Source organism: Nicotiana sylvestris, chromosome 2 (genome assembly GCF_000393655.2).
Source record: "Nicotiana sylvestris chromosome 2, ASM39365v2, whole genome shotgun sequence".
Taxonomy (NCBI): Eukaryota; Viridiplantae; Streptophyta; class Magnoliopsida; order Solanales; family Solanaceae; genus Nicotiana; species Nicotiana sylvestris.
In genome coordinates this window covers 74,376,595-74,448,683 of record NC_091058.1, presented here as the reverse complement: position 1 = coordinate 74,448,683, position 72,089 = coordinate 74,376,595, and the positions used below count along the sequence as shown (strand labels likewise).

At 39.8% G+C, this 72,089-nt stretch overlaps 2 protein-coding genes across 2 annotated transcripts; one reads left to right on the top strand and one right to left on the bottom strand.

Annotated features, from left to right (window-relative positions):
- The first annotated feature begins 33,950 nt into the window (after nucleotides 1-33,950).
- On the top strand, nucleotides 33,951-51,263 carry LOC104229931 (aquaporin PIP2-7-like). Its single transcript, XM_009782659.2, has 4 exons — nucleotides 33,951-34,254; nucleotides 35,323-35,618; nucleotides 49,814-49,954; nucleotides 50,959-51,263. The coding sequence occupies exons 1-4, from the start codon at nucleotides 34,005-34,007 to the stop codon at nucleotides 51,076-51,078; spliced, it is 807 nt and encodes a 268-aa protein (XP_009780961.1). The 5' UTR covers nucleotides 33,951-34,004; the 3' UTR covers nucleotides 51,079-51,263.
- Nucleotides 51,264-55,020: 3,757 nt separating this feature from the next.
- Nucleotides 55,021-71,828, bottom strand: LOC138885080 (uncharacterized). Its single transcript, XM_070165976.1, has 2 exons — nucleotides 71,185-71,828; nucleotides 55,021-55,180 (listed from the first exon to the last, which is right to left on the bottom strand). The coding sequence occupies exons 1-2, from the start codon at nucleotides 71,826-71,828 to the stop codon at nucleotides 55,021-55,023; spliced, it is 804 nt and encodes a 267-aa protein (XP_070022077.1).
- Between the last annotated feature and the right edge of the window lie 261 nt (nucleotides 71,829-72,089).

Genomic DNA, 72,089 nt, shown 5'->3' with positions numbered 1-72,089 from the left:
GCATGCAACCTGATCCAAATAGGATACTGTTGCAGCGTACGACCCAATCCAAATATGATATTGTTGCAGCATGTAACCCGATCCACACAACATACCTGTAGTGGCGTGCCACCCGATCCAAACAATATACCCGTGGCGGCGTGCCACCCTATTTACCCAACAATCAATAAGGAACCACCCATCAAGCCATAATGCTTATACTTACAAAATACTCGAATATCGACCACAAGCACGCCAAGTGCATAATACAATCCCTGGGGAGATGGATAGCACCACACGCTACAAAACTCTAGCACGACTAAGGTACAATAAATGACCTGTATATCGAGAGCCATCTTGCTTTTATAACACCACAAGCTACACGGAATCACAACACATATGCAAATAATCAAGCCGTCTCATAACCTACATGGCACAATAGAGTATTACATGGAATAGCTGATGACGGGAATAACATTCTTAAAGACTCCTCCGTAAGCAATGCTTTGCTGAATGAACACATTCGACCTGACATAGAGAACACACTCACATTAGGCCCACCAATAGACCTCAAGTTGATTCCAATCATCCCATACTAGTCCAACAACCTTTCAAGGATCCACAATAGACTTAATCTTAACACACGAGAGCAGTCATCCACTCCGGGACAACTCCCACAGTCCACAATCAAAGGAATAGAGCGCCTTTCAGGCACAAACTCTAACATTGGTGACAGTACTTGAATCTCCACACTAGGTTTCAATTTAGAATAATCAAGTGACTAACATGTCACGCTTGTACGATCTTCCTGTGGGTTATACTCCTATGACCTTTCGCACCAGGTAACAAAGTCTACCCATCCATACCTTCAACCGTCCTAATTATGCAAAGCAAATCAAAAATCCATAAATCAATACACAATGCCTCTTACATTGGACATCGTTCCCAAGCGACACTAAGATAATATCAACTTACTCTAAACATCTGAAATCTTCCTCCTACTCCTCCGGGATCGTGACATTCTTGTCAGTACCAAACCGTAACCTTGAGCCTCAAATTCTAATTCTCATGTCGCTCACTGTACCTATCATGTCGATACGCGAAAGTACAAAAATCCATCATAACCCATGAACTACTAGTAGAATAAACATTTTATTGGGCAGAAGCCTTTCACTTAACTCATTTCAGAAGAACCATTGCAACACACAACTGAATTCCCATAACTGCGGAAAATACAAACCTCAAGTTGTGGTCTAAACCTCCATAACTCATTCGGGATCCATTTACACATAACAGGCTATTTAAATCGAATACCTCCCAAATCAAGCAAGTTATGGTGGCATTCAAACCTAGAATACATCCACGAATCATTTGCATAACTTAACACGTCGAAGGAATTGATCATTGCCATAATCATGTTGATTCGAACCATTACTAGCCGAACCAACTTCTTCTAATTTACTCTTAACTTGCCTTAGAGATAATAATAGCTCCCTTCAAAAACATAACAGACACAATCAACACTCATCCCAAGTGACCTGAATCACTAGACCACATTGTCTTAGTACCCATGAACCACCTGTCACGCCTCCTTTTTCATCCGCGCATACAGGGGCGCAGAGGAGTTTTTCCAATTAAAGGACAATCGAAACAGGATTTATTATTAAAGGATCAGAGTCGCCACTTGGGAGATTTGTGGTGTCCCAAGTCACCGATTTAATCCCAAATCGAGGAAAAGAATGACTCTGTATTACAGTCTGCAAACCAGAAATCCGGATAAGGAATTCTGTTAACCCGGAAGAAGGTGTTAGGTATTCCCGAGTTCCGTGGTTCTAGCACGGTCGCTCAACTGCTATATCTGGCTTAAATTATTTGATTTTAACATTTATGAACATGTGCGCAAATTTCAACTTTTAACCGCTTTTATTATTTATTATTCTAAAAGAGAATTGCAACATCGTGAAAATGCATCTCGAAATGCATCACATAAATGTACCCGCAGTTTTTGACACGTTCTAACTTCGTTGAGATTTGGATTTGAGTCACATGAATGTGCACCCGAGTTTAGGGAGATATTATTAAAAACCCGCCTAAAGATGCTAACGCATTATTATTTTGAGAAGGCCGTGAAATTCGCTAAACGACCTGTCTCGAAATTTAAGCAATTAAAATAACCATCTATTGAGGGCCCCGCAATTTGCGTTTTTTATTTGGCGAGGCTCGTCTCGTCCATTTTATGGATATCCTAAATCGACTATGACTCTCTATTTATTTTTGTCTCTAAAGATAAAGAAAAGTCATAATTAATCACATGCGTATAATGGCCCAACTTTTATTATTTGCTCCAACAACTTAGCAATTTCAGCGGTTATACCAAACGAGAAGATACTGTTCAATTGAATTCCATTCAAGTTGTTCAATTCTACTAAATACAAACTTAGGCGTGTATGGTAGACTGAAGTAAACTGCAGTAAATTGAAGTTGATACGGATTGATATACATGAGAAATTAAGTTGACAACTAACAGCTCAAGCTCTAACATTCATCAGATATTTCCAGTACTCTAAATCTACTTCCCTATTCTACATCAATTCTGTTTTTCAAAAAAATAAACTATGTCAGTTGAGATTATACTATAGCATGGCTAAAGGGCAAATATCCAACTAATAGTTCACTGTTTCCATCACGCACAGGAATATAAATACACTAACACTCAACTAACAACCACGTGAACAACCTAGGCGTAGGGTTGATCAGTTCAATTTTCAGGCAACAGTTTACATTAACTGAAGATAATTCTAACTAAACAAATCCCTATCTAATACAACTCAAAACCATCAGAAATAACGACTAGGCAGTAGCTATCAACAATCAGGCAACACAGAGACTCGTATCATGCTTCATTTCATTCCAATAGCCAAGGATATACAAATGTGTACCTGGTATTGACAATACAAGAAAAGGAAGAAGAGGATCAGCAGCAGCAGTCGCAATACAATACAGCAGAATAGCAAACAGCCACTACAAATACCAAACAACAGGTACCAACAGCTATCACTGAAACAGTAATAGAAACAAATACTGATTTTTCAACAGTAAAGAGAAGCAAATTTCTTTAGTTCTTTTACTCTTAAAATACTGAACTCCTATTTTCTCCCCCCCCCCCCATCAAGGACTGATTTATAGCTCTTTTAATAGGCATCCCATTAGTGCTCAACCCACTAACATCTTATCTTTTCAATTCTTTAATTACCCCCATTACCCTAGTGCTTTTACTTTAATCATTAATGCCTATTTCAGTCCCTAAAATCAGCAAGTGCATTCCTCACTATTATATGTTCCTTGCCATTATCTAATTCAATTAGTATGGGCATACTATATTTTAATCAATTCCCCTTGACCCATGGTACTTCTGACTTAATCCAAACCATCATTCCCCTTTTCCATCAGCCAATTTGAATTAGTTTAATAATATATTGGTACCCACTGACAAACCACTAAACCTTTTCAAGTTTTGGATCCTAAATTAACCCTGATGCCCTATGATTAATGTCCTACCTTAACCCCCTTTAATCTGTACTACATCTTTCAGCTATAATCAATTCAACTCATCAAATTCAATCAGTAGTTCGAGCTAGAACTCGGATCGGATCAAACAACATAAAAATAAAGACCAATGAATCCGAACAAAACCATATTGAACTACCAAGGTCAAATTTCAGACCATGATTGACACCGATACGCGGTAATGACTAACTACATTCTCAAATTTAAATTAAACTTAGACCACAATGAACGATCACTGTAAACGCACTGAATCGACAAACAAATTGAACTCATATGCAAAAATGATGAACAACAAGAAAAAGGTCTAATGGAGAAGAGAGAAAATAACGGACCTAATTTAGGCAAACGAAGAATTGATTGAACTACTCAAACAAACATTGGAATATTTAATCTAACCAGAATCAGAAAAAGAAGTAGAATATATACTGGATTAACTTAAACTGAAAACCTAAAGAAGCGACTAATTACACAGACAAACAAACACATAGAAAAAAGGAAAAGAAGAAGCTAAGAAGAACTCACTGTTCTTTTCTCGGATCTCACCAATATGCCCTTTTGAACTTGAGTTCCAGTTAGTAATATACGTCTATTTCATCATAAATAGGCTTATAATACTAACCAGAACCCGTTCGACCATGACAGCTTCGAAACAGTCTCGAACTGTCGAACCCTAGATCCGTCATTCGACGAGTTTTACTCGGATTCGAGCCAATCTGGTTAGAGATTAGCGACAAGGAGGTCAAGGGGATTATTGGGTGTGATTTTGGGGTTAAGTGCACAAGCTAGGGTTTGGGACGGGGGTCTTCGATCGAAGATTCGAGAAGCTGTAGTATGATTCGAGGTTAATGGAGTATGGAATCGTGTTGAGGGTGGTTAGGAGGTTCAGGGGTGTTATTTTCACGGCCATCGAAGCCGGCGCGGCCGGGTTTACGGTGAAGGGATGGGGTTGTGGCTACTAGGGTTCCTCGTCTCTGAAAGAGATGAGGCTTGGGAGAGAATGAGAGGGGGGGCTTGGTTTGGGGGGGCGGGGTATGGTTGGGAATATATAGTGGGGTGGGGATTTAATCCAAGTCGTTCGATCAAATGAGATCAATGGCTTGGATCAATCTCCCTATAGGAAACAGTGTCGTTTGGTTTCGTTGGGGGACTAGGTCGATCCGGGGGCAAATGGGTCGGGTTGTGGGGATTGTTCTGAGGCGTTGGATCAAATGAAATGAATGGCCTGGATCTATTAGCTATATACGACGTCGTTTGGATATATCTGGAGATGGACTGGACCATTCGATCGAGTGAGATCAACGGCCCAGATTCTTCATGCCCGAACGGCGTCTTTCCACCCGTCTCCAAGACTGGTTGGATTGGACCGGGTAAAAGGGTATTTGGACTGGGCCTGAACTTTCTTTTAAAATTGGCCTAGTCCGATTTTCTTCTCTTGTTTCTTCTTTTTCTTCTATTTTCTTTTTAATTCCTAATTACCAAAAATTTGTCAAATAAATTGTAAAGCCAAAATTAACTCAAAAATACTAATTAACCATTAATAACAATTATCACACAAGATTAAATACAAAGATAATCACCCACTTTGACATTAAATACTTAAAATGTGAAGTACGTTATTTTCGATTTTTTCATTTTTCGTAAAACGAATATTGCTTAATCAATTCCTAATTGTGAAATTGAACCCTAACTACACATGCAACACATATTTTATATTTTTTCTTAATTAAAGTAAAAACAAACATGCACAGGCAATTACAAATAAATCACCAACAACACAAAACTATTTTATTTTGAATTTCTGGGAGTAGTTCTCGTAGGGCAAAAATCACGTGCTCAAAGCTGCCCCTCTTTGTCCGGAAACACGAAGAGTTTTCGTGCAAGATAAAGTGAGCGGATATGAGCGATTTTTGCCCGTTTGGCTACTCCGTGTGAAGCATTTTTGAAAAGATTTAACCGAACCTTTGCTTCAAAGGTTTCCTACATATCCCTGGCTAGAAGGGAATCAAGTTAATGTAGTTCGGGAAGTTTTGGTAGTTGGGACTACCATGGGACTGCATTTTTGTTGTTACTTCTGTTGCATGTTGTTACTACTGCTTTCCGACCTCCTTATTACACCGGGCCAAAAGAAAACAAGAAGCTAGACTAAACTGGGGATTACAACATCTTATCTATTTTCAACTTGCTCTTGTGGTCTTCCTTCCGATTTCTGCACTGGGATTCATGATGGGGGTATTTTGTTGTAACCCTCCGCATTACTGACCTCTGATTTGATCTTGAAATGTATTCCTCTGTTCTGCAGGCGGGCTCCTGACTTTAACAACTTAAAAAGTAACGCCTCCGTTCTACGGGTGGGCTCCCGAATGCAACAACTTTAAAATTTAACAACCTCCGTTCTACAGGCGGGCTCCTGACCTCAATCTTGAAATTTATTCCTTTGTTCTACAGGCGGGCTCCTGACTCCAACTTGACTTTAAAAAAGATAATACGGCCTCCATTCTCCAGGCGGGTTCCTGACTTCATCAACTTCAAATATAACAACCTCTGTTCTAACAGGAGGGCTCCTGACTGCTTCAACTTAAAATATAACAACCTCCATTCTACAGGCGGGCTCCTGACTTCATCAACTTTAAATATAACAAACTCCGTTCTATAGGCGGGCTCCTAACTCCTTTATCTTAAAATGTAACAACCTCCTTTCTACAGGCGGGCTCCTGACTTCAGCTACAACTCAAAATGTAATACCTCCATTCTCCAGGCGGGCTCTTGACTTCAACTACAACTCAAAATGTAATACCTCCATTCTCCAGGCGGGCTCCTGACTTTACTATTTCTTAAAGACATAACACCTTCATTCTCCAGGCGGGCTCCTGACTTCAACAACCTCTTAAAAATATAATACCTCCATTCTCCAGGCGGGCTCCTGACTTCAACTACTTCTTAAAAATATAATACCTCCATTCTCCAGGCGGGCTCCTGACTTCGTCTGCAACTTGCAATGATGACAACCTCCATTCTTCAGGCGGGCTCCTGACTTCCAACACAACTTAAAAATATAACACCTCCATTCTCCAGGCGGGCTCCTGACTTCAACTACAACTCAAAAATATAACACCTCCATTCTCCAGGCGGGCTCCTGACTTCGTCTTGAAATTGTAACAACCTCCGTTCTACAGGCGGGCTCCTGACTTCATCAACTTAAAATTTAACAACCTTCATTCTCTAGGCGGGCTCCTGACTTCTTCAACTTAAAAATATAACACCTCCATTCTCCAGGCGGGCTCCTGACTTCGTCTTGAAATTGTAACAACCTCCGTTCTACAGGCGGGCTCCTGACTTCATCAACTTAAAATTTACCAACCTCCATTCTCCGGGCGGGCTCCTGACTTCTTCAACTTAAAAATATAACACCTCCATTCTCCAGGCGGGCTCCTGACTTCGTCTTGAAATTGTAACAACCTCCGTTCTACAGGCGGGCTCCTGACTTCAACTGCAACTTAAAGATATAACACCTTTATTCTCCAGGCGGGCTCCTGATTTCAACTATAAATTAAAAATATAACAACTCCATTCTCCAGGTGGGCTCCTGACTTCATCAACATAAAATTTAACAACATTCATTGTACAGGTGGGCTCCTGACTTCTTCGACTTAAAATATAACAACCTCTGTTCTACAGGCGGGCTTCTGACTCCTCCAACTTAAAATATGACAACCTCTGTTCTACAGGCGGGCTCCTGACTTCTTCAACTATTAAAATAAACAACCTCCATTCTACAGGCGGGCTCCTGACTCCAACTTAAAATTTAACAACCTCCATTCTACAGGCGGGCTCCTGACTTCGACTACTTCTTAAAAATATAATACCTCCATTCTCCAGGCTGGTTCCTGACTCCTTTAACTTAAAATATAACAACCTCCGTTCTACAGGCGGGCTCCTGACTTCTTCATCAATTACTTCCCTCAAACTGGTGTTTTCACTTCTCTGAAACCTGTCAGGGATAACACTGCTGGGGAATTAACTTCCTTTTTTAAGACTAGTTACTTTCCTCCTTTTAACAATGGTGGGGATGACACTGATTCAAAGACCACTACCCTGAAAACTTGGGTTATCTTGCTTCTTCCAAGATTGCTTTCTTTAAAACTTGTATTTCCTTCTCCCGTAAACTGCTGGGGATTCCACTTCCTTCAAAACTTGTGTTATCTTCCATCTTCCCTAAGTGGCTATCTGATTTCAAGACAATTTTTGCAATGAGAGAAAATTTTCTACCCCAGTTTGATAATCTTCTTTGTGGCCATGTCTTCCCGCTATCAATAACATTTCCTTTCCCCTACTTCAAATCAAAGAAAAATTTGTTAGTTTGAAACATGGTGAGTGGTCGCGCCACTCCTGCTGGGGATAGTTTTTTCCCTTTATCATTTCCCTACTTTGCGTTTTATTACAAAATTTGTTGGGGATGATATTATTTGCTAGGGATGATATTCCTGCTGGGGATGGTTTTTCTTTTCTCTTCCTTCCCCGCTCTATTTTGTCTGATCATCGCAGAACTTGGTCGATAATCTGTCAGAGTTGTTCCTGCATCTTGCAAATCTACTGGGGATCCTCTTGGAATTTGATCCATAACTTTTCAGCTTCCTAATTTTCTGTTTTTCTCCAACTTCCCCTGGAAATTTGGTCCCCTTTGAATCTAGACCCATTCATCATTTGGTCTTGCGACAAACTTCTTTTCGCTTTGGCGACTTATATTTGGCCTGTCCTATTCGTATTTTGCTTTGCACCGTTTTGGCACTAATAGTAAGCTCTGAAAAATCTTTCTCAAAACAAACTGCTGGGGAGATAAAGTCTTAAAACAAAAGAAATGAAAAGTGATGATTTCAAAAGATGGAAAAAGAAGAAGTCTTTCTGAACGAATGCTGGGGAGAAAAAAAGGAAAAGGACTTATCTGAATGATATAACCGATCCCAACGATCATGTCGTGCATTCCGGATTAATCAACCCAGTCTACTTGTATCAATCAATCTTTCTGGTGGCCTTATTTCGCTGGGGGATATGCAGGCGCCCCACTCGTTTTGCCAAATCAACACTTTTGCATTGTTTGATGCCTCGACGGATCCTTTCCGCCAATCTTATCTTGTCGCCTCATAGTGCCCTTCGAGGGGTTTTCACTAATAAGACTCTCTCATTTCTCTCAACTCTCGTCGCCTTCTGATGCTTATGAAGGTTTTCACCATAAGACTCTCTCATTTTGTTTATCTTAGCTTTCGTCGCCTTACGGTGCCTATGAAGGTTTTCACCATAAGACTCTCTCATTTTATTTTCTCTTTCTCAACTGGGGATTGGAGTGTTGCCGATAAAATTCTCTCTACTGGGGATTCTTTCGGCTATCAATTCGTTTCCAGCTTATGATCCTCTTCACTACTGGGGACCAGAGTGTTATTCCCGACTTCCATTTGCATGACTTGGCACTTCTCGGATACCGATCGGGAGGTCTTTTTTGGACATCAATATGGGTTTCTGTGTATGGCTAAAATAAAAGGGGTATCAAAAGTTCAAAATAATTTTGATGGGTAAAACATTACAACTCTTGGAATCAAACTTCCTTTCCAAAATTACAAACACAACTTCTGCCCCAGTTTCTTGCTTGGGGATTTTTATTTTTGTTACACTATGTTCACTATGACCGAGCCTTGAGGCGCCTACGTATCCTTCTTGAGGAATCAGGTCAAACGTAGTTCCCAATTCCTTTGTTTTTCTTGTGACTTTTCTTTTGTCTTTATTATCATTATTTTCTCTTCTCTTTTATTTTCATTACCGATTCCAAAAGAGGGGTATGAAAGAATAAATAAGACTCAAAAGGGGAAGCAAAGGTTGAAGTGTTTGGATAGAAGAAAGAATTGGCTCCGTTATTTCATTCTCCGATAAATGCCAAATGCAAACAAACAACAATTACAATCAAAAGAAATCATACATAATATCTCTTAACTGCGTCAGAATTGATAGCCATGTCGGCGCATTTCCCTTCGATATCTGTTAAACATAAAGCACCATTGGACAACACTCTGGTTACAATGAATGGCCCTTGCCAATTCGGGGCGAACTTGCCCTTTGCCTCAGCCTGATGTGGCCGGATGCATTTCAGCACTTGTTGGCCCACTTCAAGCTTCCGGGGACGCACCTTTTTGTTGTATGCTCTTGCCATTATCCTTTGATATAATTGGCCATGGCATACTGCTACCAATCTCTTTTCATCAATCAAGTTCAACTGCTCCAATCGGGCTTTGGCCCATTCATCGTCATCAATCCCAGCCTCAGCGATAATCCGAAGGGATGGAATTTCAACTTCTATCGGTATTACTGCTTCAGTTCCGTATACCAACAAGTAAGGAGTTTCCCCTACTGAAGTACGGACAGTAGTGCGATAACCCAACAATGCAAATGGTAATTTTTCATGTCATTGCCTCGAACCTTCTACCATCTTCCGAAGTATCTTCTTTATGTTTTTGTTGGCTGCCTCAACTGCTTCATTTACCTTGGGACGATATGGGGTGGAATTGCAGTGTGTAATCTTAAACTGTTGACATACCTCTTTCATCAAATTGTTGTTAAGATTAGCACAATTATCCGTGATGATCACCTTTGGGATTCCAAATCTACAGATGATATGGGAGTGAACAAAATATACCACTACCTTCTTGGTTACCGACTTGAAAGTCTTAGCTTTAACCCACTTAGTGAAATAATCGATGGTGACCAGAATGAATCTATGACCGTTGCCAGCTCAATCGGTCCAATGATATCCATGCCCCAAGCAACAAATGGCCATGGTGCTGACATTGTATGCAATTCTGTCCGCGGAGAATGAATCAGATCTTCGTGTATTTGACACTGATGGCATTTCCGCATGAAACTGATACAATCACGCTCCATAGCGAGCCAATAGTACCCTGCTTGAAGAATCTTCTTCGCCAATACATTACCGCTCATATGTGGCCCACAAACTCCAACATGTACCTCTGTAATAACTGTTGCAGCTTGACTAGCATCTATACATCTCAGCAATCCCAAATCTGATGTTCTTTTATACAACACTCCCCCACTGAGGAAAAATCCATTTGCCAATCACCGAATAGCTCTCTTTTGATCTCCGGTGGCCTGCTCCGGGTATATCCCCATCCTGAGGTATTCGTTGACATCATAAAACCATGGCTTGCCATCCATTTCTTCCTCTATCATGTTGCAATAAGCATGCTGATCACGAACCTGGATATGCAACGGGTCAACATGAATTTTGTCTGGGTGGTGCAACATCGATGCTAAGGTGGCCAAAGCATCGGCAACCTCATTATGAACTCTTGGTATGTGTCTGAACTCTACTGATCGAAATCGCTTGCTCAGATCGTGCAAACATTGTCGATATGGTATGAGCTTCAAATCCCTTATTTCCTATTCACCCTGAATCTGATGCACCAGGAGGTCCGAGTCTCCCAAGACCAAAACGTCCTGGACATCCATGTCTGCAGCTAGCCGTAGACCCAAAATGTATGCCTCATACTCAGCCATGTTGTTGGTACAATATAAATGCAGCTGAACCGTAATAGGATAATGATGCCCTGTTTCAGAAATAAGTACCGCTCCTATTCCAACTCCCTTCGCATTTGCGGTTCCATCGAAAAAATCTTCCATCCTGGTTCCTTGGTTATTTCCAACTCATCTATATGCATCACTTCTTCATCAGGAAAATACGTCCTCAAGGGCTCGTATTCTTCATCAACAGGATTCTCGGCCAAGTGATCAGCCATTGCTTGGGCCTTCATGGCCGTCCTCATCACATAGACGATGTCGAATTCTGTGAGTAATATCTGCCATTTCGCCAATCTCCCTGTGGGCATAGGCTTCTGGAAAATATACTTCAGTGGATCCAAGCGTGAAATGAGATAAGTAGTATATGATGACAGATAATGCTTCAATTTTTGGGCCACCCAAGTTAGGGCGCAACATGTCTTCTCGAGTTGAGTGTACTTAACCTCATAGTTTGTAAACTTTTTGCTGAGATAATAGACGGCTTGCTCCTTCCTTCCTGTAATGTCGTATTGCCCCAGTACGCAGCCAAATGAATTCTCCAGGACCGTTAGATAAAGAATTAATGGTCTTCCTGGCTCAGGTGGAACCAACATAGGTGGGTTTGATAAATATCCTTTGATTTGGTCAAATGCTTCCTGACATTTTCCCGCCCATTCTACCGCAACATCTTTCCTCAGTAGCCGAAAAATGGGTTCACAAGTTGCTGTGAGTTGCGCAATAAACCTGCTGATATAATTCAACCTCCCCAACAGGCTCATTACTTCTGTCTTGTTCTTCGGCGGTGGCAAATCTTAAATGGATTTGATCTTTGATGGGTCCAACTCAATGCCTCTCCGACTGACGATGAATCCCAACAGCTTTCCAGATGGAACACCAAATGCACATTTGGCCGGGTTGAGCTTAATATCGTACCTTCGAAGTCTTTGGAAAAACTTCCTTAGGTCTGCTACGTGGTCCTCCTGATGATTGGATTTTATGATCACATCGTCCATGTATACCTCAATCTCTTTATGTATCATGTCATGAAACACAGTAGTCATTGCTCTCATGTACGTTTCCCCAGCATTCTTCAAACCAAATGGCATTACCCGGTAGCAATAAGTCCCTCACGACGTAATGAAAGCCATCTTTTCCGCATCTTCTTCATCCATTAGAATCTGATGATACCCGGCATAGCAATACACAAAAGACCCGATCTCACGTCCGGCGAAATTATCGACCAAGATATGGATGTTGGGTAATGGAAAGTTATCCTTTGGGCTTGCCCTGTTCAGATTGCGGTAATCGACACACACTCTGATCTTTCCATCTTTCTTCGGCACTGGCACCATGTTAGCTAACCAATCAGGATATCGAGTGACCCGAATAACTGCAGCTGTTTGGTTACTTCCTCTTTAATCTTCACACTCATGTCTATTTTGAACTTCCTCAATTTCTGCTTGACGGGAGGGCATGTCGGGTTAATGGGCAATTTGTGAACCACTAAATCTGTGCTTAACCACGGCATGTCATCATACGACCATGCAAAAACGTCTTTGAACTCAATAAGTGCTTTGATTAGTTCTTCCCTGATATTTGGTGCAATGTGGATGCTTATTTTAGTTTTCCTGATATCATCTACATCCCCTAAATTGATGGCTTCTGTGTCATTTAAGTTGGGTTTGGATTTCTCCTCAAACTGGCTTAACTCTTTATTTATCTCTTCGAAGGCTTCATCCTCATCGTATTCCGATTCATCATCATAATCGACCTCTTGTACAATTAGTCCGGAATCAGATTAATTTCTTAGACTGGGTTGAAGATCCTTTGTGCATGCCATGTCATTAGAACCAATATAAAGAGAACTGTTCAGAAAGAGAAAAGAAGAAAACAAAGTTAAAACAAAATAATAAGAACAAAAGCTTTCACTTTATTAAAATACGGGATAACAGAGTTTCACACTTTGCCGAATATAAAACAAAACTGGATTACAACCCTGGAATAATCCAAAAAGACAAGAAAGAAAAATCAAAGCCCACTACCATGACTCCCTCCGGGTAGGAAGGGGAGTAGCCATCCAATTGTTGATATTTGCCCTAGGCCCCACAAACTATACATCTAACCTACTGGACCCTTCTCCAGCTTCTATCATGTTGACATCGACAAACAGCCTTTCAAAGCCCTCATTCAAATCTCCATCTGGCCCAATCAGTGGTGCGAGAACTTTCGGGACCGACAACTTTCTGATACCTGCTCTGACAAATGATCTGGATAGGCGCGGGATTGGCTTGGGAAGGACCCAAACTCTTTTCTTCAACTTGCGGGCCTGTCTCACATCCGCCACTGTAGGCTTGAACCCCAACCCAAAGGTATCCAGATTTTTGGGCAAAGAAACCGGCTGAACAATACCCTGAAGATCAGCCCCTAAACCTTTGCTTGGCACAAACCCGTTCTTCAACATTTTCGAGGCTACCATGACAGTTGTAGCTGCTATTTTGGGAAGTGGGATACTTTCACCTTCGGTAACTTTGTCCACTAAAACCGTATCGAAAACCTGGTAAACCCACGGTCCCTTATCATCATCAGTATCTATGAAGGGCACGATGGCATCACTTACGGCGCTTGCATTGTGTTCCCCCTGTAGTACGATCTCTTGCCTATCCGACTCGAATTTGACCATCTGATGTAATGTAGAAGGCACTGCTTTGGCGGCGTGGATCCAGGGTCGCCCCAACAGAATATTATATGACACTGCCATGTTTAACACTTGAAACTCCATGGTGAACTCGACTGGACCAACTGTTAATTCAAGTATGATGTCACCCACTATGTCTGTACCACCACCATCAAACCCTCGAACATAGATGTTGTTCTTGTGAATCCTATCACCATCGACCTTCAGTTTGTTCAATGTGGCCAAAGGACAGATATTGGCACACCTATCATCAATCAGTACTCGAGTGACTACCGAGTCTTCACACTTCACAGTCAAATAAAGGGCTTTATTATGTTTTGTACCCTCCACGGGCAACTCATCGTCTGAAAAAGTGACCCTGTTGACCTCGAAAATCTTGTTTGCTATTTTTTCCAGATGGTTCACAGAGATCTTATCCGGAACATGGGCTTCATTCAGAATTTTCATCAATAACCGGCGGTGCTCGTCTGAATGGATCAACAATGATAATCTTCCTCAACTGCTCTACAATGGAGTAATCTTGCGCCTTCATTTTCTTTAAAAATTCTTCCGCCTCTTCCTCGGTAACTGGATTCTTTGTCGCTATTGGATTGGCCCTTCTTAACTCTGCGGGGGCAAAACACCTTCCCGAACGAGTTAACCCCTGTGCCTCACATATTTCTTCCACAACTTCCTTCCCCTTATGCATTACCATTACCTGACTGTAGCTCCATGGAACAGCTTTCTCACTGATTATCGGCAACTGCATTACTGGCCTGATAACAACTAGTCCTATACATGCCCCCTTCACGGCTACTAGCTTACTTGATATCCCTTGCACCATTACTTTGACCGGCTCTGGATTCTTGGCAACATTAGATGAACTCTTCCCTATCACCACCACTGGCTTGCCTTCTACCCTTTTCGACTGTACTACCGCTTTTCCACTGATCAACTTTTCTTTCGGACTGGCACGGATCATCATTACTATTTGTGAGGGCTTCTTGAGCTTCCCTACTTCATGCACTAGTTCGATCATGTGGGCTTCATGGTGTGCCGGCAACGAGTTCTAATTGATGTTAGGTGCCTCTGGCTCCTAGACCTCGATCCTATTTGTGTCAATGAGATCTTGTACGGCAGTCTTCAACTTCCAACACTTCTCAGTATCATGCCCGAGATCCCCTGAACAATATTCACAGCTTACCGAGTGGTCCAGATTTTTGGGAAGGGGATTTGGCAATTTGGGCTCCACAGGACTCAATAGGCCTAACTGCCTCAATTTGTGGAACAAAGTAGTATAAGTTTCTCCCAGCGGAGTGAATGTTCTCTGCCTCTGCACCCTTTCATTCCTGAAAGTCTGATTCCCACGGAAGCCTGGTCCCGAAGGATTCCTGTAGGCCCTTGGTGGTGGATATGTATTTTGTGGAGGTGGATATGTGTTTTGTGGGGGTGGATATGTATTTTGTGGAGGTGGATATGTATTCTGGGGAGCCAGCGCATGCCATTGCGGGCGAGCCGGAGGCTGGGTGTAAGTTTGGGCGTGATGGACAGAGAAGTGTGGCTCTTGTGGTGGGTAGTAGGGCTGTGGAGGGCCGTATGGAATGTGTGGGTAATTTGAGTGATGGGGTCTAGGTTGGTAGTAAGGGGGGGGACCTCTGGATCTGGACCAAGTACTTGCCTCCACTGTTGCGACATTTTCCCTTTTCTTCTTTCCAAGCGCACCTCCCGTGCCGCTCTGGATGGCCTGAATGGTTGCTTTAATCGCCGAATAGCTCAAGATTTTGTTGGACATAAGTCCCTCTTCAATCATACCGCCCATTTTTCCTATTTTGTTAAAAGATTTTCCAACTGACGTCACCAAGTGACCAAAGTAAGTTGGATTTAGAATCTGTAGAAAGTAGTCCACCATTTCCCCCTCTCTCATCGGAGGATCAACTCTTGCTGCATGTTCTCTCCACAGGAACCCAAATTCTCTAAAGCTCTCTCTCGGCTTCTTCTCAAGTTTCAGCAATGTGAGATGGTCAGGGACGATCTCAAGGTTATACTGGAAGTGGCCTGCAAAGGCTTGTGCCAGATCGTCTCAGGTGTACCACCTGCTAGGATCCTGTCTTGTGTACCATTCCAGTGCAGACCCGCTTAGACTTTGAACAAAATGAGCTATTAGCAGCTCATCTTTTCCCCCGGCCCCTCTCATCTTACTACAAAAACCTCGCAGATGTGCCATCAAATCACCGTGCCCCTCGTATAGATCAAACTTTGGCATCTTGAACCCTGCCGACAATAGAATGTCGGGGAACGGGCACAGATCTTTGTAGGTCACACTGACTTGGTTGCCTAACCCATGGATATTCCTGAAGGACTGCTCCAGGCTTTTAAACTTTCTAAGCACTTCGTCTTGCTCTGGGCTCTTAGCCGGCTTTTCAGTCTCTACCGGGATCTCGAAGTGAGTGTTATAAGTATGAGGCTCGGGTGATTTGAAGGTTGTTTCAGGGGGGTAATATTGGTTATCGTGAGTCTGAAACAACGGCTCGTTGGATGATCTTTGCAGCGTGACTGGTGGGGGTGCCACGAAAACAGGAACATTTGGTGGAGGAGGGTTCTGATTGGGTTGTGAAGCTTGGGGATCATAGGCATTTCTTCCCTAATAGTATTGGTGACTGGGGAAGTTTGTCGAAGGGCCAGGGGGAGGGTATTCCGGCGTGTGTCCTGGTGGGAGAGTGGGAATAACGGGAGGGTTAGGCACCTTTTGTACCCTAGCTAAGGCCAGCTGCATTTCTTTCATCTCCTGTCTCATTTTATCCATTTCCTCCTTCAGCATTTGATTCTCCGTCCTTTAATCCTCGACACTTTGGTCTAAACTAGTCATGTTTTTTAGTATGGGCCCTTTGGATCTTGTTTGGTAATGGTAATCTGCCAGAACGTTCTAACAAACTAACTGGTTCGAAATCTCTGGAAGGACAGCAAACTTGTTAGCGTTAGAGTTTAACACATATTGCAATTTCACGTTGGGGGATGCAATGTTCCTAGGCAGTTTAACCATTTCTAACATGTCTTTGCTTCGACCGCATGCGTCATTTCGGCTTACTTTTTTGTGCCTCGTTTAAGTGTTTCTGAAACTTTCTATCTCTCTTTTTATTTCTTTCTTTTCCTTTCTTTTATTCACTTTGCCTTTCTCTTTTTCTATTAGTGGTGATCGAATCTTATGTGGATTGCCTATGTATCATGTCCCCGCATGAATCAAACCGGGCGTAGTTCTGCCACAAGTGCAGAAAATAAAGACACCATTTTTGGATTTTTCAACCTTTACTAGCAAAACGTTTTATTACAAGGCAAAACATTTTTGAAAGGAAATTGACAGACTTGATACAGACTACAGACTTTATGCCAAAAAGGGAAATACAAACTCCGACGGACAACAGACTCTGAAGACAAGGAAAATACAGACTCAAACTATGGACGTTTCAAAGTTTTGAATTTTGGCGCCCACGGGGCGTCGTTCGGCCTTGCCGCGGGCTTTGGTGAAAGGACCCTTTGCAGATCTTTCAAATCTTTCATGATCTGGTGGACATAAATCATTATTGAAGCAAAGAAGGTGGTACATGACATATCCTCACAAGCTAGGCACTTCATGGTGATGTAGTGCCAGATATCGTCGATCCTTCCCTTGATTCTGTCCCTTTCCATAAGCAGTCGCTCTATTTGTTGATTCCGCGTCCCCAGCATTTGCACGTTGTAAAGGAGTTGATCCTGAAACTCATTCATCTATTTCTCCATTCGGGCCATTAGATCATAGTAGCACTTCCTATCTGCTCTGGCATCTCGGGCTTGTCTGAAGATCCGCTCTTTGAGAGTGGATATTGTTTCTCTCAATATAGCAATGTTCCTATCGTAGTCCCTCTTCATTTGTTGCATAGACCGTGCTCGCTCTTTTGCCTTTTTTATCCATTTCACCTGGATTCTCGCTAGACCAGCATTAGATTTTTCCAGGACTTCTTGATACTCGAGGACTTTCTTCTTTAGACCGTTTATGAGCCTTTCATCAGCCCGGCCTCTCTTCGCGTTTCTGGTAGCTATCTTCACTTCCTGGATTTGAGCTTTGAGGACCTCGTTTTCTGGAGCTAGTTTTCTCTTTTCTCCCTCATCTGCAGCGATATGCAAATCTTTCTCAAATTTCAAATCTATAACTTGCTTCTCCAACTTGCCTATTGTAACCCTGTACTCGTTCTCTTTAGCCAACCAATCCCACTGTTCTTTCGACGCTTTGACGAATTCCTGGAGATGGGGTCTCTTAGCCGGCCTTTCGTGCTCAAGTTCTCTCATGTACCAAGCAAGGTATCCTGGCGCCGCTTCGCCTTTGGCCTGATCCTGCACGCAAGTATCTACTTTTAAATATTGGCATTCACTACAGATCTGACGGACTCTTGCTTCAGAGAACTGTCCGTCAGGGCTAATCTCAATTACTTGAGCACTAAGATCTTCCTCCTATGGCACTGTTTGGCATCTCCCGAGTTGTCTCAAAACCCGATATGGCGCGTAAGGCTGAATGCTCTTGAGCCCCATCAATAGAAAGTGGGTCCTAGCTGCCGGCATATGGATGACCTCGTCGACGGGCAACCATCCTAGTGTCCACTGTATTTGGCTGGCGGTGAGGGTCCGAAAGAATGATGTCCATGCCGTAACTCCCTCGGGTGACTGACCCCCTTGATTCTTGTGTAGAACTCTTCTATGCAAGTTTTCTTCGAGGATCCATAACTCAAGAGCTGGGAACGGTGGCAGAGATGCTCAGTCATCCATATTTGTAGCAACAAGTTACACCCCTCGAAAAAGTTCCCTCTGGCTTTGCAGGCTGTGAGAGCTCAGAAGATATCAGATACTATCATAGGCGCAAGAGTGCTTTCATCTTGAATGAGCAAGGTACTGATGATCCCGGCTATTTTCAGATCAATGTTTCCATCTTTCCTTGGAAATACCAAAAGGCCCAAAAAGGTTATCATAAAAGCCACTCGTCTATGCTCGTCCCATTTCTGACGGTTACTTTTCCTGCATAACTTGTTACCCGGGTTGTTGAATCCTCCGACATGACCGTATCTGTCGTATATGAAGCGCGGATTACAAAACCCTGCTGCCAAATATGGGTTATGGACCGTCCTGGGTATCTTTAACGAATCTAAAAACCGATGCGCAGTGACAACTCTTGGAGCAACCAGGTATTTTTGCCTCAACGGAACTTCAGCATTTCCGATGTACCCGGTTATTTCCTCCAAAATCGGAGTGAGTTCAAATTCGGAGAAGTGGAAGACATTGTGTGTTGGGTCCCAACAGGTGACCAAAGCTCTTATGATATCCCCCCGAGGCTAGATTTTCAATAAACCTGTAAGACCTTTTAGATATTTCTTGACCTCATCTTGCCCTTCTCTACCTAAATCATCGCACCATAGCCGCAACATGAAAGGGATTTTAGTCATTATTGAAAAAGGTTCATTTTGCATCGTGCTCATCCTGCACGTTTATTAAGGTGATTAAACAAAAAATAAAATTTATCTGACTCAACCAATTGGCTGTTTTTTTTTCACGGATTAAAAGAAAGATCCGGTTCCGAACACGGCCTTTCAGCACTTCGGGAACGAAGATTTTGAGGCTGGGTGAGTCAACCGGTCAAAAATCCAAAAAACGACTATGAGTGGTCGTTTATGCATAGTCAGCCTTCCGGCGTCCCTTTTGGGAACATTCGGCTATTTTGACAAAAACGGCGTCACCCGACTTATTTATGACGATAATTAAAATTTTAACATTTTTGTAAAGGGGAGGTTGGACCCGATGAGGGTTGCCTACGTATCCCGCACCCTGTGAGAATCAAACCGGCGTAGTTCGAGTAGATAAAACAAACTTCTTTTGAAAACAAGACTCTTTTCAATGGAAAATAAAACCATTTTTCATAAACAAAACCCTTTTTTTCATTTTCTCAAAAAATCCGCCAGAGTTTCGACGCTATTTGGACATTGATTTTTTTCAAAATAGGCGATTAACTACCTCTATATCTCTTTCCTCAAAGTATTCAAAAGCCGGTCGGCATGCAAGTTCGAAGCAAATAAATGCACAAGTAGCAAGTTGGATGCATCAGGATGGTCTTTTGTCATTTTGGTACACCTGTCCTAGACAGACCCAACCCCTGTGTTGAGCCTCCAAAGTCAAATGCACATGATGCAAACAAACGTTCCTACTAGGGATCCGGCATGAAGCTGAGTTATTCTAGGTTCGTAACCTGGGTATGTGTTCTAGACTGTGTACCCGAGCGGACAACTCGAGTCGAGGAGGAAGCTACGTACCAAGGACCCGCGGGATCGTCCGGCTTTGTAACTTGTCCGGCCTCTTTCTTATTCCAAGGTATGACACTAACAGAATAGGGAGTCTCGACCAGCAAGCACATCCCCGGAGGTAAGAAGAGAAGGGTTTTGGCATAGTTTATATACAGTTCAAATAATATCAAAGCGGTAAAAGCAGCATTTAGCACATTAGGCCCAAACATGTAAAAATCAGATAATAAACAAAGACAATTATAACAATTATTCCAAGCTCAAATTCTCGAACCCTGAACCAGAAGTTCAGGGCTCTTATTTCCCCAGCAGAGTCGCCACTTGGGAGATTTGTGGTGTCCCAAGTCACCGATTTAATCACAAATCGAGGAAAAGAATGACTCTGTATTACAGTTTACGAACCAGAAATCCGGATAAGGAATTCTGTTAACCAGGGAGAAGGTGTTAGGCATTCCCGAGTTCCGTGGTTCTAGCACGGTCGCTCAACTGCTATATCTGGCTTAAATTATTTGATTTTAACAATTATGAACCTGTGTGCAAATTTCAACTTTTAACCGCTTTTATTATTTATTATTATAAAAGAGAATTGCAACGTCGTAAAAATGCATCTCGAACTGCGTCACATAAATGTACCCATAGTTTTTGACACATTCTAACTTCGTTGAGATTTGGATTTGAGTCACATAAATGTGCACCCGAGTTTAGGGAGATATTATTAAAAACCCGCCTAAAGATGCTAACGCATTATTATTTTGAGAAGGCCGTGAAATTCGCTAAACGGCCTGTCTCGAAATTTAAGCAATTAAAATAACCATCTATTGAGGGCCCCGCAATTTGCGTTTTTTATTTGGCGAGGCTCGTCTCGTCCATTTTAAGGATATCCTAAAGTGACTATGACTCTCTATTTATTTTTGTCTCTAAAGATAAAGAAAAGTCATAATTAATCACATGCGTATAATGGCCCAGCTTTTATTATTTGCTCCAACAACTTAGCAATTTCAGCGGTTATACCAAACGAGAAGATACTGTTCAATTGAATTCCATTCAAGTTGTTCAATTCTACTAAATGCAAACTTAGGCGTGTATGGTAGACTGAAGTAAACTGTAGTAAATTGAAGTTGATTTGGATTGATATACATGAGAAATTAAGTTGACAACTAACAACTCAAGCTCTAACATTCATCAGATATTTCCAGTACTCTAAATCTACTTCCCTATTCTACTTCAATTCTGTTTTTCAAAAAAATAAACTATGTCAGTTGAGATTATACTATAGCATGGCTAAAGGGCAAATATCCAACTAATAGTTCACTGTTTCCATCACGCACAGGAATATAAATACACTATCACTCAACTAACAACCACGTGAACAACCTAGGCGTAGGGTTTATCAGTTCAATTTTCAGGCAACAGTTTACATTAACTGAAGATAATTCTAACTAAACAAATCCCTATCCAATACAACTCAAAACCATCAGAAATAACGACTAGGCAGTAGCTATCAACAATCAGGCAACACAGAGACTCGTATCATGCTTCATTTCATTCCAATAGCCAAGGATATACAAATGTGTACCTGGTATTGACAATACAAGAAAAGGAAGAAGAGGATCAGCAGTAACAGTAGCAATACAATACAGTAGAACAACAAACAGCCACTGCAAATACCAAACAGCAGGTACCAACAGCTATCACTGAAACAGTAACAGAAACAAATACTGATTTTTCAACAGTAAAGGGAAGCAAATTTCTTTAGTTCTTTTACTCTCAAAATAATGAACTCCTCTTTTCTTCCCCCCCCCCTCAAGGACTGATTTATAGCTCTTTTAATAGGCATCCCAAGTGTTCAACCCACTAACATCTTATCTTTTCAATTCTTTAATTACCCCCATTACCCTAGTGCTTTTACTTTAATCATTAATGCCTATTTCAGTCCCTAAAATCAGCAAGTGCATTCCCCACTATTATATGTTCCTTGCCATTATCTAATTCAATTGGTATGGGCATACTATATTTAAATCAATTCCCCTTGACCCATGTTACTTCTGACTTAATCCAAACCATCATTCCCCTTTTCCATCAGCCAATTTGAATTAGTTTAATGGTATATTGGTACCCACTGACAAACCACTAAACCTTTTCAAGTTTTTGATCATAAATTAACCCTGATGCCCTGTGATTAATGCCCTACCTTAACCCCCTTTAATCTGTACTACATCTTTCAGCTATAACCAATTCAACCCATCAAATTCAATCAGTAGTTCGAGCTAGAACTCGGATCGGACCAAACAGCATAAAAATAAAGACCAATACCAAGGTCAAATTTCAGGCCATGATTGACACCGATACGCGGGAATGACTAACTACATTCTCAATTTTAAATTAAACTTAGACCAAAATAAATGATCACTGTAAACGCACTGAATCGACAAACAAACTGAACTCATATGCAAAAATGATGAACTACAAGAAAAAGGTCTGATGGAGAAGAGAGAAAATAACGGACCTAATTTAGGCGAACGAAGAATTGATTGAACTACTCAAACAAACATTGGAATATTTAATCTAACCAGAATCAAAAAAAGAAGCAGAATATATACTGGATTAACTTAAACTAAAAACCTAAAGAAGCGACTAATTACACAGATAAACAAATACATAGAAAAAAGGAAAAGAAGAAGCTAAGAAGAACTCACTGTTCTTTTCTCGGATCTCACCAATATGCCCTTTCGAACTTGAGTTCAAGTTAGTATTATACGTCTATTTCATCAGAAATAGGCTTATAATACTAACCAGAACTCGTTCGACCCTGACAGCTTCGAAACAGTCTCGAACTGTCAAACCCTAGATCCGCCATTCGACGAGTTTTACTCGGATTCGAGCCAATCTGGTTAGGGATTAGCAACGAGGAGGTCAAGGGGATTATTGGGTGTGATTTTGGGGTTAAGTGGACAAGCTAGGGTTTGGGACGGGGGTCTTCGATCGAAGATTCGAGAAGCTCTAGTATGATTCGAGGTTAATGGAGTATAGAATCGTGTTGAGGGTGGTTAGGAGGTTCAGGGGTATTATTTTCACAGCCATCGGAGCTGGCGCCGCCGGGTTTACGATGAAGGGATGGGGTGGCGGTTATTAGGGTTCCTAGTCTCTGAAAGAGACAAGGCTTGGGAGAGAATGAGAGGGGGGCTTGGTTTGGAGGGGTGGGGTATGGTTTGGGAATATATAGTGGGGTGGGGATTTGATCCAAGCCGTTCAATCAAGTGAGATCAATGGCTTGGATCAATCCCCCTATAGGAAACGGTGTCGTTTGGTTTCGTTGGGGGACTGGGTCGATCCAAGGGCAAATGGGTCGGGTTGTGGGGATTGTTCTGAGGCGTTGGATCAAATGAAATGAATGGCCTGGATCTATTGGCTATATACGACGTCGTTTGGATATATCTGGAGATGGACTGGACTATTCGATCGAGTCAGATCAACGGCCCAGATTCTTCATGCTCGAACGGCGTCGTTCCACCCGTCTCCAAGACTGGTTGGATTGGACCGGGTAAAAAGGTATTTGGACTGGGCCTGAATTTTCTTTTAAAATTGGCCTAGTCCGATTTTCTTCTCTTGTTTCTTCTTTTTCTTCTATTTTCTTTTTAATTCCTAATTACCAAAAATTTGTCAAATAAATTGTAAAGCCAAAATTAACTCAAAAATACTAATTAACCCTTAATAACAATTATCACACAAGATTAAATACAAAGATAATCACCCACTTTGAAATTAAACACTTAAAATGCGAAGTACGTTATTTTCGATTTTTTCATTTTTCGTAAAACGAATATTGTTTAATCAATTCCTAATTGTGAAATTGAACCCTGACTACACATGCAACACATATTTTATTTTTTTTCTTAATTAAAGTAAAAACAAACGTGCACGGGCAATTACAAATAAATTACCAACAACACAATACTATTTTATTTTGAATTTCTGGGAGTAGTTCTCGTAGGGCAAAAATCACGTGCTCACACCACCTCATACCCTCCTCACGCGCACAATAGCATCTCCAACTGATACACCTATTCTAAAAGACCTTCTGCGAATTCGAAACTATTTCTCCCATTTCTCCAATACTGCCCCGCATACCCGATGATAACATAGAAAATTCCCCAAGTATTCTTCACACTCTACTGGAAAATCATGATCTTCAATCACATAACAAACCTAAAAATCCTTAGACACCGCGATTAGATTCTTGAACCCATTAGAACCACTGTTGAGAGTCACCCACTCTAACTTGGTCCCGAATATATAACCCAACTTTAGTGCACTGATAGCACATGAACACTCCCAAATATGCAATCAAATGAATTTTTTTCCTCGTACATTACATCTACAATAAGCACAGACTTCGAGTCTTCCTAAAAACCTGCACATGAATTGATAAGGCGAAATATAGCACACATTCATTGAGTTCTTTGCTCGAATTACCCCTGATGTTTTCTTTCCTTAGTCATAAATAATCTACCGATGCACCGATATTCAAAAACTGCACGAGCAAACAACCCACGCAATCTAATCGTCGACGGTAGACTCTCCCACTTAACTTTAAGCCATAATCACATAAATCTAGAACCCATAAGATTCCTCCTTCTCAATCACCATGATCTCACACCGTTAACACGCCAAATTTCCCAAAATATCTTGCTAAAAATTTCACAAAACATCCCGAATTATCAGCAACAATTGCCTATTCGACTCTCACTGGGTAGTGAGTAGAACTCTTTGTAGAAAGTTCATCAAAATCATGCAACTGCTAACCTACTCATAGGAGATAACCCAACTGTGGAATTCCATACCGACATCTTCCAATGACGCTGCATTGGATACCACTACTACGAAATCAGCAAATCCTCCTGAGCCCATGCTCGTCCACCGGCTGTACAGGTATGTTCATTCCCCATTGACATCAGCTGAAAGTCCGACAATACATTCCAAACTCGAAGTAACGTCACATCCAAAAATGATAATCAAGTTTTCACACCCCTCTTCATTTCCAAAAAACTCCTCTCTGCCATATTCAATCTTCCTCAGACAGTAGCCACCATCCAAATAAAATTCGTACACCTAATCATTTCCACCATGGTTCCCAAATCGCTATAAACTTTCTGAAGGCACGTGGCTATCCTACCACAGAATTCATAGGCTATTCTGCCACTCCCACTTTGCTTAAACCATCTCCTTAAGCAAGTTCTCGATCTCTGTTGTTCATACTTGACCTGCTAGCAATTCAATCACTGCAAGACACCTCCCATCATGTCCTTCATCCTCTTTTGCTGCAAAAATACTACCTCAAATCATAATCCAACTTTGTAGCACCCGAACAGATACAGCAAAATACTACCTCAAATCATAATCCATCTTTGTAGCACTTGAACGGATAAATGGCCACCAACTCCAAGCCTCCTTAAAGATCATTTCCCTCGAGCCACCAATATTAGAAGCACTGATTCAACTCTAAATCCAACATACACCACCATATCTGATAACTGCTACTTAGGCATCGTTCTACAACACCCTGTCCCGAAGGCAAATCAAAGGAGACCTTAACACCCATAGGCCTTATTGTGTTCCAATAGGGACGACAATGCCACATCACAAATGAGAATTCCACCATGCTCAAAAATATCAAGTCTCGTTACTCTATCCACCAAAGCCTAAACATCCATAGTCCAATTTCCTTTCCTCCGCTGGAATTAAATGTCAAATCTCTAAACCATGAACCGAGAAGTCTTCATTTCGAGTCATTTGTTGTCATAAATAAGTAATCTACCATTCATAACAACACAGCACGATAAAAATGCAAGAATATTATAATAATATATCCACAACCTCAAAACCATAGGCAATACTGATACAGGGCTAAAACGTCAGAACATCCTTCCACAAGACGATGATAATAACTCGCTCGAATACGCAGGGAAACATATCTTACACCACGTCTGCAATACTACTACAACTCCTCGATGCCCAATTACTAACAAGCGCTCCATGTCGACTAAGATCGAGTAGGAAAGAAATAACGGCATAAGCTTTAAAGGAATCAAATCGCACAATGAGGAATTAAGAAGGGATATGCTCCAACAGCCATGTAGCCTCTTGAAGATAAGTGCAGACGTCTCCATACCAATCCACAATACTCTACTAGACTTGCTCATGTCTCGTGAGATCCAAGTTAAGCTAGAGCTTTGATACCAAGCTTTCATGACCCAAAACCCATTATAATTGTGATGGTGCCCAAGGTCGTTGTTAGGCAAGCCAACGGTGAACTTACAACTTAGTTATTCATTTTATTATTTTAAAATCATGAACCTTGTTAGGTGGAGACATAAATGCGTTAAATTCGTAGATAAATATAATTTAAATTTTATACAAGTAAAAGTGTATCGAGGTTAAACAAACCAAAAAGAAATTTTAGAACATCCCCGAAACCCCGTATCACAAGTGCATGAGCATTTACTAAGGAGTACAATAACAATACAACATCTGCCCGGAATGTAAATAAGATAGGACCAAGTAAATAGTATGATGGAGTCTATGTGGGCTACAATACATAGCCTGGAATAGATCTCATCATAAAGTCTCCTCAGCAGCTGCGCCTACGCGCCAAGATGACCACCAATTGAACCTGTCAGATCCTGCACATTTAGTGTAGAAGTGTATAATAAGTACATAAATCAACGTGTACCTAGTAAGCATCTAGCCTAACCCCAAAGAATATTGATGAGGGGTAAACATCAAAACATACAAGAGGTCCAATAAAGCAATATGATTAATCATAAGCATATATGAAGCACAACAGCAGTAATAGGGTAAAATTGTAAGTTACATAATCTTCCAAAAATTTCTTTTAAAGATATGAATTTCTCAGTCTCCCATTCCATCTCAACAACTCAAATATATTAAGTGCCAATAACCAACGGATAAGGAACACCATAATAAATGCTATGTGTCAGTGGTAGGAAAATCTCATTAATATTCGGATTGTGTGACGACCCGGCCGGTCGTCTTAAGAATTTACGTCCCGATCCCCTATCAACTACTTTACCCATATTTATTTCTGCTATTTTGATTTACCGGGATGTTCGGTTTTGCGTTTCGGAGAGTTTTGGGACACTTAGTCCCTAAATGAAAGCTAAAGTGTTAGAAAGTTGACCATAGTCAGAATAGTGTAAAGATGGACTCGGAATGGAATTTTGATGGTTCTGTTAGCTCTGTTGGGTGATTTCGGGCTTAGAGGCGTGTTTGGATTGTGTTTTGGAGGTTCGTAGCTAATTTAGGCTTGAAATGCCGAAAGTCGAATTTTTGAAGTTTCCAGTTCGATAGTGAAATTTTAATCCGAGGGTCGGAATGGAATTCTGGAAGTTGGAGTAGCTCCATAGCATTGAATGTGACTTGTGTGCAAAATTTCAAGTCATTCGGACGAGGTTTGATAGTCCTTTTGATCGAAAGCGTATTTTTAGAGTTTTGGAATTTTTAGGCTTGAATCCGTGGTTGATTCGTCGTTTTGATGTTGTTTTAGGTGTTTTAAGGACTGGTATAAGTTTGGACAATGGTATTAGACTTGTTGATGCCTTTGGTCGAGGCCCCGGGGGCCTCAGGATGATTCCGGAAGATTGACAAAAGGATTTTTGGAGTTGCAACTTCAGCTGATTTTCTGTCATAACCGCACCTGCGAGTAAGGTACCGCAGGTGCGGAGCCGCAGAAGCGGCGGATCAATCGCAGAAGCGGAATTTGGGAAGGTCCAGCAGGAGTCGCAGGTGCGATAAGGGTATCGCACCTGCGAGACCACAGGTGCGGAGGATCTATCGCAAAAGCGGAAAAGGGGATTTAATGAGAAGTCGCAGATGCGACCGTTGGTCCGCAAAAGCGGTCCCAGGGCCGCATATGCAGAAATCGCTGGGCAGAAACATATAAATACTTGCCTTCATAAAATTTAGCTATTTTTCACCATATTTCAAACGGGAAGAAGCTTGGGAAGCACTTTTCAAGAGGGATTTTCAGAGGAGTTCATTGGGGTAAGGTCTTTGGTCCCTAAACTCGTTATTGGAATGATTTTTATCAATTTAAGCATGACAAATTAAGGAAAAATAGTGGTAGGTTAGGGCTTGACTAGTTAGAGGCCTTTGAGTGATAATTTGAGGGACCAATTGATGTTTGATTTTGGTACTTTTGGTATGACTGAACTCGTGAGGGTGTGAGGATTTTGGAAATGTAAATTTTACCTGATTCCAAGATGTGGGCCCGAGGGGCATTTTGGTCATTTTACCTAATTTCGCGTATTAGCTTAGAATTTCTTTGTAGAATCATTTACTTGAAGTGTTATTTACATTATGAAATTTAATATAATAAATTTGGGCCATTTGGAGTCGAGTACTCGTGGCAAGAGCGTGGTTTCGGATTGATTTGAGCTGGTTCGAGGTAAGTGACTTGCCTAACCTTGTGTGGGAGACTTTCCCTTAGGATTTGGTATATTTGGTAATTGAGATGCCTTGTACATGAGGTGACGAGTGCGTACTTGTGCTAATTGTTGGAAATCCGATTTTTCATTAAGTAGTTACTAGTATGTTTCATTTCCTGTTTTTATTACTTGCACTATTAGGCATGTTATTAGCTTATGAAAGCATGTATAAGTGATTTAATTTTTGTGTTTGCTCAAACTGCCTACCTTAATTCTGTGCAGTATGCTAGGCTAGAATTACTTGTTTGCCATAATATGAAATTTGACATTTCTGAATATTTTTCCTGTTGCTGCTGTGTATTTACACTGGGACTACGGATGTGGGATTCCGGTAGCTCCCCCCTTGTTTGTTTACATTTGGGACTACGGATGTGGGATTACAGTAGATCCCTCTGCACAGTTATATGGAACTACGGGAATGCACCCTGTAGATTCCCCCAGTACAGGGTATTTACATTTGGGACTACGGAACGGGATTTCGGTAGATCCTCGCGCATTATGATTTGGACTACTGGACGGTATCCCGAGAGACCTATTGGATATGTATATTTGGGACTACTGGACGGTATCCTGGGAGATCCCTGATTATTATTTTGGTACTAAGCCGTATTTCTTTCTATGTATTTTGCCTTTGTATAGTTGTTGATGTCCTTTATATCCTATGTTACTTTTACTGCTACATTTATTTATACTGCTCTGTTCTACACTATCGAACTATATATTTTATTTACCTCAGTAGGGCCCTAACCTTCCTCGTCACTACCCGACCGAGGTTAGGCTTGGCACTTACTAAGTACCGTTGTGGTGTACTCATGCCCTTTCTGCGTATATTTTTCATGTGCAGATTCAGGTACTTCGACTCAGACTTACCATCCTTTAGGCGAGGCGACCCTTCGGAGACATCGAGATATATCTGCTACATACGCACCGAGGAGTCTCTCTCCATTCTCTCTGGTAGTTACAACCCTTCTGTATTTACTTTGTTTTATACTATTCTGGAGTTAGAGCACTATGTAGTATCCTTAGCTTGTGATTTATGGGTTTCCAGGTTTTGGAAAATGTATTAGTTTCGAGAATTTATACTGTGTATGCCGAGCGGCACTTTTAAACGTTGTTATATCACTCTATTTCTGTTTTAAAATGTTTTTATTCCGAAATTTAGGCTTACCTAGTCGTAGAGACTAGGTGCTGTCACGATGGTTTACGGAGGGTGAACCGGGGTCGTAACAGATTACTAGCCATATAACGCACGATTATGCAGAGGTCGTACGGCCTGATTCACAATAATATGTACAATGCCGAGGTCAAGCAGCACGAACCATAGATGTCGCATCTATTATACTGCCGAGGCGTTCGGCCTGCCCCACAATAAAAGGAAGGAAATCATTGATTTATGAGACACATGCTTACAATACAGTACATGTATTGGGAAAAATTGAGTTTATATATATTGAAGTGATTGAAAGATGATGTGTCATGACACGAAGGCTGGTCAAAGAATGATGATTAGCAAAGAGGCACGAGTCACAACAGATACGAGCAGAGGCACAAGCAGAGGCACGAGTAGATATTCAAAAGACTCGACGCTCTTACCTATTTAAATCCAAAAATTAAGGAGAATGAATCTGACAGCACAAGAGAGTACAAATACAGTATTTAATAAGCATTAAATACTGAAAAACATTAGAGAATTTGTATTGAATTACAATGATTACCATTGTAACGTAGCATCAAATGCCTTTAATTGTTATTATGACAAAGGCAAAATGTATATTTTAGAAATAACTATAAAAAGGAGAAGACTGATCATTTGTAAACACACAAAAGGTCACTGAAAAATACTGAATTACTTTCTTTGCTTCTATTCATCTTATTATTATCAAAGCCAATTTCTTTTATTCATGCACTATATCGTTCATCAAAGTCATGGAACTGTAGCCATAGAGTTTAGCTCTTTCAACTGGACCAATCAACGGCTTCAACCACACGTCAGCTCGACCTGATTTCCTTAAAAGGTTGCCCTCAGCAGGAACTTCAATGGTAACTTGCGACACGGCTTCTTTTCTACTTGAAGAACCAACCTCAGTGTAATGAACAGTTGAAGGAGGAGTAGTCGAAGGAGGAACTGTAGAAGCAGTCAAAACAACCTGGGGAGGAACAGGAACAGCCACGACTGGCAAAGGAGGTATCACAGGAACGGGAGTAGAAAACGAAGCAAGGGGTGCTTCATTAGAAATCGGATTTAAATTTTCACTTCCAAACCCACGGCTAAAAAGTTACTCAACTGAATCATGAGCAGCAGCGGGAACAACATCATTGAGAATCATCACTGGGGCTTCAACAGACTCGGTAAGAGGAATAGAACGAGGGGAAGAGGCTTCATCATCAGAAATGATTCATCTACGAGTTCGTGGCCTTTTTACCAAGGAACCCCCATCTTCTTATTCCTCAGAATCTTGGTCAATAGTAGCTTTTCTTTTTGATGAAGAGCCCAAAATTATCTCTTGGTCCCTTTCCAAAGAAATTCGAGAAGCTACGACCGCCTCAGCACTAATACCTCGAACGACAAATTCTGATAAAAAGAAGGATTAAAATAACTCTGGAGGAAGCAATAAATAAAAAAAAGTTATAAAAAACGCTTACCATGAGGTTTCACTTTCCAACCAAACCGTTGGCATAGAGCTTTCCAAGATCTACCCTCTATTGGGGCTGTATTCAATAATTTTCCTACCCAACTATGAAAATTGGGAATTTCATCAACAATTCCCATGATTGTTGGAAAAGAAAAGGAAAATTAGGATAATGATCATCAAAATTGAAGAAAAAAGGTACGAGAAAGTTATTAAAAAGAAAACTCACGTGCAAAATTCCACTTCTCAGGGAAGGGAACATTTTCATCACCCACTAAACCAACAGTGGGGGCAGCAACAAACCTAGCGTACCATCCACGGTCTCTGTCATCTTTTGGACTGACCAAAACTCTTTTTCTCCTTGCTGCTAAAGTAAAAACACCTTGGCGAAAGAGTCTGGGAGAGTAAAGGTGAATTAAATGGGCAAAAGTGAAAGGCACACCGGCCATGTTAGTCAAATGCCTCTGACAGGCAACAACCCTCCACACTATGGGACCAATTTGACCTAAACAAACGTCGAAAAAACGACAGAATTCAAGGATAACAGGGTCAATAGCAGGTTTGAAACCTAATGTGAAAGTGTATGTATAAACAAAAGAAAACCCAATTAAATAGGAGGTGATCCTTTGATTTATATTGGGAATTATAATAGGCAAGTTATGACTCCAATGGCAGTCTTTACGAACTAAAGAAATCAAACCTTCAGTGATCTGAATTGGATAGATATCAGCATGATCCAAAGAGGACACTTGGTTTCTAAGGGATTCTCTATCATTGTAGAAAGATAGTTCCGCAGGAACTATTTCCTCTAGTGAAGGTTCACGAAGAGGTTCAGAGGGTTCCTTACCTCTAGAAGAAGACCTTTGAGAAAAAGAACCTCTTGTTCTAGAAGAAGGACTGGAACAAGATAAAGGAAGAGAAGAACCACGTATGGATGAAGACCCTAAATTACGTAGTCTACCTCCTCTTCTGCTTCTACTAGGGGCAAGAGGAAAGTTATCAACTATGGGGACTCTTCTAGAGTTAGGGTTTGATTAAGAAATGATAGTACGAGGAAGAAGCAAACAAGAATTTAAGGATTGAATATTCAGAGAACTTTATGTGAGAAAGACAAAGGTGAAAACTATACTTATACTAAGAAGCAACCGTCAAAGGAAAAGGTGCAATGATGGAAAAGTCATTATGAGAACTATCGCTTCGTAATTGGTGAAGCTGTAAAAGAGCCTTAAAAAGCGCTGCAAAGTCACAGAACCAATAAAAAGATGCCACGTGTAATAAACATTAAATGCAAGTGACAATTGAAGCGTCGATTCCATTAATGGAGGGAAATATTCCCGCTTTAATAAAATCCACTTCCCAAATATTCAATTGATGAATAAATGGCAAGTGGTGGGACTATCTGTATTAGGAAAAATTGAGTTTATATATATTGAAGTGATTGAAAGATGACGTGTCATGACACGAAGGCTGGTCAAAGAATGATGATTAGCAAAGAGGCACGAGTCACAACAGATACGAGCAGAGGCACGAGCAGATATTCAAAAGACTCGACGCTCGTACCTATTTAAATCCAAAAATTAAAGAGAATGAATCTGACAGCACAAGAGAGTACAGATACAGTATTTAATAAACATTAAATACTGAAAAATGTTAGAGAATTTGTATTAAATTACAATGATTACCATAGTAACGTAGCATTAAATGTCTTTAATTGTTATTATGACAAAGGCAAAACGTATATCTTAAAAATAACTATAAAAAGGAGAAGACTGATCATTTGTAAACACACAAAAGGTTACTGAAAAATACTGAATTACTTTGTTTGCTTCTATTCATCTTATTATTATCAAAGCCAATTTCTTTTATTCATTTTATATACTGATTATCAGTAACCCGAGTTCTTCTAAAATAAAGCTTTGACCGAAATTTCACTTTTTGGTTAAACAGTACATGAGCACAAGGTGAATATAACCTTTACCATTTCTCAAATAACTTGCCAACAACTCAAGGTGATAAGGCTCGACCTAATATATATGTACTTAGAAATCTCCCCATACGTAATTAAGGAGTAATTCATACTTTTATCAAGTGTATATGATTAATTTTTCTCGTATCTTAGATTTTCCATCCTTTTCCTATTTGTTTGTTACCTTTTGCTTATTGACATAGTCAACTTGATCAATTATTTCGAGTCTTAACAGAAATTGCATGAGGAGGTTTTATGTTGTAAATTATTTTCTTAGTATATATATTAAAGACGAGAATACGTTTAAGACTTTCCGTAAAAGATCATTTTTAAGAGTTGGGCCAATCATATAGGATATATAGAGGTAGGATGCCACATGTCCTAATCTCTCTTGGTTACACAGTGCATATATAGTTGCCCTATCTGGTTCAATAAAAGCTCAAATAAGATGATGTACAAATAAAGCTAATTAAGGAAAGTACAATTAGTAATTACCAAATGAAACGATCATAGACAAAGCATAGGATCTGAAGCCGTATATCCATGTTATTGCAGGGTCATTCAGATACAAGTTAACGTAATACTGAAAAACTCTTGGAGCTTACGTAAATAATCACGTTGCCATGGCATCCCTATGTGGATACATGTGTTGTTCACTTTTTTCTGTATCAACTTATTCACACCTTTATAGTTTGTAATCCACACAACCTCTGGCAGCTTTCATTTTCTTTGCTGCTATCTGTTCTTATATATATGCTCACAATTCTCTTTTCCATCATCTAAATAATTAAGAAGGGAAAAATAGGAAGACACATGACGAGAGACTATGTGGATCCGCCAGCAGCTCCGCTGTTTGATATGGCGGAGCTGAAGAAATGGTCTTTTTACAGAGCCCTCATTGCCGAATTTGTTGCCACCTTTCTTTTCCTCTACGTTAGCGTCGCTACCGTTATTGGGCACAAGAAGCAAGTTGGTCCCTGCGACGGCGTTGGACTTCTTGGTATTGCATGGGCTTTTGGTGGCATGATTTTTGTTCTTGTCTACTGTACTGCTGGGATCTCTGGTACTCAGTTTCATCATCTCCTCCTCTTCTTTTTATTTTGTTCTGTTTTCTTATTGAAATTTTTCCGTGAAGCGTATGCACTATTCTACCTACCCAAGTAGTGTCCGCCTTATTACAATTCAATTACTTATATGTGTAAGTGAGGTTATAACTTGGAGTTATAGAGGTTTAAATTGATACTTTATGTATTATTTATCGTATCGATCTATCATAAATATTGACATTATATCTTTAACATATATTATTGTTAATCTTTTTCCACAAAGTGGTGTTGAATGAACCTCTAGTAGGAGGATGCATCCAGAAGCGGATCCAGAATTTGAGGTTTATGGGTTCCTACCGTAATTTCAAATTAATATGTAATAATAACTGGTTCACAGTTAAATATTTACCAAAATTTAGTGAATTTCTTAATATAAATATAAGGTCTACGCAAGAGTTACTGGGTTCCCGGAAACCCGTAGTCTATGCACTAGGTCTGCCCCTGGATGCATCTGCCTTAATTTGAAACAACATGATAGTTCAAACTTTGTAAGTTTTGAGGTTTGAACTTTAAAGAAGGTGTCTTGTGCCTTGTGGTAAGTTCAAGTTCAATATTTTATGACTTTTCTCAAAATCTCATTGCTTTGGATGTTGCAGAATAATAGAGATAAGGATGACAAGTTTTATTTTTGCTTTTCGGGCAAAGTTAGCAAAGTCACAGATTAAAAACGTGACCTAATTTTGGAGTATTCCCGTCAGAAGGAAAGGATACGTAAGAAGGAAAGAAAAAACAATCTTTTTATTGGTCTTCCCCCACCCTCCTCTCTCTCTCTCTCGGTCCTTGAATTGAATACAAGGCACTTACCAAAGTGCCCATTCAGATAATTTGAAAATACTCATGCCTCTATATATTAAGCTGAATCGGATACTAATTACAAAGAATTATTTCAAATGAATCACCAAAAAAGACTTATATTAATATGAATCACAAATGAGTACGCTTCAACCATAAAGTAAACATGATAAAAACAAATTATAACAGCAATCTTATATTAATATCTTTTTGGGGTTAACGAATGTGTATAGGTGGGCACATAAATCCAGCAGTAACATTTGGGCTATTACTGGCAAGGAAGGTTTCATTACTGAGAGCGGTGGGGTATATGGTGGCGCAGTGCTTAGGAGCCATTTGTGGCGTTGGTTTAGTGAAAGGGTTCATGAAGCATGACTATAACACGTATGGCGGCGGTGCTAATACCGTTGCAGTTGGCTACTCAACCGGCACAGCCTTGGGTGCTGAGATCATTGGCACTTTCGTCCTTGTCTATACCGTCTTCTCCGCCACCGACCCCAAACGCAATTCACGTGATTCCCACGTCCCTGTAAGTTCCATGCGTCCTTATTTTTACAAAATATTCACTATCTTTAATTTGAGAAAGTTGTTTGATTGCTTTGCTCAATTCATATATAATTTTATCTAATACTACTAAGTCTTTACTTAAACTAGAGAAAGCGTCTTAATTACGAGATGCATATGGATAATTAGTTCAATAACATAGAGATTTGGTTGCACTGTACCCTTTGAACTTCAATGATAAAAGCTCTTTACCGATCAATCCTTAGCCTCCCGTTTTTTTTTCCGACTAAGCTTAGGCAAATGGGATTTGTCTATGCTGAGATTTGAACTCTGATCTCCAGGAATTGTACCGATCACTTTATTGTCCACTATAGGCCACACTGCTAGGTGCCTTAGTGTCACAATGGTGATTTATGTCACTCAAATTCTGTCGAAGTTTCACTACCGCGCGGCAGTCAAGCCCAGTCTTAACTTTAGCCTTTCCAAAAAACTTCGAATTATTTTACAGCATTTGGGACATAGAATAAATTTAGGCAACAATAAAAGTAAAGACACATACAAATTTACATGAATCTCTTTCCAACTCGTATTAATATGTGAATACAAGAACACAATAAGCCAACCCTATGGCCAAGAACAAAGAACACCCTAGTTCCCTGCCCCAAAATGATTTCTCACCCTTAGGAATACACTTAGACGAAATTTGGCTAACACATACGCCACAAGACTAAGTTCTGCCCATTTGGGACAGCCTTATGCACATATTTATAGTGCAGGCTGCCCAATTACACTTGGCAGCACTTTAGACAATCAGTTGGCAAGCCCTAACTGATGAGCAAACATAAGGAGCATGCTAAAAACGTGTATCACTAAGCCATACAATCAGCCTTGATCTAAAAATGTGCCTCCACTTAGCCCCATGATCAATCATGCTTGAATGGAGCAATTGTAACTGCTCAACCGCCCTGTCATATGCATTGCATGCTTGTTTTGGCCAGTTTCTGCATGCCCAAGGCTGGCATTGTGCCCAGCCTTGCCCTTTGACACTGCTCCGCCCAATGCCATGACCATAGCTTGCCGTATATTGACTTAGCCACACACGTCCATTGCCACAGCTACCCGCCTATGTCAAGTCGCCCTCAACTTGATCAAATTTTCCCACATTGATGTCATTGCTTGGCCCACATTGCCTTGCATTGTCTTGCCATGTCTTGGCCCCTACGTTAACATGGCTTTGTCTTGCCATTATTATGCCAACCCGCAAGTCCATGTGAAATGCGACTTGCCTCCTTTCAAGGTACATTTTTCAACCTCGCATAGTCCGTCATGTCGAGCTATCCGTCAAGATGTTGCCCTCTTTTTCGCGTTGTGTGCCAAGGCCATCATGAAAATCCTTGTCGCAACCCACACCTGTCGGGAAACTTTGTCAAGGAGCTAACAAACCACCCCCACCCGAAGAATTCATCGTCCTCGACGAAGCGGTCGATCATTCAGCACCACCATAGGCCCTAAATATGCCGCCTTCTGCTCATGTTCTTCCTCATTCGGCTCATCTGCACTTTTTTCTTTAGCAAACAACATTGTACGTCGTTCAAGTTTTGGATAGTCCCTCACCATGTGTGGTCCTTTACAAATAAAACAGCCATCAAACTTGTTGTTTTGTCCCTTGTTCGTCGAAGGTCCAGCACATTATTTTTCCTTTCCATTGTTATTGCCCTCAATAGCATTACCTTTGTCATTCCCATTTTTCCTCCACTCTTTATCCTTGTCCTTGTTCCCGTTATTGGACTTGAAGTAGTAGAGAAATCAGAACCATTTTGTCCCAACCAAAAATCACCCAAGCGATGTCACTAGGAAGGTCTTTCACATTCTGCCTTTGATGTTCCATCTGTGCCCACCACTGCGGCCCGTAAAGGAAATTGTGCAGCTTGTCTTCCTCAGACATGTTGCTTATATCCAGCATCAAAGAATTGAAATATTTGACATATTCTCTAACCGTTCCAGTTTGTTTCAACTTTTTCAAACGATCTCTAGCAATCCACCCCGCATTGTTAGGAAAGAATTGATCCTTCAACTTTTTTTCAGCCCTTCCCAAGAGTTAATTTTTGGCCTACCAGCACTTACATTGTCTGCCACGCGCGTCCGCTAGCCAATGCTTTGCATTATCTAACAAGTATATAGTCGTAATGGTGACCTTGTCTTCATTTCAAACATAAGCAGCCTGAAAGTACTGCTCTATATCCCACTGGAAATTTTTGAGTTTCTTGGCACTCCTTGCACCATTAAACTCTTTAGGCTCCGGAATTTTGACCTTGGTACGATCTACCCCGCACTAGACATCATCATTGCCAACAGCTCGATACAGCAACCCATTTTCTGCTTTCATATTTATGCACTCTTGGCTCAGCCCGTTCATCTCTGCCTCAAGATAGGCAAGACGAGTCACGATAATTAGAAATTGATCACTATCAACAAATTCGACGAGTGCCTCTAATGCAACAACTTTTTCCCTCAGTTTTGCGTTGCCACCAGCCATCTTTCATGAAATTCAACCAATGAATGTTGTGTCTTTGCCCCAATCCAACCACACTCTAATACCAGTTGTCATAGGAGTGATTTATGTCACTCAAATTTTGTCTGAATTTCACCATTGCGCGCCAGTCAAACCCAAACTTGACTTCAGCCTTTCCAAAACTTAGAATTATTTTACGACGTTTGGCCTTAGAATAAATTTAGGTAGAATTAAAAGTAAAGACACACACGAATTTACAAGAATCTCTTCCCAACTCGTATTAATATGTGAATACAAGAACACAATAAGTCAACCCTATGGCCAAGAACAAAGAACACCCTAGTTCTCTGCCCCAAAATGATTTCCCACCCTTAGGAATACACATAGACAAAATTTGGCTAACACATATGGTGCAAGACTAAGTTCTACCCATTTGGGACAGCCTTATTCACATATTTATAGTGTAGGCTGCCCAATTACACTAGGCAGCATTTTAGACAATCAGTTAACAATCCCCAACTGATGAGCAAACATAGGGAGCATGCTAAAAACGTGTATCACTAAGACATACAATCAGCCATGATCTAAAAACGTGCCTCCACATAGCCCCATGATCAGTCATGCTTGAATGGGGCAGTTGTAACCACTCAACCACCCTATCATGTGCATTGCATGCTTGTTTTGTCCAGCTTCTGCACACCCAAGGCTGGCATTACGCCTAGCCTTTCCCTTTGACACTGCTCCATCCAATGTCATGACCATAGCTTGTCGCATATTGACTTAGCCGCACACGCCCATTGCCACAGTTACCCGCCTATGTCAAGTCGCCCTCAACTTGATCAAATCTGCCCACATTAATTGCATTGCTTGTCCCGCATTGCCTTGCATTATCTTGCCATGTCTTGGCCCCTGCTTTGACATGGCTTTGTCTTGCCATTGTTATGCCAACTTGCACGCCCATGTGAAATGCACCTTGCCTCCGTTCAAGGTGCGTTTGTCACCCCCCGTATAGTCCATCATGTTGAGCTGCCCGTCATGATGTTGCCCCATTTTTCAAGTTGTGTGCCTAGGTTATCATGAAAATCCTTATCACAACCCACACCTGCCGAGGAACTAAGTCAAGGGGCTAACACTTAGCCTCCTGGTTACTAAGGTCTCAAATTTTAATCTATTAGTGTGCTCTTGAGGGTGCCAATGTTTGTAAACTAGTGTTATAGATATCAACAAAAACACCATACTTGATGTTTTATACTTTAATACCACACAATATGGGGGTGATTTTTGTGGTGTCCAATTTTTTGCGTGCACAGATTATAGAAAGACCTGGTTCTTCTATGTGTTCCTTATACTACTGTTGCGGAATAATAAATGCGAAAAGTAAAGAACACAAGTATTTTTTTATGTGGAAAATACCTTGCTCAAAAGGTGAAAACCATGACCTACTACTGAGTAGGATTTTTCCCAACACATTAGAAAATCACTGAGCCAAAACAACATTTGCAAAACTCTTTGTAAGACTAAGGATTACCTCTAATCCCTTTGTGGAAACCAGCCTCTAGCTGTTACGATAAATTTAGGTTAACTCTAACTTGAATACAACACTCAGAGTACCTAGTACAATTGCTTCTAGATAAAGCTAAAAAGTACAATTTGAAACACCTATTAAAATGAAACTAGAATAAAAGATACACACTTGGAACTGGTTCTTCTATCTGGTTCATGTAGCTTCAGGTTCACATACTTGAATCATCGAAGAATTGCTTGCAAAATGCCTTGCTATTTTGTTGTTAACTCATGCGTAACTTCAGCGTTTATACGTACCTGTAAAATAATAACATCCCAAAATATATAGAGTTAGTAGAATAGAAAATAACAAGAGTTCCAATGCTATACTCTTCCTTGGTGGAAGAGTTCTACTTATCTTCAACTTCTAACTCCTCCCTTATCTAGGATAGAATTCTCTTAGTAAGGAGTCCTTCTCGTTATCAAATTATGCAACATTTTCATTTAGGAGATATCAAATATAACCACTTAATCTTATCTCCTTCGCGTGCATACCTTGTGCCCGAATTCTGCCCGTGTCTGTGTACACTGTGTATGGACCTGGTTAATGCTTGAGTTTCTTTACCAATCATTAAAACGAACTTCACTTGGGCCAATAAATTTTCCCTTTTTGATGATGACAAACTCTGTACTTTTCATAAGCATAAGCCATGTTTAAACTCAGGTCAACATCAATACAATGTTAGAACGCTTTCCATTTTAAAGTTACTAATCATCAAGGACCCGGTTCATTAGGTTATAAACATCACAGTCCAAAGTAAAAAGCATAACCTATCTTCCCCTTTTTTGCATCATCGAAAAGATGAATAATTATGTTAGATAACCAAATTTTAATAGATATTACTCATAGCCACTAAGGCTATTTCAAATGCAATCATGGAGTCAGGTATCATATATCAATCTAATGATATTAGCTATCTAAGAAGCATCAACAAATAGTTAGAGCACAAAAATAGTTAACGTTGATACTAGTCATCCACAAAGTATAAAGAAAAATAAAGATACTGGATCATGACCAAAAAGAACAAAAAGAAATCTCATCCAAGTCACTGGTTTGTCTAACTAGGCTAGAAAGGTTTTAAGGCTAGTAAGGACCAGGTTCTTGGTTTGTGGCCTGAAGCAGCTTCAGCATATCATGAAGAATGCCATAATTCTTCTCTTTCTCCTTTGCAAGCTCAGCCGTGAGAGCATCCCTCTCAGTTTCTACTTCAGCTAGCCTCTTTTTCAGCCTCTTAATCTCCGCATTCTTAGCCTCACTCTTCTGCACCAAAGCTCGCACTTTGCTATTTACAGTTTTCTTCTTGGATGAACCAGGTTCTTTAAGAGTAGTGTGGACTTCATAGTCATATGCAATCAAAGTGTTTTTCCCAAAGTGATCCTTACTAGTACTAACTTCCCATTTCTTGAGAGGTACATTGAAGTGAGCAAGTACAACTATAAGAATGAAACCATAGGGTATAGCATGAGTTTTGGTGCTAGTTAGAACCCTATCAAGAAGCTGGATGATAAACCCAGTCTAATTGATTTGCCTCCTACTGTCCAAACATTCTATAAGGACCAGGTCCATGAATATAGCAATGCGCCTTCTTTCCTGCATGGGCAGCACAACCTTGTTAACAAATTTAAACAACACTCTATAGGGTGGCTTCATCTCACTTTTGTATATAGCCTTAGGCTCAAGCTTTTCCTCATTGTCACCAAACTTCCTTGTATTGGCAAGTAAGATAGGGAGGTTTTCTAGGCTTGGCCATTTTAACTTTTTGTAGTCATTGTACCATTCAGCAAGTACTCACAAAAAATTTCCCAACTCCTTGTCATCAAAGCCCACAGTCACCCCATCTACCACATTGGTGACTCTGCCATTTTTATCTCATAATTTACCATGAACTCCACAATCTCATTTCTGGCAAGCTTTCCATCCATCTGAAGGACCATGTCCTTCTAACCCTACAGTTGTAGTTTTTCCAGCAGCATCAGCATTCCTTCCTCCTCCAAGTCCTTGAGGAATCTACCTTTCAAGATGGTTCTTTTCCCAAACTTAACCATCTTGTCCTTCTTCGCATCAGTTTCTTCTTCTTCTTCGCTCTCTTCTTCCTCCACTACTTTCACTTTTCTGGACTTCATGGCAGACCTGGTTCTTTTTGCCAAGGTAGAAGGTTCTGCTGATTTTGTTTTCAAACGAGACTTCTTTTTAAAAGTCTTGATTTTCTTTGCTTTTGGATTCACAACCTCCACCTCTTTTGCCTCCTCTTCATCATGAAGGACTAGGTCAATCTCCTCAATTTCAGTCAACAGGCTTAACCACCTTCTTCTTTCCTTTTGCAACAATTTTTCTTTTACTTTCTTTCAATACTTTCTCAAGTTCAGTCTCACTCTATTTCTTCTGACTCCTTGTAACTCTTCCTCTTGTGGGAGGAGTCTCTACAAGGATAGAAGAGACAAACTTTCTCGTCTTGTTTGCTCTAGGAGTTCCAGGAATTTTAACTCTTGAAGTCTTCTTCCGTTTTGAATTGTAGCTGTCAGACACTCGTTTCAGTAGATCTTCGAGGGGTTCCTGTACTGGTCAAACAGGTTCTTGAACATTCTTCCCCAACCTAACCAACCCCTCAGCAGCTTCTCCAGATCCACTACCTCCTTTACCTCTCAAATTTTCTTCTCCAGTAGATTCCTCACTCCACATTACCATAGCTCATATTTCTTAAGTCAAACTCATAGGAGTATGTGAAGATTCAACCACTCCTTGTTTTCCCGTTCCCCTCAGATCGCCTTTAACACCCTCACTCTCTTTTTCTTTTCTCCTTTCATTTTTTACCATCAGTTTCAACCCCAACAATATTTCCCACCAGAACAAACCTGTTTTCCAAATTTCCAGCAAACTCCGAGATTATTTTATATGTAATTTTAGGTCCATATGTTACATGTTCTGTTTCAAAAGAAACAGTTTCTTCCCCCTCAGTAGCAGAATTAGATGATTCTTCAGATTTTTGGGGTTCTTATGGGATTTCTTTCAATTGTTCATCTAACTTCTTATATAATTCACTCCCTACCATAGTCTTACGAGCAAGTATCGTGAATCTTCTTTTCTTAGAGAGAGGTGTGGTTGAAGGTGTGGGTGTGGATTCTTTGGGTGGTGATGAGGGATTTTTAGATATGTTAGCCATTGATGGTTAGAGGATGAGAGAAGATGAGTATGTGCATGTTTAGAAGATGAGAGAAGATAGAGAGAATTGTTTGGTGGCTGGAAATTTAGAAGTGAAGAAATAGCTATGGCCTAATCAATATAAAGAGGGAGAATTTAATTGGGTAACGGCAACATTTTAAGAAGCTCAGAAGTCTAATCAGACTGGGAGTCAGTTTGAAAAGTCATTAAGGACTCCCCCTAGAATCTAGGCACTTATTGCATTTTAGAACTCTCTTTGGATGAAACTGGTTCATTTCGTAATGGATAAGCTCAAGGAGGTTAGCATTAAATGGAACTCTACTTTCGATCATAATCCACATATAATTAATTCCAAATATGCAGAGTAGAGAGTACATACCATATAATCTTGATGAACTAGGTTCTTCACTGAGAAATCTCTTGTGTAAATCTAAAGTTTTCAAGAAAATAAAGATAATATCATTAGAGATTAATGAGACATTTTAGTACATGGCACAAGAGTATACTAGAGAAAGTATAAGACTGAGCAAAATCAAATCTAATTATGTACAAAGTTCACAAATTTTCTAACCAAATTTTTTAGTTAGAACTGATGCCTTTTAGGTGATCTTAATCATCCCAAATTCTAAGTTGTTCCTTTCAAAGTGATCTCTGCTTAGAGCTTTTGTGAAGATGTCAGCTATTTTCTTGTTAGTAGCACAAAATTCCACAGTGATCAAACCATTTTCATAGTTGTCCCTCAAAAAGTGGTGCCTAACATCTATGTGCTTAGTTCTTTTATGATGAACCGGGTTATTGGTCATACTAATTGCACTGCTATTATCACAAAAGATGGGGATACAATCTACATCAATTCCAAAGTCCATTAATTGATATTTGATCGACAACAATTAAGCAAAACAAGAGGCAGCAGCAACATACTCAGGTTCAGCAGTAGATAAAGCCACAGAATTTTGCTTTTTGGTGGACCAAGACACAATACGTGAGCCAAGAAATTGTGCCAAATCAGAGGTGCTTTTTCTATCCACAAGAAAACCTACATAATCAGCATCAGCATATCCCACTAAGTTGAAATTACTACCTTTTGGATACCATAGACAAAGGTTAGTGGTGCCTTTTAGGTATCTCAGGATCCTCTTGACAGCAGTCAAGTGAGACTCCTTTGGATTTGCTTGAAATCTAGCACAAAGGCCTACACTGAAAACAAAATCAGGTCTGCTAACATTCAGATATAACAAGGAGTCGATCATTCCCCTATACAACTTCTGATCAACAGATGAACCAGGTTTATCTATATCCAATTTTGTGGTTGTTGCTATAGGTATGTCAATTTCTTTGGAATCTTTCATTTTAAACCTTTTAAGAAACTCTTTCACGTATTTCTGATGATGGATCATAGTTCCATTTGAATTTTTTTTAATTTGTAAGCCTAAAAAGAAATTAAGCTCACTCATCATACTCATTTCAAATTTACTCCCCATTAGTTTAGCAAATTCTTTACTTAACTTATCAGTAGTTGCTCCAAAGATTATATCATCAACATATATCTGAACTACCAAGAAATCATTACCTTTTTTTCAAGAATAAAGTATTGTCAATTTTACCTCTCCTGTAGCCATGCTCAAGCAGGAATTTTGATAATCTTTCCCACCATGCTCTTGGAGCTTGTTTGAGCCCATAAAGTGCCTTGTCAAGCTTGTACACATGATTAGGACATTCCTTGCCTTCAAAGCTCGGAGGTTGCTTGACAAATACTTCCTCCTTTAGATAGCCATTAAGGAAGGCACTCTTGACATTCATCTAATGAAGAGTGAGTTGCATGTAAGCAGCAAAGGCTATAAGAAGTCTAATTGCTTCCAATCTTGCAATTGAAGCAAAAATCTCATCATAGTTGATGCTCTCCTCTTGACTGTATCATTGAACCACCAATCTTGTCTTGTTTCTTAAAATTGTTCCAGCTTCAACAAGTTTGTTTCTGAAGACCCATTTTGTGTCAATTATTGATCTGTCATTGGGTCTTGGTGCTAGATGCCAACTTGACTTCCTTAAAATTGGTTGAGTTCATCTTGTATTGCATTCACCCAATTTGCATCCTACAAAGCCTCAGCAATATTTTTAGGTTCCAAGACCTGGCTTAACCTGTCCTCAGACAGACAGCCCTCACCAGGCTGTTAGAATTGCTAAATGCTTCACCACAAAGCAAGCATTCCTGAATACGACAGATGTGGAAGTGGCTAAAGAAGTCGGAGGACGAAAGTTGTTGGACAACTGTTCCAATTATATTCAGTATCATACATGTAAAAATTATAGTAGGGATCTTCGCCCCTAAATACATTATTCAAATAACTTGAGTTTCAATAACTATAAAAAGAACTTTCTAGTTCACAGATAAAAAACATCAAAAGCACAAAGATTCTTCAAGGAAGATCAGGTTTTGATTTCAAAGGTTGGATCAATAATTATGTTCTCAATGGGATGAGAACTTTGATACTTGTAAGGTTTCACAACCAGCTGGTATCCCCTAGATGTTCCTTCAATGTTTTGTTGCTGAGAAACAGGTCCATGGATAAGTTCCCTCGATGTTTGAGGATCAGTTCCTCTTTGTTCAGTTCCCCCTGTCAAGTTGCCCTAGGTGGTAGGACATGTTCCATCACTTGTTTCTTCCTTTTGTGCAACTTCAGTCTGAGCTGTGGTTTCATTTGAGTTTCTTACCAGCCCAATTGCTTCATCATCATGTTCCTGCCTCTTAGAAAGAATGTTAGTTTCGTTAAAAATCACATGTACACTTTCTTCCACCCACATAGTTCTTTTGTTATATATCTTATAAGCTTTACTATGTTAAGAATATCCCAAGAATACTCCATCATCACTTCTAGGACCAAACCTACCTAGGGAATCTTTACCATTATTAAGCACAAAGCGCTTGCATCCTAATACCTTAATATGGGATATATATTTGGCTTTCTCCCTTTAAGTAACTCATAAGGAGTCTTTTCAACAAGAGGTCTAGTTATGCACCTATTTATGGTGTAGCATGTAGTGTTCACAGCTTCTGCACAGAAACTATGGGGCAGTTTACTAGAAGGAAGCATAGTCCTAGCCATTTCTTCTAATGTCCTATTCTTTCTTTCAACTACTCCATTTTGTTGTGGAGTCCTAGGAACAAAAAATTATGATTTATGTCATGCTCATCACAAAATAAAGATAACTTAGCATTCTCAAATTCAGTACCATAATTCCTTCTGGGTTTTCTAACAAAAAAAGTGAACATGTCAAATGCTTCATTTTTAGATGTTAAAAATAGTATCCAAGTAACCCTAGAGTAATCATCAACAAGCACCATAACATGTCTCTTACCACCTCTGCTCAATGTTCTCATTGGCCCAGTAAGATCCATATGGACCAGTTCCATCGTCCTGGTGATGCTTACCATTTTCTTGTTTTGAAAGATGATCTTACATATCCTTCTTGCACAGTCCTCACAAATTTTATCTTCCTTGAACTTGATGTAAGACAGTCCTATCACCAAGTCCTTGGTGACTAGTTTGTTGAGTTGGCTTAGACTGGCATGTCTAAGTCTTTTGTGCCAAAAGATGGGATCATTATCCAACACGCTTAAGCAAGTGAGTTCATTATCTGAAAGTGTGGACAGATCCACAACAATATGTTGTTCTTTCTTTTTCCCTGCAAAACTATATTGTCAGTTGTAAGATTAATCACAAAGCATTTTGTAGAGGTGAATGCTATCATGTTACTTCTATCACACAATTTTGATACACTTATTAGACTGTACCTCAGTCCATTTATCAAGTAGACATTCTCAATAGAGTGAGAATCAGTCTTACCTACCTTTCCAACCCCAATGATCTTACCTTTCTTCCAATTTCTAAAGAAGACATTACCTCCTTTAAGGTCCTCAAATGAAAGAAATTGGTTCTTGCTTCCTGTCATATGCTTTCAGTAGCTACTATCCATGTACCATATTTAGCTACTCCCCTTCACTTGAACCTGCAAAAGGAATTTTGGGGTTAGTCTTAGGAATCCAAACTAGTTTGGGTCCCTTTCTATATGCAAAAGGATGAATCAAATTCTTTTTGGCCCAACTTAGTAGCATATTCTTCCCTTGAACAAATTCTTTGTTCTTTTGACTTGTCTTTTCTTTTGCAGTACATTCACTTTTATAGTGACCAATTTTACCACAGTGTGTGCAAATTTTGTTCTCAACAAGTGTGAGGTACTTGCTTTTGGGATCCCACTTAGGTGCAGGGTTCCCAAAGTCAAGCTCTCTTCTGTTGCTACTATGGTATTCTTATAGCCATGAAAGTGCATCGGAGGACCTGTTCCATTTACAAGTTTTGTCTAGTTTATGTTTGACCTTGCTTAGATTCGCCTTTAGGATTCTTACCTGCTTATCTCTTTTATACTACTCATCTTTTATTTTTCTTACATGTTTTCTAGAGTGAGTTGTGTGTGATCAGCTGTCTTTTTACCTGTTCCTAATTTCAGTTTTAGATTTCCAGATCTAAGTTCTAGGACAGTTGTGTCAAGTTCATGAACCTGGTTCTTTAACACAGTATTTTCACTTACATTTTCACTAGTCCTAAGTTTTAGGTTTATGCACTTAGCTTTTAAAACCACACATTCTTTTGACAGTAGTTCCTTTTCATTATTTACATCCTCATATTCATCAATTAGCTCTAGTAGCAACTCAGATAACCTTTCTTTAGACAAAAATTTAATCTTGACTTTGAGATGAAAGACATTTACCTTAGTTTTTTCATCAAATTCTTCAATAACCATAAGTACTCGTTCATCATCATTATCATCTGAGCTTTCTCCTCAAGCAGCGACCATAGCCTTGGTTGATCCTTTGTTGTTTCTTTGCTTGGGTTGAACCTGTTCCTTCTTGCTATTACTTCGTTTAGATCTTTCCTTGTTCTATTCAATTTCCCACAAAGGAGAGTTCTTGATGTGGTGATAAGTCTTTCCACACTTGTAGAAGCCATCATTTATTTGCTTCTCATGAGCTTTTGATTTGCTGTAGCTTCCACTTCTTGAACAACCCTTTCCTCTCCTCAGGTACTTCTTGAAGTCTTTGGTGATCATAGCCATTTCAACATCTTCCAGATCAGAACCTTCAGTGATTCTGAGTGCCAAGCTCCTTTCTTTCTTAGTACATCAATCTTCATAGTTTTTCTCCTAAGCTCATATATAGTAAGATTTCCAATCAATTCATCCAATGGGAGAGTAGCAATATTCTTTAATTCCTGGATGGCAGTGATTTTGCTCTCCAAGTGATAGGCAAAACCCTAGTCAGTATCTTCTCAACTCTTTCTTCTTCAGAAACAATTCTTCCAAGAGATTTTAGCTCATTTGTCAATGTTGTGAACCTTGTGTATATTTTTTGAATGGTTTCTCCTTCCTTCATAGCAAAGTTCTCATACTGAGAGTACAGTAGAGTTCCTCTGGATCTCTTCACCTAAGGTGTTCCTTCATGAGCCACTTGCAGTGTATCCCAAATTTGCTAAGCAATGGCACAGCCTTGGATTCTGTTGTACTTATCTGGACCAAGTCCATAAACAAGTCATTTCTTAGATTTAGCATTCTTCTCCCACTTCTTCATGTCCTCGGAGGTGCAATCCCTCTTGTGTTTAGCACATCTACTCCTTCAACATTTTTCTTCAAGGTTGTCAGTGGACCATCGGTGACAATATCTTATAGTTCATAGTCCACTCCTATAATGTGATCTCTCATCCTGTTTTCCCACCAAGAGTAGTACTGGCCATTAAAGAGTGGTGGCCTAGCAGTGGATTGCCCTTCCCAGTTTCCAAGTGGTGCACTCATGTTGATCATCTCCTAAGGTGTAAGCCTTTTCAAGGATAACCTGCTCTGATACCAATTGATATTTTTATACTTCAATATCGCACAAGAGGAGGGTGATTTGTGTGTTGTCCAATGTTTTGCATGCATAGATTATAGAATGATTTAGTTCTTCTATGTGTTCCTTATACTACTGTTGCGGAAAAATAAATGCAAAAATTAAAGAACACAAGTATTTTTTACGTGGAAAACACCTAGCTCAAAAGGTGAAAAAAATGACCTACTACTCAGTAGGATTTTTCCCAATACTTCACTAAATCACTAAGCCAAAACAACATTTACAAAACTCTTTGTAAACCTAAGGATTACCTCTAATCCCTTTGTGGCAATCAGCCTCTAGTTGTTACGACAACTTCATGTTAACTCTAACTTGAATACAACACTCAAAGAACCTAATACAATTGCTTCTAGATAAAGCTGAAATGTACAATTTGAAACACCTACTACAATGAAATTAGAATAAAAGACAGACACTCGGAACTGGTTCTTCTATCTGGTTCATGTAGCTTCAGGTTCGCACACTTGAATCACACAAGAATTGTGTCTTGCTATTTTTCTCAACTCACATTTAACTTCAGTGTTTGTGCGTACCTGTAAAATGAGATCATCCTCAAATATATAGAGTTAGTAGAATAAGAAATTACTAAATGCTATACTCTTCCTTGGTGGAAGCGTTCTAGTTATCTTCAACTTCTAACTCCTCCCTTATCTAGAATAGAGTTCTCTCGAGTAAGGAGTCTTTCTCCTTATCAATTATGCAATCTTTTCGTTCAGAAGGTATCAGATATAATCACTTAAGCTTATCTCCTTCACGTGCATATCTTGTGCCCGAATTCTGCCTTTGTCTTTGTATACTGTGTATGAACCTGGTTCATGCTTGAGTTCCTTTATCAATCATCAAAACAAACTTCACTTGGAACAACAATATTTTTTGACAACAAAAAAAGAATATTTAAAGTCTCTGTCGGAGATAAACTCCACCTAAACAAAAGATTATAGTCTCTGTGGACTGCAGCGAGTAACAAATGCATGTCTAAATCATAAATTAAAGATCAAGAGTTTAGTGTTATATGATTTTGCTATTCGTTACCTTCTTTCTCCACAGGTATTAGCACCACTGCCAATTGGTTTCGCGGTGTTTATGGTTCATTTGGCCACCATTCCCATCACTGGAACTGGGATCAATCCTGCTAGGAGTTTTGGAGCTGCTGTCATTTACAACGATACCACAGCTTGGAATGACCATGTAAGTGTTTATACTATACTTACGATAGTTCTAATTTAAAAGGTCTTTTAAAGTTCAATAGAGCTAATTAGGCATCATTTGTTTGCATTTAATGGAGGTCTGAATCTTAATTATTCAGATCTCAGATATTAAGCGCGTTTATTTTAAAGTCTGAATCTTAATTATTCAGATCTTAATCATTAAGTGTGTTTGTTTTTTTACTTCACAACTACTTAATGGGTCTGAATAGGTCTGTATGATTAAGATCTATAACAGAAACTTAATTTCATTAAGATGTTATCATTCATATTCATTATTAACTACTGACACCGCCTACCATTATCAACTATCACAATGCCACCACCACCACCATCATCCTCAATCATAGCCGTCACCATTATCGACTATTACTACCCACCACTCCCACCACCGACATTCTCAACCACAATCAATACTCATCCACCTCAACTACCATAATTAACTACCTCATCACCATCAACAACCATAACCGGCAATATCCATTATTATAACCTACTACCACCCACCACCATCTTCCTCAATTACAACTATCACGATCACCCGTCATTATTATCTATCATCACTCACCACCACCATCCTCAATCATAATTGCCACCACTATCAATCACCACTAGTTACTATCCTGAACCACCACCATCAACCAAAACTACCACTGCCTCTAATCGGCATTCACCCGTTAGCCATCACCACCAACAGTAATATTAGATTAATTAGTATTTCATTTAAATTTTATGTTTTTATATTTTCAAATAAAGATAAATTTTTTATATTTAGATGTTAAAAATCAAACAGCCTTAATCATTCAGTGTTCAGATTTTAATACACAATTTAATATTCAGATGTGTATTCAAATTTAGATGGTTTTATCTTTATACACATCTTAATATTCAGATGTGTATTCAGATTCAGACGTCTTAATCTTAAAAAAAAAAAAAAAAAAAAACAAATGAGGCATCTTATAATATTTTCCTTATCTGTTTTCATAGTGGATCTTCTGGGTTGGACCCTCTCTGGGAGCATTGGCTGCTGCTCTCTATTACCAGCAAGTTCTGCGAGCTCAAGCTGCCAAAACTTTGAGCTCCTTTCACAGCAACCCCAGCATTTGAACAGCTAGTCTCTCATCATTAATAATATAATGTTGTATCTACCCATCATTAGGGTAGCACTTAATTCACAAGTGTTAATCATCTTAATTAAGAAGTAATAATCATCTTTGTTGGGCCTCGATTTACTTCTGCTTTCTGATCTCAATTTCTGTGGCTTATAAAAGTTCAAGCATTATTTGGTTGTATTAGTGCTAAAGAGCGAAGTTCTTGTTGTGATCAGCAATCAAGCACCAACATTAGAAATCCAATTTTATCTGTTTAGACAGCAAATAATAAAAATTCAGAAACAACAGAGCTTAGTAATTTATAATTTAAAGGTACAGCTCTTTTCGATTAATTGACGGTAGACAAGATAATAATGTTGTCAATACATAAACGAATTATAGGGTTACTGATTATTGAACTTCCAGTGGGCAGTACCTTGATTTGAACTAGCAAAAGATGGTCCAATTTGTTCGGGTGGACTCACTGAGATGGTCCAACATTGAGTTGGCCTTTTTTGTAAGATTTATTGTTTCATTGAAAAGGCTTGTTTTTACTCACAACGTAACGTACACATTTAAGAATATTCCTCTCCGCTAACAGCCGTCCAATGTGCTGGAAAAAAGATCTAACAAATTTATTGTCATGATTTATGAACAATTTATATTAAGTTATGATACAATTTGTATTACAGTTTCGTGACTCGTGACAAGACAAATTTTATTTCGTAATATTTGAGTTATTTTAAAGAATAATTTTCAGGTACCATAACATATTATTTCACTCGATCTTTTTCTCAAGAGGTACCATGAATGAAATGACACACTAACTTCTGATGGTCCATTGCCAGGATGTATAAACAAATTGTACAAAAGTCTTAGCATAATTTGTATAGAATTTCTAATGATTCACTAGGACTCGTGACAAGGTCCATTCATTAGAACTTCTAGTGATTAGTCCGGATTCAGGACAAATTTGTTCCCAAATTATGATATTTTTATACCAAACTCATGAAGATCCATTGTGACTCGTGCATACAAGACAAACTTTCTCATCCATCAGAACTTCAATAATTTTTATACCAAATTATTTAAATTAATTTGGGTTATGGGTCAAATCACATTTAAGGGAGAAATGGATCTAAAGTGGGTATGGTTCATTTAAGTTGACGTGGCATTTATTTTTGGATTTTTCTCATAAATTTTATTACATCTTATATTTATGGTAAATGTTTGAGTCAAAATAACTTTTAAGTGACAATGACAAAGTTTAGTTACTTTTAAGTGATAAAAAATAGTTGACTGACTTTAGTAAAATTGTAAGGTAGTTGAAGACCTTCCGTGAAATTAACCCGCAAATTATTAGAAGTTCTGATGAATGAGAAGTTTGTCTTGCATGCACGACTCGCGATGGATCTTCATGACTTTAGTATAAAAATGTAATAATCCTGTGACCATGTTTTAATGCGCAACCTTTTTTTTTTTTTTTTTTGCTAACTTATGTAAACGGAATCAAAAAATTAAATAATGATAGGAAAATATCCTATATGAGGATATCACTCCCTTTCAACATACAATGCTTTGGGGCCACGGTACAATAATTTCCTTTGTCAAGCTGGCTGAAAGAGGTCTTGTCTTCAAGCCTATTTTTTGCTATAGTAAGCCATCTTTTTATAGTAAAACTTTTGGTGTCTACAAGATTTGTAAGTTGGAGTTCATTCGAAGTAAAATTCGAACAATGAATCAGCCTTTGTTTTTGTTTTTTGAAAAAAAAGAAAAACTGATACAGGAAAAAAATAATATTGGACTTTGCAAAGAATTAAAGTATAACAACTTTCTCAATTGTGTGTGTATATATATATACATACACACACAATTTTCTCAATTGCTGCAAACTTGCAGACCCAAAGTCTATATTTTTCCCAAAAAAATTATAGTAATAATACACACTATCTTGAAGATTTTATGTCTTCTGAAATATTGCTTCTTCTTTTTTGTAACAAATAAGTAACTGTTATAAGATTGAACAATATGTGTTTTACTTTTAGGTGAAGAGTATGTTGGAAGTGCGCAACTTACGTTATTATAACCTTCTCCTGTAAATCAAAATCTTGTTTGAATATTGAATATATACAAGCTCTTGTATTAAAAGTGTACTCAACCAACATAAGACATTCTTCATGATTGAGGTGATAGCAATTTTACTTTTATTTTACTTTTTGCAAGTATGCAAAAACAAGCATGATAAAGACATTTTAATAAAGTTACGCTCAGGATAACACCTCAAATTTTACAAAGCTAGTTATCGGTATTAGTTTTAGGGGGTGAAACTTTTAAATGAGTCTTATGAAAAGAACCAGATAACTATTATTTGGAGTAGAAGGAGATCAGTACATATTCTATCAGACACATCCTATGCAAAGTAATTCAAATAGTTGTGCACCCTTACGTGTTCTTCTGAGAAATTAATTAAAAATTAACCGAACGATCGATAGAGAAATCGAGATAATTATAAGAACGATTTAAAAATTTTGATTTTAATTATACACAATAAAGTAACAATAGATAAAATACGAATTTCTTAAAATAGTCAGTTGTACCGAATTATTGACACCCCTAACAATCGCTAATGAATATATGAGGGATGCCAACTGAAAAGTCTTTATCGCAGCGACAGATAAATTTTGGAGAAAAGAATCGGACTGGTTCGCGGAGGGGGGGGGGAGGGGCGGTTGTGGAGTTGGTCCACAAAAGTCTTTTTCAATGGGGTGTACAACTATATATTATATTTTCCAAATGAAAATAATTTGGGAGGGGGAGCTGGAGTACTCATATTTTTTATAACTCTTCTAGAAATTTCACAGACACTTCTTGATTTTCAGATTTAGTAGTCATATGTACATTGTATATTGTACAATTACACCTGTAACGGCCTTGTGTACTTTTGTAGCTTTAAATTCTATTCTGTGTGCATGACTTTTTTTTGTTAGAAAGATAATTGCATTAAACATAAATAAAGTTGCTATAGAGAGGGTAATGATGTTGAGACTAGGTTATAGTTTATGTTTGTTTGATCAATACAGGAACTACAGCTATTAAAACTAGCACTGTTATCCAGTGTGTTATCACTAGAGGAAGCAGCCAATTGTTGTCGTTTGTCCCATTGTAGTTGATGCGTTCATGTTGTCTTCCTTAGGCGAGTGTCCCCTGCTCGATCCCTTTGCAAAAAGATATTGACAAAATCCGATGGGTGATCAAAAATGGTTGCAGTTGTAGTAGAGTCCATGCTGCACTCCGCTTTTGCTAAGCCATCAGCCACCTCGCTCCTCTCTCTGTAGGTGTGTATAATAGTAGGACTATGCAGCTTGTTCAGGAGGTGCCTGCAGTCATGAATTAAGTTAGTATAAAGGGGTTGTCTTGTTTTAATATCGTGATTACCTCTGTTGCATCAATATTAATTTCCAGTCGAACTAAATGATATGCGTTTGTCAGTTCTAGTCCGTAGAATAGAGCATGTAGTTCTGTTTGAACAATGTTGGCACTGCCCAAATTCCCTGCAAAACCTACGATCCAATTGCCATTGGAGTCACGTATTACTCCGCCTATTCCTGCTTTCTGAGTTAATGGTACTACCGCCTCATCCGTGTTTAATTTATAGTAGTTTTGTTTCGGAGGTATCCATTTAATGGGTTGCATTAAAATTTGTTTTTTATAGTGACCCTTGCAGCGAGATAGGTGAATTTGAGAGCATGATTAGTAATCTGTGTAAGAGTTAAGTGTTGTCGTGTATTATTGAATTTGTTATGGTTACGATTCAGCCAAATGTCTCATAAAGTGTATGAGAAGAATGTTTTCCTATTTATGAGGTGAGGCATATTGCTATAATTAGTGTTCATTATTTTAATTAGCCATTCTGAGGGTTGTGGGGATTGATTCAAGGGATTGATAATGTTAGTTAATCCTAATGTGAAGTAGAAGGGGACACAACTGGAACCTGAGGGGTCACAGGAGTCTGGGAGTCTGAAGGCTCTACATCAACTGGACCCTGAGTCTGAACCTCTGGGGGAGCAACAACATCACTAATGCGCGTGATATCAATGTCCTTCAGCTTCTCCCATGTCCTGTCAGTGTGTGGCATGGTAAGGACATTCACAGCTTTACAGAGGGTTGTGATCAAACAGGGAAATGGAAGCGAAGTGGCGTGCTGCTTTCATTCCAAATATGAGATACATGTTGACAATGGAGAAAGATATGGTTGATTGTCTCTGGTGCTGTATGGCAAAGTTGGCAGTGGTCGTCGATTGTGATGCCTATATGATGTAGATAAGATTTTGTTGGTAATTTATTGTGCATGATAAGCCATATGAAGGTTTTTATCTTAGGAGGTATTTGTATTTTTCATATCCAATTATAAGTAATTTGTGATTCCTGCATTTGTAATTCTTTTTGTAGCAAATGGGAGTACATCGACTGAACAGTAAATGCGTCATTATTCGTAATTCCCCAGGAGAGGGTATCCATTTTGCTTGTGTATATAGGTACATTAACCCTATTTAATTTTGTTTTAAAATCGTTTGTCACATTAAAAGGAATTTTTGCCCAATTCCAAGCATTATGTTGCCTGTAATTATTAATATTCATGTTATATGTTCGAAAGATATAGGCCCAGGGAGTAGTGATCTTATAGTGGTATTGGGAGCAATCCATGGTTCTGTCCAGAAGTTTATGTTGGAATGTTGCCCTATTTGCCATTTAATGCCAACTTGACATTTTTGCCATCCTAACATAATGTTCTTCCAAATGTGTGATGAGTTTTTGGTTGCGCATCTATCATTGTATTTATGAATAAGAGTGGAAGCCCATAAAGAATTTGGATAGTGAAAAAGGCGTCCTGCCAAGCTGGCCAATAGTGCCTCATTTTTTAATTGAAGTCTTTGTATAGCTAAACCTCCTATGTTCTTGGGCATTGTAATTGTTTTCCAATTAACTAAATTAATTTTTTTTTGTTGTTGTGTACTTCCCCAAAGGAAATTACCCATGTATTGTTCCATTTTTTTAAGAATTGATTGAGGAATTTCAATGTATTGCATTATATGGGTCGATAAGCTTGATAGGGTTGCTTGATTAGAGTTATTCTCCCCGGGAGAGAAAGAAAATTTGTTTTCCATCCTGCCAATCGAGCCTTGAAGTTATCTAAGAGATATTGGAAGTCTGATTGTTGAGGACATTTTTGGGACATTGGAATTCCTAAATATTTCCCAAAATGTTGCCCTTCACGCATGTTAAAGCTGGCAAGTATGTTGGATTTGGCTTGAGGGTCACAATTATTGGAGAAGAAAATTCTTGATTTATTGAAGTTCAGTGTTTGTCCAGAAATCTTATTAAAGCTGTTGATTGTATCAATGATGGTGTTGAAACTCATATCTTGTACTGTAGAGAGTAATATAATTTCATCTGCGAAGAAGAGATGTAATAGTTGTGGTCCATTTTTAGAGAGTTGAATAGGTTTCCATCGTAGGTAATCTACTGATTGGAATATATTCCTAGATAGGCGTTCTAAGCACATGATAAATATATAGGGTGATAAGGGGTTTCCTTGACGTATTCCCCTATTGGGGTGAAAGAAGTGAGTAGGTGATCCGTTTATCAGGATAGATATGGACGATGTTGTCACACGGGACATGATAAGACATATTAGATTTTTTAGCAAATTGAAATAGTGGAGTGTACTATGGATGAAAGATCATTCGAGCTTATCAAAAGCTTTTTCCAAATCTAATTTTAGCAACATGTGACCTATTCGTCCTTTTTTCTTCTTTTTTAAGTGTTGAAGTATTTCTTGTACAATATAGCGTTATCTGAGGCCCTTTTTCCCTGTTGAAAATTGGATTGTGTGGGTCCAATTAATTTTGGTAATAGAGGTTTGAGTCTGTTAACAATAATTTTTGTAATAATTTTGTAAGTTGTGTTACATAAACTTATGGGTCGATATTGAGTGATTGCTATAGCGTTTTTTACTTTTGGAATTAAGCACGGATAAGTTTTGTTAATTTTTTCTGGTATCTTGCTTTCCTTGAAAGCATTATGGCAATATTGAATAAGTGATTGACTCACGTGTTGCCAATATGTTTGAAAAAAATATGGATGAAGGTCATCCGGCCCAGGTGCTTTAAAAGGTTGAAAAGAGAAGATTGTTGTTTGATTTCATGTAGGTGCACTGGTTTAGCCAGATATTGTTGATCAGCGCAGTTTAATGAATTGATTATTGGGTAATTTTTCGTGATATGCTTAGTAAAGCAGTGTTGTGTTGTGAAAAGGTCAGTGTAGTAGTGGATTATGAATTTTTGTATTTCCGTTTGATCAAAAGTTCAAATTTCCTACACTATCTTGTAAAGTATTTAGGGTTTAGGGTTTTGGTATTTGCGTCACCGTCATTTAGCCAATGAATTCTAGATTTCAATTTCCAAAATCTTCTTCTTGCCTAAGCAAATTACTAAATTCTTGAGTTAGTTGTATTTCTAGGTTCTGGGGGAAATGGCTAGTAGGATAGTGAATTGAGTTTTATATGCCATTAATTCTATTTAATAGATTTCTTATTTTGGTGAAAATGTTCCCAAAAGTATGCTTGATCCAATAAGTAACATTCTCCCTAAAAACTGTCATGGCTTCTTCTAAAGATGAACTATGTTGACATGATTGTTGAATTATATTAATAATGGAAGGGTTTGTAGTCCAAATTTTTTCAAAATGGAATACTTTATTCTAGGGACCCTATTTTGTTGAAGTGTGACCAAAATAGGACAATGGTCAGAATATGTGCGTGGTAGGTGTTTGTAACGACCCGAACCGTCGTTTTCTGTATTTTTGTCCCATATTCCCCGTTAAATACTTATTCATATTTCAATATGTGTACTTGGTGAATTTGAGTCAATTCGGATCGAGTTTGGTATGAAATGGGACAATTAGTCTCTTTAAGGAAGAATTAGTTTGGAATAGTCAACCGGACGTTGACTTGTGAGTTAGAGGGCTCGTAATTAAATTCCGATGATTCGGTTAGTTTCGGGGGATGATTTAAGGCCTAGGAGCGCAATTGGAATTAATTTTGGAGGTCCAGTCAAGAAATTAGCTCATTTTGGTGAAGTTAGTATTTTGGCGATTTCCGGTTGATAGGTGAAATTTTGATCCGACAGTCGGAATGGAATTCTGAGAATTTATATAGCTTCGTTATGTCATTTTGGACTTGTGTGCAAAATTTGAAGTCAATCGGACGTGATTTGATAGGTTTCGGCATCGGAAATAGAAGTTGGAAATTCTAAAGTTCATAAAACTTGGATTGGAGGTTGATTCATGATTTTAGCATTGTTTGATGTGATTTGAGGCCTCGAGCAAGTCCGTAATGTATTTTGGGACTGGTTGGTATTATTGGTCGGGGTCCCGGGGGCCTCGGGTGTGTTTCGGATGCCCAACGGGTCATTTTTGGAAGATTTTTGCCGTTTTGAGCATAAATGTAATGATCTAAAGGTTCATTTTTAGTTCTAGAGATCCAAATTTGATTTCGAGACTTCCATAATTTAAATCATGAATTATAGGACTGATCTGAAAATTTTGGTTTAATTTCATTAAGTCGCGATTGGGTTTTTGACGTGAAATGTGAGTTAATTGTTTAACGAGCGAAATGGGTATTGAACTGAGCAAACGAGCTCTGAATTGAGTTTTGATTGAAGGGTTGCGTTCGTATTATTATTTTTGACTCATAGGAATAAGAATCGTCTAATTCCGAGTTCGTATAATAGAGTTAGAGTCATTTTAGTGAAAAATGGCTGTGATGCAAATTTCTTAAAAGCTACTGTATTTTCTGCAGCAGTGAACAGTACCCGCGCGTGAACAGTAACCGCGCGGGTGAACAGTGAACAGTGACCTCACGCGCATGAACAATGCCCCTGCGTGAACAGCACCGAAAATTTCTGGACAGATTTAATGTCTAGCAGTCCGAGTTTGGTCATTTTTTTGACTTTCAAGCTCGGATTTTGGGCGATTTTTAGCAAGAAATCTTGGAAAATCTTGAGGTAAGTCACTTGTGATTATTTCTACTCCATAATATTAAATTATCATCGAATAATCCAACTAGATTACATATTTTTGAGGAGTAAATTGAAGATTTAGGCCTAAGGATTTGAAAATAAGATTTGAACATTCTAGGGGTCATTTGAACTCCGATTTTGGTAAATTTTATATGTACGGACTCGTGGCGATATGAGAAATCCGGTGATGTAACTTTCATAATTTTTCGAGAAGTGGGCCCGGGGCTCGGGTTTTGCGAATTTCGTGAATTTCGATATTTTTGAGTCTTTTCGATTGGGTTATATTCCCTTAGCCTATTTTAATGTATTCGTTGTGGTTTTGACCAGATTCGACGCGCGAAGAGGTAAATTCGAGAGGCAAGGGCATAGAGGAGTAGACGTTGGACCGTCTTGAGGTGAGTAATGATTTTAAATGATGCACTGAGGGTTTGAAACCCCGGATTGCACAACATACTGCTATGTCGAGATGATATGAGACACGCGTTGTATGACGAGCGCGGGGTCATTTACTATTGGGGATTGTGACTTGGTCCATCCCAGTTGATATTTTTACCGCGTAATTGATAAAAATGTATTGTTTTTCACTATGATTGGGCTTATTGCCATATTTGGGCTTCGTGCCAATTATCTGAAATCTTTTGTGAATTTACATCACTATTTTCCTCACGAATTAAAATATTATTTGAACTCAGTCCAATTGAATTATATTATTTTGTGAACTCAACTACATTTATACTCAACTCGAGATTTAATGATATTTATAATGTTGTTGAGCTGAGCACTATTGTTTTACTGATGCCCAAGAGGCTTATGATTATTTTCTGGACTGATTGAGGCCGAGGGCCATACGTGAGGATATGTTGAGTGATGTGAGGAGGCTTTCAGGCCTCGAGTGTTATATGAGGAGGCTTTCAGGCCTCGTGTGTGATGTGTGAAGGCTTTCAGGCCTATTGATATTGCGCTTGGGCTGTAGGAGCCCCTCCGGAGTCTGTACACACCCCCAGTGAGCGCAGGGTACCCAGGTGAGTTGGGAGTGGGCCCGAGAGGCCGTTGCTTGTGTGTGGTGAGTTGGGAGTGAGCCCGAGGGGCTGATGTTGTGTGCTGGTGAGTTGGGAGTGAGCCCGAGGGGCTGATACTATACTGAGATTTACATATTGAGCCCGAGGGGCAAGCTTTTGATTTATCCTTACTGTGGAAATTATTTGTCTTTACTGTTTTAAAAGAAGAATTATCTGATACTCACTATTTTACTGTATAACTGATTTTACTGCTTGGGATAGCGCTATATTATGCCGTTATGAGATTTCATATTTTCGGTCGTTATTTATTTTTATTAGTCACTGGGTCAGAGTACTCACATTACTCCCTGCACCATGTGTGCAGATACAGGCAGAGCTGAGTTCGCTCCTGAGCGCTGATTCTTTCCAGACCAGGCGGTGACTAGGAGTAACGAGGTAGCTGTTGACGTCCGCAGCCCCGTTTTCTCCCTTATCTTTGTTATTTATGATAATTCCAGACTTTGTAAAATATTAGTAAACTCTGTAGTAGCTCATGACTTGTGACACCCCGATTTCGGGCTGAGTTGGGAGGGTTTTCCTTGTTCTATCACGTTTATTTCGCATTTAAGATTATATTGCCCATGATTTAGACTTATTCCTGCTAAGTAATTATAAAGAGATGTACTGTTTTGTTGATTGGCTGGCCTTGTCCTCACGAGAGGCGCCATCACGACCGGGTTGGGATTTTGGGTCGTGACAAGTTGGTATCAGAGCTTAGGTTACTAGGTCTCGCGAGTCATGAGCAGGTTTAGTAGAGTCTCGCGGATCGGTACAGAGACGTCTGTATTTATCCTCGAGAGGCTGCAGAACCTTTAGAAAAACTTCATATTCTTGAATTCTTATCGTGCGTCCTTGATTCAGCTGGAAAAAAAATAACTCTTACAATTCCATCCACGTGTTCGTATGCGCGAACGAGCGCTCAGTATTAGATGTGCCTTGATGGCTTGTAATTCCCCGGACGAAGGGCGAGACGTAATCGCTATGAGTTTGATGTTAGGCCAGTCTGGAGGACTTGAGGCTGGATCCTTGCCTATGGCTTGAGCACCGAAGTGCTGATTGTGCGAGCAAGAGTTTTGAAATTATATGTCCGGTATTGTCCCTATTAGTGGGAATGATGGTTGGATAGCCACGTGAGGAGTATGTTAGTACTGCGAGATATATCTATATGACTTGGAGGTGACGAGGAAGGGCGTCAGGATAATAGATGAACTATTAAGTGTTTGATTTTCATTGTGATCTGATGTGTAGCCCCGAGTTATGGGCACGTGAAGAATCTTTTCATGTCTCCTGTTTGGAGTGAAGTAATTTCATGTTACGGTGTGAGTTTAGACTCAGGAAGACTAAGTGATTGTGTAATGTGAATGACGGTGGAAGGTATACAAAAATATTAATTAGAAGTGAAACATGTGGTTATCTCCTGCGGAGTGTTCTAAGGTGGTGCGATTCTTATACTCTCTATTAGAAGATCTCATTTACAAGTAAATAATATGCGTTGAAATCTAAATTTGGTCGCCAAGAGAGTAGGCTTAACTGTTATGTGAGTGAATGCAAGAATTGCAGAAGAGTTAAAATTCTAGATGATTTGTGTTTCCACAAGCTTATGAAGGAGTGAGTTCAATCTCACTATGGTATTACGGCAATAATAGAGTATGTGCGTTATGATTTATTGAGTGCGTTTTGATCTATGTCTTTGAGCCAAGTTGGGGAGTTTGCTATTAAATAAGTTGATTGCACGATTTTGTGCTATATTGGTTCCAGTTTGAGGCGTGTTGGTGAGTTGGTTATTGCTTACGGGGATTAAGGTCGATCAGGCGGTGGACGGGCCTGTTTTTTTTTATGTTATTGTTTCAAATGATGTCATTACAGGAATTGTCCAGTCTGCCATAGATATGCCTCCGTATTATTCGATCCCGGTTCCACATATTCTTATGTGTCCTTATATTTTGCTCATTATTTGGGTATGCCCCGAGAGTTTCCTTCTTTATCTGTTCATGTATCTACCCCGGTGGGCGATACTGTTGTTGTGGACCGTGTGTACCGGTCATGTGTTGTGATTATTGAGGGTCTGGAGACCCGAGTTGATCTATTGCTGTTGAGCATGATAGATTTTGATATTATTCTGGGCATGGATTGGTTATCTCCATATCATGTTATTCTAGATTGTCATGCTAAGACAGTTACTTTGGCTATTCCGGGTGTTCCGAGGATCGAGTGGCATGGCATGACTGATTATGTCTCTAGCAGAGTAATTTCTTTCTTGAAAGCCCAGCGTATGGTTGGGAAGGGTTATCTATCATATCTGGATTTTGTGCGGGATGTTGGAGCTGAGACTCCTAGTATTGATTATATCCCAGTTGTGAGGGATTTTCCTGATGTATTTCCTGCAGACCTGTCGGGCATGCGCCGGACAGGGATATTGATTTTGGCATTGACTTAGTGCCGGGCACTCAGCCCATTTATATTCCGCCATATCGTATGGCACCAGCAGAGCTGAAAGAATTGAAGGAGCAGCTTCAGGAACTCCTAGATAAGGGGTTCATTCGGCCTAGCGTGTCCCCGTGGGGTGCACCTGTTTTATTTGTGAAGAAGAAAGATGGCACAATGAGAATGTGCATTGATTATAGGCAGTTGAATAAGGTAACAGTGAAGAACAAGTATCCTTTGCCTCGCATTGATGACTTATTTGATCAGCTTCAGGGAGCGAGGGTATTTTCTAAGATTGATCTCCGTTCGGGCTATCACCAGTTGAAAATCAGGGAGTCGGATATTCCCAAGACTGCCTTCAGGACTAGATATGGTCACTATGAATTTTTGGTTATGTCTTTCGGGCTGACCAATGCCCCAGCAGCGTTCATGCATTTGATGAACAGTGTATTTCAGCCTTATCTGGATGCATTTGTTATTGTATTCATTGATGATATCCTGGTGTACTCGCGTAGCCAAGAGGAGCATGCCCAGCATTTGCGTGTAGTGTTGCAGAGATTGAGAGAGGAGAAGCTTTATGCAAAATTCTCCAAATGTGAATTTTGGCTAAGTTCTGTGGCATTTTTGGGACACATAGTGTCCAGCGAGGGTATACAGGTTGATCCAAGGAAGATAGAAGCAGTTCAGAGTTGGTCTAGACCGTCCTCAGTCACAGAGATTCGGAGTTTTCTTGGGCTAGCAGGCTATTATCGCTAATTTGTTCAGGGGTTTTCTTCTATTGCATCGCCTTTGACCAAGTTGACTCAGAAAGGTGCCCCATTTGTATTGTCCGGCGAGTGTGAGGAGAGCTTTCAGAAGCTCAAGGCACTTTTGACCACAGCTCCAGTGTTGGTGTTACCGTCAGCTATAGGTTCATACACGGTATATTGTGATGCTTCCAGAGTTGGGATTGGTTGTGTGCTAATGCAGGAGGGTAGAGTTATTGCTTATGCTTCTCGTCAGTTGAAGCCCCATGAGAAGAACTACCATGTTCATGATTTGGAGTTGGCTGCTATAGTTCATGCCTTAAAAATTTGGAGGCACTATTTATATGGCGTATCTTGTGAGGTATTCACTGATCATCGCAGTCTTCAGCATTTATTTAAACAAAAAGATCTTAATTTGAGGCAGCGGAGATGGCTTGAGTTACTTAAAGACTATGATATTACCATTCTATATCATTGGGGAAAGGCCAATGTAGTGGCCGACGCGTTGAGCCAAAAGGCAGTCAGTATGGGGAGTTTGGCTTACATCCCAGTTGGGGAGAGGCCTCTTGCAGTTGATGTTCAGACCTTGGCCAATCAGTTGGTGCGGTTAGATATTTCTGAGCCTAGCCGGGTATTGGCTAGTGTGGTTTCTCGATCTTCCTTATATGATCGCATCAGAGAGCACCAGTATGATGATCCGCATTTGCTTGTCCTTAAGGACAGAGTTCAGCATGATAATGCCAAAGATGTGACTATAGGTGATGATGGCGTATTGAGGATGCAGGGCCGTATTTGTGTGCCCGATGTTGATGGGCTTAGAGATTTGATTCTTGAGGAGGCTCACAGTTCGCGGTATTCCATCCATCCGGGTGCTGCGAAGATGTATCAGGACTTGAGACAGCATTACTAGTGGAGGAGAATGAGGAAAGACATTGTGGGATATGTGGCTCGGTGTCTCAACTGTCAGCAGGTGAAAAATGAGCATCAGAGACCAGGCGGTTTGCTTCAGCAGATGATTATTCCTGAGTGGAAATGGTATAGAGTTACTATGGATTTCGTGAGTGGCCTTCCTCAGACTTTGAAGAATTTTGATTCGATTTGGGTCGTTGTGGATAGGCTGACCAAGTCAGCGCATTTCATTCTGGTGTGTACCACATATTCTGCGGAGCGGCTGGCTAGGATCTTTATTCAGGAGATTGTGCGGTTGCATGGTGTTCCAGTTACTATTATTTCGGATAGAGGTACTCAGTTCTCTTCTCAGTTTTGGAGGACTTTTCAGCACGAGTTGGGCACTCAGGTGGAGTTGAGTTCAGCATTTCATCCTCAGACGGACGGACAGTCCGAGCGTACTATTCAGATATTGGAGGATATGTTGCGTGCCTGCGTGATTGATTTTGGAGGTTCTTGGGTTGAATTTTTACCACTTGCAGAGTTTGCCTACAACAACAGCTATCAGTCCAGTATTCAGATGGCACCGTATGAGGCCTTATATGGGAGGCGGTGTAGAACTCCAGTGGGTTGGTTTGAGCCCGGTGAGGCTAGGTTGTTGGGGACAGATTTGGTCCAGGATGCCTTAGAAAAGGTGAAGGTGATTCAGGAAAGACTTCGCACAGCTCAGTCGCATCAAAAGAGTTATGCGGACCGGAAGGTCCGAGATGTGTCATTTATGGAGGGCGAGAAGGTTTTGCTGAAGGTTTCGCCGATGAAGGGTGTTACGAGGTTCGGAAAGAAAAGGAAGTTGAGTCCGCGGTTTATTGGACCATTTGAGGTACTTAAGAGGATTGGAGAGGTGGCTTACGAACTTGCTTTGCCGCCTAGATTGTCGGGTGTTCATCCGATATTCGATGTGTCCATGCTCCGGAAGTACATTGGGGACCCGTCTCATATTTTAGATTTCAGTACAGTACAGTTAGATGAAAATTTGACTTATAATGTGGAGCCAGTGGCTATTTTGAGTCGACAGGTTCAAAAATTGAGATAAAAAGAAATAGCATCAGTGAAAGTACAGTGGAGAGGTCGGCCCATGGAGGAGGCTACTTGGGAGACCGAGCAGGAGATGCGGAGCAGGTACCCGCACCTATTTGAAACTCCAGGTATGTTTCTTAACTCGCTCGAGGACAAGCGTTTGTTTTAGTTGGGGAGAATGTAACGACCCGAACTGTCGTTTCCTGTATTTTTGTCTTGTATTCCCCGTTAAATGCTTATTCATGTTTCAATATGTGTACTTGGTGAATTTGAGTCAATTCGGATTGAGTTTGGTATGAAATGGGACAATTAGTCTCTTTAAGGAAGAATTAGTTTGGAAAAGTCAACTAGACGTTGACTTGTTAGTTAGAGGGCTCGGAATTGAATTCCGATGATTCGGTTAGTTTTGGGGGATGATTTAAGTCCTAGGAGCGCAATCGGAATTAATTTTGGAGGTCCGGTGAAGAAATTTGCTCATTTTGGCGAAGTTAGTATTTTGGCGATTTCCGATTGATAGGTGAAATTTTGATCCGACGGTCGGAATGGAATTCCGAGAATTTTTGTAGCTTCGTTATGTCATTTTGGACTTGTGTGCAAAATTTGAAATCAATCGGACGTGATTTGATAGGTTTCGGCATCGGAAATAGAAGTTGGAAATTCTAAAGTTCATAAAACTTGGATTGGAGGTTGATTCATGATTTTAGCGTTGTTTGATGTGATTTGAGGCCTCGAGCAAGTCCGTAATGTATTTTGGGACTGGTTGGTATTATTGGTCGGGGTCCCGAGGGCCTCGGGTGTGTTTCGGATGCCCAACGGGTCATTTTTGGAAGATTTTTGCCGTTTTGAGCATAAATGTAATGATCTAAAGGTTCATTTTTAGTTCTAGAGATCCAAATTTGATTTCGAGACTTCCAGAATTTAAATCATGAATTATAGGACTGATCTGGAAATTTTGGTTTAATTTCATTAAGTCGCGATTGGGTTTTTGACGTGAAATGTGAGTTAATTGTTTAACGAGCGAAATGGGTATTGAACTGGGCAAACGAGCTCTGAATTGAGTTTCGATTGAAGGGTTGCGTTCGTATTATTATTTGTGACTCAGAGGAACAAGAATCGTCTAATTCTAAGTTCGTATAATGGAGTTAGATCCATTTTAGTGAAACATGGTTGTGCTGCAAATTTCTTAAAAGCTACAGTATTTTCTGCAGCAATGAACAGTACCCGCGCGTGAGAAGTAACCGCGCGGGTGAACAGTGCCCGAAAATTTCTGGACAGATTTAATGTCCAGCAGTCCGAGTTTGGTCATTTTTTTTTACTTCCAAGCTCGGATTTTGGGCGATTTTTAGCAAGAAATCTTGGGAAATCTTGAGGTAAGTCACTTGTGATTATTTCTACTCCATATTATTAAATTATCATCGAATAATCCGACTAGATTACATGTTTTTGAGGAGTAAATTGAAGATTTAGGCCTAGGGATTTGAAAATAAGATTTGAAGATTTGAGGGGTCATTTGAACTCCGATTTTGGTAAATTTTATATGTACGGACTCGTGGCGAGACGAAAAATCCGGTGATGTGACTTTCATAATTTTTCGAGAAGTGGGCCCGGGGCTCGGGTTTTGCGAATTTCGTGAATTTCGATATTTTTTGAGTCTTTTCGATTGGGTTATATTCCCTTAGCCTATTGTAATGTACTTGTTGTGGTTTTGACCAGATACGACGCACGAAGAGGTAAATTCGAGAGGCAAGGGCATAGCGGAGTAGACGTTGGACCGTCTTGAGGTGAGTAATGATTTTAAATGATGCACTGAGGGTTTGAAACCCCGGATTGCACAACATACTGCTATGTTGAGATGAGACACGCGTTGTATGACGAGCGCGGGGTCATTTACTATTGGGGATTGTGACTTGGTCCATCCCAGTTGATATTTTTACCGCGTAATTGATAAAGATTTATTGTTTTTCACTATGATTGGGCTTATTGCCATATTTGGGCTTCGTGCCAATTATCTGAAATCTTTTGTGAATTTACATCACTATTTTCCTCACGAATTGAAATATTATTTGAACTCAGTCCAATTGAATTATATTATTTTGTGAACTCAGCTACATTTATACTCAACTCGAGATTTAATGATATTTATAATGTTGTTGAGCTGAGCACTATTGTTTTACTGATGCCCAAGAGGCTTATGATTATTTTCTGGACTGATTGAGGCCGAGGGCCATACGTGAGGATATGTTGAGTGATGTGAGGAGGCTTTCAGGCCTCGAGTGTTATATGAGGAGGCTTTCAGGCCTCGTGTGTGATGTGTGAAGGCTTTCAGGCCTATTGATATTGCGCTTGGGCTGTAGGAGCCCCTCCGGAGTCTGTACACACCCCCAGTGAGCGCAGGGTACCCAGGTGAGTTGGGAGTGGGCCCGAGAGGCCGTTGCTTGTGTGTGGTGAGTTGGGAGTGAGCCCGAGGGGCTGATGTTGTGTGCTGGTGAGTTGGGAGTGAGCCCGAGGGGCTGATACTATACTGAGATTTACATATTGAGCCCGAGGGGCAAGCTTTTGATTTATCCTTACTGTGGAAATTATTTGTCTTTACTGTTTTAAAAGAAGAATTATCTGATACTCACTATTTTACTGTATAACTGATTTTACTGCTTGGGATAGCGTTATATTGTGCCGTTATGAGATTTCATGTTTTCAGTCGTTATTTATTTTTATTACTCACTGGGTCGGAGTACTCACATTACTCCCTGCACCATGTGTGCAGATACAGGCAGAGCTGAGTTCGCTCTTGAGCACTGATTCTTTCCAGACCAGGCGGTGACTAGGAGTAACGAGGTAGCTGTTGACGTCCGCAGCCCCGTTTTCTCCCTTATCTTTGTTATTTATGATAATTCCAGACTTCGTAAAATATTAGTAAACTTTGTAGTAGCTCATGACTTGTGACACCCCGATTTCGGGCTGAGTTGGGAGGGTTTTCCTTGTTCTATCACGTTTATTTCGCATTTAAAATTATATTTCCCATGATTTAGACTTATTCATGCTAAGTAATTATAAAGAGATGTACTGTTTTGTTGATTGGTTGGCCTTGTCCTCACGAGAGGCGCCATCACGACCGGGTTGGGATTTTGGGTCATGACAGTGTTGTACCACTGTTTCAGGGTAAATTTGGAGCCAATCAGAATTAGCTAGTATCTATCCAATCTCTCTAGAATAGTATTACCATTCCTACGTTTGTTTGTCCATGTATACATACTACCCTTAAACCCTAGGTCAAGTAAGTTACAATAATTTAGATATTTAGCAAAAGCATCCACCGTTGTGTTGTTAATAGGAGTACCTCCAAATTTTTTATTTTGTCTAATGACCTCATTAAAATCTCATCCAACTAGCCAAGGACCCTTATAAGAATCATATAGACATTTTAAATTATGCCATAGTAAGCTACGTGATTGAATAGTATTATTTGCATAAATGGAGGAAAGCAACCATTTTGTAGGGTTAGGCAATACCTGGACCATGCAGTACACTTCCTGTGTAGTCATGGTTAGTTCATCCACAAGTACCAAATCTGCATTCCATAGTAAAGTTATGCCACCTGACATTCCTTGTGCCTTAACTTGTGCCATGTGTGAGAAGTTAAAATCATTTTTTAAAAGTGTGTGATCATGCATGCGTGTCTCTAGTAGTGCAACTAAGACAGGTTTAATTTGTAGTTGTCCAACAGTGATCTAAACTGTCGTTTAAATTCTGCATTATTTGAGCTCTTACAATTCCAATTAAATTATTAAATTCATAATAGCTTGGGGGTTGTGTGGTTCATCTAGGTCAGCTACTTCAGTTGTCCCTCCCAGTGGTGCCTAAGAGTTCTGCTATATAGTAGGAGTCATTCTCAGAGATGGTATTATCACCATCGAGTATTTTCCTTCCTGTTGGTTTTGATTTACCTTGACGTTTACACTGCATGTTGTTATTTCTGGCGGGCATTTCAGTATGAACTTTTTTGCGTACTATTCTTTGAGGCTGTAGAGGTAGAAGCCCTTTATCCATATGAACTTTGTACGTGTTTCTCTCATTTCCTCCATTATTTCTGCTAATTCCAACCTTGTTTGCTCTCCTGATTTGTTGGGCGATTTAGGTCGAGTTATTGGAGGACTGAAGAGAGGTGACAGTGGTTCCTGAATGTTGGTTGGTGACAAAATCACTTCTGGTGGGGAGAAGGTGTTCATGTGTTGAAACCAAGGTGCATATATCATCCTCGTGTGATGTTAGTGGTAGAAAGGGAGAGCTCCCAAAACTTGTTGGAAGCTATGTAGTGGTGGAGTTATAGGGTGTGCCCATGGGGACGGGGTTGATGGTGAGGCCCTCGTTTGATCCAACAGTAGTGGTGTATGGATATTGGTCCATTGTGTTTGAGCTACTGCCTCCATCCTTAGCCTCATTCCCTCTGTAACAATCTCCGCTAAATGGGTAGGGTTTTGAAATAGTAGAATGATCTTTTGGTTGTTGAGTTCCATCGTGAAGATTAGGGAGTAACCCTGAAGTCCCATCTCGAGCCATGACTGTAGAGGGTACTCCAAGGGTGGTGTTTGGGAGGTGTATATCAGTGGGGTGGTGGGATTGGGATGAGGTGGACCGCTCATGATCAAACGTGGGAAGTGGAAGTGTTGGTGGTCGAGTTAGTGGTTTTCTCTGAAAGTTGTGTACCAAGGTCTTTGCATGGTGTTCAGAGATGATAGTGTTGTTTATATTGTGTTCTGGCAGTGGGTGTTGTAATGTGTTAAAGTTGTGTGTTGGTTTGGTTTCAATAGTGGTGGTGACTGAGTCAATGAATGTATTAGGCGTAGGGTTTAGGGTAGATAATTTCGTATCACATTAAGGGTTATGATTATTTAGAAGTGGGGGTAGAGAAGAGTGTATTTTAGGAGAGGAAGGTAACGTGGGGATTGGCCGGTTGGGGGTGGCATGCAGAGAGACAGATTGTAAGTGGTCGGATATAGATTTGGTGGATTTTGTGTATATATTGTCAGTGTTTGTGGCTGAGGTGTCGTGTGTAGGAGTAGAAATGGAGTTCGGCAGTCCAGCTGTATTAGCTAACGTGGTGTAGGGGGTGGAGATATGAGTATCCATTCGGTCTTCTATAGGTTGATCCTTACCCATAATATTATTAGCATTGTAATTGTTATTACTTCTCGGTGCAGGATTTGTTTTACTTAATTCTTTAATTGTGTTTTTAGTTATTACGGAGTGATTAGGGGTAACATAATCCTTAATTGGTGCTAGTTGGTCTGGGTCCATTAGGTCAGCTTCTACTGTATTTGGGCTCGTTGGGTTAGTGCATGGTTTTGGTATGGGCCCAGGCCCTTGATGTCCATTGTCCTCTATAGAGTCCAAATTTGTTAGTTTAGCAAAAATATTAGCAGTCACTACTAGATTAGGGTTTGTAGGAATACCTGAGTGTACCTAGGCGAGTTGCGTAGCCACTGCCTTACCTTTGCTCGTATGGTTAGCCTGTTGTTGATTTGGGCGTCCATCTGTGTGGCTATGTTGGTGGGGTTTGCTGTGTCTGGCGTTGGTTCGTTTTGGAAAACTAACAGTTTTCCACTCTGATTCCTTTGTCGAAGGAATGGGTGATGGAGGGTGCATATGGGAGGTATTGAGAGGTGTATGTGGTATCGAGTTTAGGGGTAGTGTTTAGGAAAATTGACAACTCCAACTTGCATGGCCAAATCTGTCACACCTAGTACAGAGGAGGTTGAGTCCTTCATACAGTAAAACTTGTTTGTGGGTGCCCAGATGAACATGTGTTTTAAGAGGTTTTTCCAATGGCACCTCAATACATATTCGTGCATACCTGCCTCGTGTAATAGAAGTGGTGCAAGTATCAACTTTTAATAGCTTTCCTATCTTGTTCCCAACTTTTTGTAGAATTTGAAAATCATAAAACTCAGTGGGCAGTTCTGGTAAACGTACCCATAGAACAGCATATGTTAGTTGGGCACCTGAAGCAATCAACTTGGGTTCCCAACGACGAACAGATAGAAAATGGTTTAATATGAACCAAGGTCCCTCGTGCAGAGCCTTATACATATTTTCCTCATAACGAAATTTGATAAGGAAAAAATTACATCCCAAATCAATGAGATGAATTTCCTCTGTGGGTTGCCAACTATTCATTAGTTTTGCCTTGAGCAGATGGTGTCCAACTGTTCTACCAAAGACCTTGACAATAATGGAATTTTGCCAAGGAGTGTATAGGTGAGCTTTGTCTTCAGCTGTTAAAGGTATAAAATCGTCGGAGTCATTTTCATTGGAAGTTTCATAAGTTAAGTCAACTATATTGTTGACAGATTGTGTGTTGGAAATGTAAGTCGGTAGGTTTGAGTTTGATGTTAGTGTTTGTAAAAAAGATTTGATTTGTGGGTGAGTTCCTGTTGTGTCAATTTGCATTTGGTTTGTAATTGGTGGATCCGTTGCTGTGGCTTGGTTGTGAAACATTGTAGACGGAGAAGAGGAGAGAACATGTTGGTTTTTTTTAATTGGGGTGCATGACTTTAATTTATAGTAGTAATTAATTTCTGTTTTCACAAATCTGCCCGTTATGATTAAATCATTTATCGCTTGTACTTTAGAGTTGTAAAAACAAAAATTAGATATTACTACAAAGGCATGCACATCAAATAGAATTTGAGCTATAAAAATACGTAAGGCCGTTAAAGGTGTAATTTACATGTGAGTACAAAATCTCAAAATCAAGAA

Excerpts from the sequence above, each read along its gene's own strand:
- LOC104229931 (XM_009782659.2), top strand. The coding sequence starts at position 34,005 with ATGACGAGAGACTATGTGGATCCGCCAGCAGCTCCGCTGTTTGATATG. Across the intron at positions 35,619-49,813 it reads CACGTGATTCCCACGTCCCT|GTATTAGCACCACTGCCAAT; the intron begins GTAAGTTCCATG and ends CTTTCTCCACAG. Across the intron at positions 49,955-50,958 it reads CCACAGCTTGGAATGACCAT|TGGATCTTCTGGGTTGGACC; the intron begins GTAAGTGTTTAT and ends CTGTTTTCATAG.
- LOC138885080 (XM_070165976.1), bottom strand. The coding sequence starts at position 71,828 with ATGTTTCACAACCAAGCCACAGCAACGGATCCACCAATTACAAACCAA. Across the intron at positions 55,181-71,184 it reads ACTTCTATTACACGAGGCAG|GACATGGGAGAAGCTGAAGG; the intron begins GTATGCACGAAT and ends ACACACTGACAG.